The sequence below is a fragment of the Globicephala melas genome, chromosome 14 (genome assembly GCF_963455315.2).
Source record: "Globicephala melas chromosome 14, mGloMel1.2, whole genome shotgun sequence".
In the NCBI taxonomy this organism is placed as follows: Eukaryota; Metazoa; Chordata; class Mammalia; order Artiodactyla; family Delphinidae; genus Globicephala; species Globicephala melas.
In genome coordinates, this window is record NC_083327.1 from 35525782 (window position 1) to 35597870 (window position 72089).

General features: G+C 41.3%; 2 protein-coding genes across 3 annotated transcripts in view; both read right to left on the reverse strand.

Annotated features, from left to right (window-relative positions):
• Positions 1 to 3873: 3873 nt before the first annotated feature.
• POPDC1 (popeye domain cAMP effector 1) lies at positions 3874 to 55966 on the reverse strand. The gene is made up of 8 exons (XM_060283649.1): positions 55854 to 55966; positions 39436 to 39672; positions 37164 to 37288; positions 34331 to 34518; positions 33502 to 33610; positions 25377 to 25544; positions 24299 to 24440; positions 3874 to 5407 (listed from the first exon to the last, which is right to left on the reverse strand). The coding sequence occupies exons 1-8, from the start codon at positions 55960 to 55962 to the stop codon at positions 5283 to 5285; spliced, it is 1203 nt and encodes a 400-aa protein (XP_060139632.1). The 5' UTR covers positions 55963 to 55966; the 3' UTR covers positions 3874 to 5282.
• A 10496-nt stretch (positions 55967 to 66462) lies between these two features.
• Positions 66463 to 72089, reverse strand: part of POPDC3 (popeye domain cAMP effector 3) — a 20203-nt gene continuing 14576 nt past the window's right edge. The window contains exons 1-4 of one of the 2 annotated variants that reach the window (XM_060283624.1): positions 70508 to 70809; positions 69461 to 70197; positions 68427 to 68535; positions 66463 to 67426 (exon numbers count right to left, since the gene is read on the reverse strand). In XM_060283624.1, the coding sequence (XP_060139607.1) occupies positions 67145 to 67426; positions 68427 to 68535; positions 69461 to 69945 (876 nt within the window). In that variant the 5' untranslated portion in view covers positions 69946 to 70197; positions 70508 to 70809 and the 3' untranslated portion in view covers positions 66463 to 67144. Of the gene's footprint in view, positions 67427 to 68426; positions 68536 to 69460; positions 70198 to 70507; positions 70810 to 72089 lie in introns of those variants that run through there. The other variant, XM_030882945.3, reaches the window with a different exon arrangement.

Consider the following 72089-nt stretch of genomic DNA (forward strand, 5'->3'; position numbering starts at 1 on the left):
GTTGTGGGACCTCATTTACTCAGCTGTGAGGTAGTTTAGCTTCGTTCAAACCACGTTTGCTTCTGCTGGTCTGTCATGCAAGAAGTCAGAGGGTGAAATCCCCAGCCACAAGGCTTCGTCCCCAGGAGCGGGCCCGGGGCTGGTCCCGCGATGTGGAGTCCTGCCTGTACCGGGCAGCTGGGCCAGGCAAATGCCAGGAAGCCGTGAATTCTCTCAGGACAGGTAATGAAGGAGGCTGGGAGAGCTTGACGGTCAGTGGGGATATGTCTGCCCCTAGTATACAGCAAGGAATTTTTCTTTTTTAATGTAGGACCTTGTTGTTCATCTGTTTTATATATAGTAGTGTGTATCTGCTAATCCCAAACTCCTAATTTATCCCTCCCCCGTCCCCTTTCCCTTTTGCTAACCATAAGTGTGTTTTCTGTCTGTGAGTCTGTTTCTGTTTTGTAAGTAAGTTCATTTGTATCATATTTGAGACTCCACATACAAGGCATATCATACCTTTGTCTTTCTCTGTCTGACTCACTTCACTTAGTGTGATAATCTCTAGGTCCATCCGTGTTGCTGCGGGGAAATATTGATGTAGTGTGTTCATTCGTATTCATCACACGTACACCTTAGCAGAACATTTTTTACATATTGGTGACGTGGCTCATTGAGAAAGAATTAATTACTTTGCTCGTCATGTAAGATGCCTCTTCTAGTTGGTTCTAGTCTTGGGGCTGATCAGGGCAAGTTTATTAGGTGCCAAGGACCTACTATCAAGGGCCAAGAGATGGGCTGCCCAGTTCCCTTTCCAACACCGAGCACGGGTGATGGGAGGAGAGAAGCGTTTCTCCGTGAATAGAATAGATCCAGGGGAGGGGTTCTGGCTCCTCTATGTGACCCCTTGTGTTGTCGAATCTCATAAAACTAGAAGAGAATGTTCAGATGCAGTGTATTAAAAAGTTGAAATCTATCCTCACAGTGTAACTCTGGAGGCTTCTCAATCGCTCCATCCAGGCAACACTGCCCACTGCCTCGTGGGCCTTTCTTTTCATGGCCAAAGGCAGCAAGATGGCAGGCTTTTGAAACTAAGTGGAACTAACTCAAGAGCATGCCCTCTGCAGGTCTGCTCAGATTACCTAAACCAGAGAAATTCCCATAACCTCTGAAGGTTCTTGAACCTTTGGGCATGGCGTCAGGGCAAATCAGCTACATGTAAGAGACATGAAATTAAAAATACGCACATATTCCAAGTAAGAAATTTATTTGATCAAATGACAATATATGAAGATATTTTAAACTGTAAGGCTCCATTCAGTTGAAATGTAAATTTATTATAAAGTAAAATGGTATCAGTGTAAATGGCACCTAAAAGCAGAAAGAATGCGATCCCTATGAATAATGTGTCTGTAAAAACCATTCACAAAATCCTTGTGTACTTTAAAACTAGATTGCAAGAATATCGGTAAAATCTGTGAATAGTACTTTAAGTGGGTTTCTTAAATTTCCCTTACAATATGTTGTTACATGCAAGGTACTTGGGGTCCTGTGATGATCAGAGCATGGCTACCATGAGTGAGAAGATGTGTCCTGAGTGCATGGCAACCTCGAGTTCCCTGCACAGTGTCCTATCCCTTCACATCCTTGGGAATTTGAATTGAGTGGGTGGGAATTTCTAATCACTCTAGTTGGGGATAATTAGAAAAAGAGGTTGGAAAACCAGGGTTGGAAAGAGGGAAGGGAGGGGAAACGGCGTCAACGGTTTCTGCAGAGCAGCTTTAGAAATGACCAAGAAGGGCTTCCCTGGTGGCGCAGTGGTTGAGTCCGCCTGCTGATGCAGGGGACGCGGGTTCATGCCCCGGTCCGGGAAGATCCCACATGCCGCGGACCGGCTGGGCCCGTGTGCCATGGCCGCTGAGCCTGCGCGTCCGGAGCCTGTGCTCCGCAACGGGAGAGGCCACAGCAGTGAGAGGCCCGCGTACCGCAAAAAAAAAAAAAAAAAAAAAAAGAAATGACCAAGAAAATGGATTTTAAAAATAATAATAACAGTGAATCCTTGGAGCTGTACCTCAGGGTCTGCACCAAGCCCCAAGGGTTGGGACTGACCAGCCTTCCCAAGTGCTCGGCCAGGAGCCACCATGCACTAGCATGAAATCTTCACTGGCGGGCAAGGCCATCACCTGGGTACACTGGAGACAGGGCAGAGTATGTAGGTTACACAACTTTCCCTAAATATTTTCTCCAGCATCCAAGTGACTCTGCCTTTGGGGCCATGACAGGACCTGGGAGGCAGGAATCAGCAGCTCCAAGTTACAGAATCAGAAAAGCTTCAGGCATATGGAAGGAGAACCAGACACGAAGAAGGTGGCTTCTCCCAGTGGGCACAGCATTAAAGTTAAATGGACCATAGGGAGAAACGGAAAAGACCCCAGGAAGCTAAGGATGGTAAGTGAAAAATAATTATGTAGCACCCATTATTACTAATTTAAGATCTAGAAACATCATAGGGTTTGTGCTATTAATTTATAAATATAATATTTATGAGGGCTTGCAAAATATCATAACTGACATACATTCTGGTATAAACGTTACAGTCCAGCTTCATACAACGGACTTGATGTTACACTTAAACGTAGTAGATTTGGGGTAATATACAGAATAATTTTTGCAGACCATTTTCTGGACCTTGGTCACACAGCTAAGTGAAGGCCAAAGAACACAGGAAGCATCTCATTGGCAGCAAACATGTTTTTTATCTATGCGTTATACAAAGATACACTTGTTCATTTGTATACATAAATTTATAAAAATTATCCATAGGAGATCTTTTATGTTTTCTTATCTGCTTCTTTGCTGTCAAGTCTAGTGGGAAGACTACTCAATGTCTTCAGCTCCTTTTCTCTGAGACTAACTGTTGTCCTTAGAGGGATGTATTTAAAAATAGTTTCGTGTTTCCCATTCAAGCTAAATGGCTCTTTGAAGATTCCTAATCTTTTTTTTTTTTTTTTTTTGCGGTACACGGGCCTCTCACTGCTGTGGCCTCTCCCGTTGCAGAGCACAGGCTCCGGACGCGCAGGCTCAGCGGCCATGGCTCACGGGCCCAGCCGCTCCGCGGCATGTGGGATCTTCCCGGACCGGGGCACGAACCCATCTCCCCTGCTTCGGCAGGCGGACTCTCAACCACTGTGCCACCAGGTAAGCCCAAGATTCCTAATCTTGAAATTATAATCTTCCTTATCAATGGCACTGATGTGCACATGTTTTAATAAAACCAGTAAATGATTTCATATCACCTAATTTTAGCAGTGTGCTTTAAAACATGTTTGTTCCCAGCACTATAGAAAATAACCTCCAAACACATCCAGGCTGATCATTAGAGATAACACCCTCTGTTGTCTGTGGTTGACAAAGTGAGACAAACCTGAAGATGGGTCAGGGTAAGAAAATCTCAAGGTTCTGTGGATTCACATAACATTAAAAACATGGCTTTAGCAGCATCTAAAATTACTTTCTACTCAGAGAAGGATGTAATATCTAATTACTCTATAGAGTGATTTTGTAAATTAGGTCTTATGCATGTGTAAACTCAATGGCCTACATAGCTTCCCTCCAATAGTTAAAGGAAAGCAGTATTAACACCATCACCTTATATACTTGATTCGGGCATTGAAAGAAAGAGTTCAACCTATTATATCTTTATAGTCTTAAAGCCAAGGCAAAGTCATTCACCTTTGTTTCATTTCCCCAAATAAATTTCTAATTTAGCAAACAGAAGAGACCACTAGAGTGGGAAAGTGAAATCAGCCTTTCTACTGTGAGGCTAATAGGCCAGCATTTGATGACTATGTTAGGAGCTGGATACCCAGTCTGTGGAAGTTTTCTCAGTGAGTGACCAAGCATGTAAATTTGACTCAAGTGAAATTACTAAAATAACTGGCTTTCAAAAATGAGTTTAGGAAAATGAGGTGACCCTGGAGTAGCTTATTTTTATATCTCCTCTCACAGAAATCACCTCTTGGCAAAAGATGCTTTTGGCTCAGCTCACCTGAAACTAATTTCACTTGGAACTTTTCTTAGCTGTTTAACGTAATGGGACTGACTCAGAGTTGGTTCCAGTGGGTGACACAAAATAAAGGTAGTGGGGCATGATGGAGCACAGCCCATCAGGGGGCTTCCCCCAACTAGGTGGCCCGGTGGAGGGCCACAGTCACACTGACCCGCTGGATGATTTAAGCAGACTTCGAATTTCCCAAATACCACCATGTCTGGAATGCAGGCCCTCACAGCACTATCTAGGCCGGGCGATCATGGCAGAGCTTGTGGTGGACCGTCTGCCCGCACACAGCTGTGTCCTTGTTTGCATCTCTGGTACCTGGTCCCTGGCACACACAGTAAGGAGACATCTGTGGACCTGGAGGAACCATCTGCATGTCGGAATAGCAGATGAAGAGTGCAGCGGCTCCGTCAGCCTCGTCATTCTGCGACACTTGTTTGGCCACTTGACTCTCCGGTCCTCCCACCCCAAGGAAGTGCTTCCCACAGCAGAGTGTGGGGCAAGCTGGGCTGGTTTAGCCAAAGGCCGACCCCAGGCTCAGAACCTCTTCCACTGTTAACATTTCCAGCTTTAGGGCTCAGCCCAACTTCCAAACAGCATAATATAAGGGTAACGTGAGCAAAGTCTGACGAGCTTTGTTCATTATCAAGCTATCCACACAAGGCCCACAAAAGGAAGGCAGTCTAGTAGAATGACGTGTCTGGCCTGAGAGAAAAATATACGTGAATCGCATCACACCTTGCTTTAAAATTTTCCGGCCAAAAAATCAACTGAGCGAAGCCTGAGATTCCCTGCTTTTTAATGTTACCTCACCCTCAATTTCGAACTTACATTGTTTGTTACAACCATCAAACGGACAGCCCCATTGCCACGGCAGAGAAAAAACTGTCTCTGACGAAAAGGAACAGCTCGGAAAGATAAGTGAAGGCATTTGCAATGACAAAGCGCTAAGATTTTTTTAAGTTAAATGATAACATATCTAGAAAACACTGTGAAAATATATCTCTCAAAAATAGCACTCAGTTTAGTCAGAAGGCTCAGTGGAACAGAAAGCTGACCAGTAAAAAGAGAAGATAACCTTCCCATGTTTTGAATCTCCCTCCCTTTCCTGCCCTCAGACTCTCCCAGGCTGGGAGTATCAATATTAAAGCAGAACAATTGAAAAGCTGTGAAAAAGTGCTGGTATTTTTCAGGATCTCTTCCAGACAGTTTCCCTCTTGGTAACGTGAATCCTCTCTTGGGATCAAGGCCAGCGACGAACTTGAAGAGTATTCGAGGACACGGGTTCAAAGACCTCGTCATCGTTTTCCGCCCCTTCCTCTATTGGGTTCATCTTCGCAGAGGCTCGCTGGTGTAGGGGTGACACATCTGTCAGAGACACAGAAAGAAGAACCACTTAACGGACAGCCTTCCCTGATGCTGGCCTGATAGATCAATGGCAAACTCCAACTGGAAGATAAAACTCTCTGGGCACCTATAGCTGGCACCAGGAATGCAGTTTCCGTAAATACTGTATTTTTTTAACTTAATTTTTATTTTATATTGGAATACAGTTGATTTACAATGTTGTATTAGTTTCAGGTGTACAGCAAAGTGACTCAGTTATACATATATGTATATCCACTCTTTTTCAGATTCTTTTCCCAGAGAGGTTATTACAGAATATTGAGTAGCGTTCCCTGTGCTCTACAGGAGGACCTTGTTGATTATCTGTTTTATATATAGCAGTGTGTATGTTAATCCCAAACTCCTAATTTATCCCCCCCCACACACACCTTTCCCCTCTGGTAACCATAAGTTTGTTTTCAAAGTCTGTGAGTCTGTTTCTGTTTTGTAAATAAGTTCGTTTGTATTAGTTTTTTAGATTCCACATATGTGATATCACATGATATTTGTGCTTTTCTGGCTTACTTCACTTAGTATGATAATCTCTAGGTCCCTCCATGTTCCTGCAAATGGCGTTATTTCATTTTTGTGGCTAATATTCTATTGTATATATGTATCACATCTTCTTTATTCACTCCTCTGTTGATGGACATTTAGGTGGCTTCCATGTCTTGGCTACTGTAAATAGTGCTGCAGTGAACATTGGGGTGCATGTACATTTTTGAACTATGGTTTTCTCTGGATATACGCCTGGGAGTGGGATTGCAGAATCATACGGTAGCTCTATTTTTAGTTTAAGGAAACTCCATACTGTTTTCCATACTGGCTGCAACAATTTACATTCCCACCAACAGTGTAGGAGGGTTCCCTTTTCTCCACACCCTCTCCAGTATTTATTATTTGTAGGCTTTTTGATGATGGCCATTCTGACTGGTGTGAGATGATACCTCCTAGTTTTGATTTGCATTTCCGTAATAATTAGCAACATTGAGCATCTTGTCATATGGCTTTTGGCCATCTGTATATCTTCTTTGGAGAAGTGTCTATGTAAATCTTCTGCCCATTTTTTTTCTTTTTTTTTTTGCGGTACGTGGGCCTGTCACTGTTGTGGCCTCTCCCGTTGCGGAGCACAGGCTCCGGACGCTCACGGACCCAGCTGCTCCACGGCATGTGGGATCTTCCCAGACCGGGGTATGAACCCGTGTCCCCTGCATCGCCAGGTGGACTCTCAACCACTACGCCACCAGGGAAGCCCTGCCCATTTTTTGATTGGATTTTTTTTTTCTTTTTATTGAGCTGCATGAGCTGTTTGTATATTTTGGGGATTAATCCCTTGTTGGTTGTGCCATTTGCAAATATTTTCTTTCATTCTGTAGGTTGGCTTCTGGGTTTTTTTATGGTTTCATTTGCTGTGCAAAAGCTTTTAAATTTAATTAGGTCCCATTTGTTTATTTTTGTTATTATTTCTATTACTCTAGGTGACTGATCCAAAAATATATTGCTGTGATTTATGTCAAAGTGTGTCCAACCTGTGTTCTCCTCTAGGAGTTTTATAGTATCTGGTCTTACATTTAGGTCTTTAATCCATTTTGAGTTTATCTTTGTGCATGGTGTTAGAGAAGGTTCGAATTCCATTCTTTTACATGTAGCTGTCCAGTTTTCCCAGCACCAATTATTGAAGAGACTGTCTTTTCTCCATTGTATAGTCTTGCCTCCTTTGTCATAGGTTAATTGACCATAGGTGCATGGTTTATTGCTGGGATTTCTATCCTGTTCCATTGATCTATATTTCTGTTTTTGTGCCACTACCATACTGTTCTGTTTACCATAGCCTTGTAATAGTATAGCCTGAAGTCAGGGAGCCTGATTCCTCCAGCTCCGTTTTTCTTTCTCAAGATTACTTTGGCTATTTGAGGTCTTTTGTGTTTCCATACAAATTTTAAAATATTTTGTTCTAGTTCTGTGAAAAATGCCATTGGTACTTTGATAGAGATTGCATTGAATCTGTAGATTGCCTCGGGGAGAATAGTCATTTAACCATATTGATTCTTCCAGTCCAAGAACACGGTGTATCTTTCCATCTGTTTGTGTCATCTTTGATTTCTTTCATCAGTGTCTTATAGTTTTCAAAGTACAGGTCTTTTGCCTCCTTAGGTAAGTTTATTCCTAGGTATTTCATTCTTTTTGATGCAATGGTATATGGGAGTTTTCTTTCTTTTTTAAAAAAATAAATTTATTTATTTTATTTATTATTTTTGGCTGTGTTGGGTCTTCGTTTCTGCACACAGGATTTCTGTAGTTGCGGTGAGTGGGGGCTACTCTTCGTTGTAGTGTGCGGGCTTCTCATTGCAGTGGCTTCTCTTGTTGCAGAGCACGGGCTCTAGGTGCGTGGGCTTCAGTAGATGTGGCTCGTGGGCTTCAGTAGTTATGACTCACAGGCTATAGAGCACAGGCTCAGTAGTTGTGGCACACGGGCTTAGTTGCTCCGCGGCATGTGGGATCTTCCCGGACCAAGGCTCGAACCTGTGTCCCCTGCATTGGCAGGCAGATTCTTAACCACTGTGCCACCAGGGAAGCCCCATGGGAGTTTTCTTAATTTCTCTTTCTGATCTTTCTTTGTTAGTGTATAGACATGCAACAGATTTCTGTGTATTAATTTTGTTGTTTTTAAAACATTTTAAAAATATTTTATTATTGTTTTTTTGGCTGCATTGGGTCTTCATTGCTGCATGTGGGCTTTCTTTAGTTGCGGCGAGGAGGGGCTACTCTTCATTGTGGTGCATGGGCTTCTCATTGCGGTGGCTTCTCTTGTCGTGGAGCACGGGCTCTAGGTGCGTGGGCTTCAGTAGTTGCAGCACGCAGGCTCAGTAGTTGTGGCGCATGGGCTTAGTTGCTCCATGGCATGTGGGATCTTCCCGGATCAGGGATTGAACCTGAGTCCCCTGCATTGGCAGGTGGATTCTTAAGCACTGTGCCACCGGGGAAGTCCCTCTGTATATTCATTTTGTATCCTGCAACTTTACCGAATTCATTGATGAGCTCTAGTAGTTTTCTGGTAGCATCTTTAGGATTTTCTATGTATAGTATCATGTCATCTGCAAACAGTGACAGTTTTACTTCTTTTTTTCCAATTTGGATCCCTTTTATTTCTTTTTCTTCTCTGATTGCTGTGCATGCCAAATCATTTTGGATAAGACCAAATATCAAGGGCCTTTTGGCATGGACCAAATGTCTCCATGGACATTCTGGACAGGACCAAATACGACCAAATATCAAGGATCTTGGTGTGGACCAAATGTCTTATGGACCAAATGCAAGGCATGAAAGTCAAGAAGCCATTCTTGTGGAGGGGATGCCACTGCAGATGCCTGGATGGTATGAGCTTCTCAAACATATGAAGCTCCCAATGGGTTGCCCCAAGGTCTGCTTAGAACTCAGAATGCACACTCCTACAGTAACATCATACGTGGTGATTCGAGTCCCTTGAAGGCTGGTTTAAGTCCTAATTTCCCTGAAGAATGGTTCTACTCCAAAATCATAGAACCTAACACCATCCTGGAACACCACCTAAAAGAACATTCTTTTTTTTTTTTTTTTTTTACGGTACGCGGGCCTCTCACTGCTGTGGCCTCTCCCGTTGCAGGTGGCCATGGCTCATGGGCCCAGCCGCTCTGCGGCATGTGGGATCTTCCCAGACCGGGGCACGAACCCGTGTCCCCTGCATCGGCAGGCGGACTCTCAACCACTGCGCCATCAGAGAAGCCCTAAAAGAACATTTCTTGCCACCACCTGTCCAGTCACTCCCTGGACTGACAGGGGGAGAGGGAGAGAGAGAAGGTGGTGAGAAGGAGAATCCAGGCATGGGAGGGAAGAGCCGGGTGGATGAAATAAATCCCAAATTGCAGCGGATAAGAAACCAAACAATAACTCACACGTTCTGTCCATCCCTCATTCATTCATGCATTCACCAAATGCTAATTGAGCATCTACTGTAATGGACACCATGCTTGATGCAGAAAAAACCATTATCTAACAGTAAGAGTAAAAGATATTATAAACGGGTACATGGGCTTCTCAAGGTGCCTAATATTACAGCAAACTCTCTTCCATACTGTTCCCACGTTCCGTGTCAGGCTCCACTTTGTCAGGGTCTCCCTTGGCCCTACCCATGCCTGTGCCGGATTCTTGCTCTGCCCTCCAGCAGGGCGGGGTCAGTTAGCAATCAATCAACCAGCAAACGCTGAACTCAGGCTGGGGGTGAGGCTGATGATGGAGGAACAATGGGTGAAATCTGCCTCTTCAAATACTTGCTGTACAGCAAAGGACAGTAGCAGGATTCTATGAAGACACAAAGCAGAAAGGCTACAAGAAATTTATCAAGATCAGCTGTTAATCCCTGGCCAGAGTCAGCTGCAGACCAGAGGGTGCAGCAACCCTGAGAGCGTTCAGCGAGGAGGAGGGGTGGGGGCCGGCCGTGTGCTCCACGCACGGATTGGAGTGTGGGAGGCAGGGAACAGTGGTCAGGACCAGAGGCTCAAGGAAACACTTCCAGGGTTCAGATCCTTGCTGTGCCGCTTCCTGGCTGTGCGACCTGTCCTCCATTACTAAACCTCTCTAGGCCTGTTTCCCTGTCTGTGGAAAGGAGATGTTCACAGGACCTGCCGCATGGGGTTGTTGGGAGGATTAAACAAAATAATGGAATGTGCTTGGCACGGTGCTGGGCACGTAGGAAACGTCACTGTCATTTTTTTCAAGATATATATATTTTTCATTTCACCTTTATTCATTTGGATGAAAAGTATACTGCATTGCTTACTTTACTGATAGAATTTTGAGATCAGGATAAAGATACCTGGGAAATGGACTTTTGGGGGCCTGATATGTACACATCTTGGGGGGAGGCTCTGTGTGTTCCTTCCATGGACAGCTTCGGAATCAACGTGGCCATTGTTAGGAGAGGACATTAATATCGTATTTAGCAAGAAATGATTCGTTTACATATAACTTATTTTAACTTAAGAAGTCTCTTTGGCATATATGACATTTATCACTGTTTTCCAGTTAAAGATTCACATAACATCATTACATAAACATTAAAAAAACTTTTTGTTAATTTTATCGAAGTATAGTTGAGGTACAGTATTATGTAAGTTACAGGTGTACAATATAGTGATTCACAATGTTTAAAGGGTATATTCCACTTAGTTATTATAAAATATTAGCTATATTCCTGTGCTGTACAATATATACTTGTAGCTTATTTATACAGTTTGTGCCTCTTGCCCTGACCCCCATCCCTATCTTGTTCCTCTCCCTTCCCTCTCCCCATTGGTAACCACTAGTTCTCTATAAGTCTGTTTTTTTTTTTTTGTTATATTCACTAGTTTGTCGTATTTTTTAGATTCCACACATAAGTGATCTCACACAGTATTTGTCTTTATCTGACTTATTTCACACAGTATAATACCTTGCAAGTCCACCCATGTTGTTGCAAATGGCAACATTTCATTCTTTTTTATGGTTGAGGTTTTTTTGGGGGGTGGGAGGAAACAATAAGTTACGTACAATAACTGTCATTTAATTATTAACTCTACAGTCATTGCCACACATCTGGGGAGATGCCCTGATCCACGGCCACATCTTCCAACATGAAAAGATCATAATTACGCAGGGCTGGACTTCGGCAGAGCTAGTGTGTTTGTTGTATATACATGGAAATTGTTCACTTTCCAACATTTACAGTCAATTAAAATACTGAGTTTCCAGAGAGACACAACTACTGACGTAAACGGTAGAAAATCACCCTCGATTAAAATAGTCCAAGAACACAATTCTGCCTCTGAGCACAGCAAGGGAGAATCTCTCAGACACGTTCTTTTTATCCCTTTTTACACAGGTGACAGCAGACACACCAAACATAACCTCAGATTCGCACGTCTACTCAAATGGCAACGTGACCTATCTGTGAGACCTTGGGCAGGTTACTTCACCTCTCTGTGCCTCAATTTCTCTATCTGTAAAATAGAAATCATAATAATACCATCTACTTCACATGGTGGTTAAGAGGATTACATGACTCAACACTTGTTAAGTTCTTACATCTGTGCCTAGGATGTTATAATCCCTTTGTAAATGTAAGTCAGTAAAACGAGTTAATAATAAGGCCTTAGGAGAGCAATGGCCTAAATCATTAGGAAACTTGTTAAAATTCATCGTCACTCATAGGAACAGCACATAAAGGAAATGGGACTTGTGCTCAAATAGGGGTTTGTGTTTCTCAATCTAAGAGTGCAGCAAAATTGTTTTTTGTTTTTTTTTTAAGAAAAAACAATAGCCATGGCTTCCATCATATTTCTAGCCTCAAGTTATGATTGGGTGTCATGAAATATTAACTTAGGCTGAGTATTTGCAGACAGACAAAGCCCTCAGAACAAGCAAGATGGCATGTCTAAGAGCATTATGCCCAATCCGTTATGTAGAGCATTCAGACCTAAGTGTACGACACACATAACACAAACATGCCCAATGCATTTGGGCTGGGGAAGTGGGGGAAATTGGTTTGTAGTTTTTAAGCCCATCTATCAAACCAGGGGTGATGTTCTGTGGTAATGTGAGGGTGCTGTCTACATCGGGGCCAAAATGTTATCTGCCCCCTTAACTACTTCACCAATCACTGCCTTTTTCCATTGAGAGAGGACCCAATCCCACTGGAAATGACCTAGAGAAAGTTTGTGAGAACTTTCAGCTTCTCTGTTGTTGACTGAAAAAAAAATGCACACCCTTAACGTTGAGGATTATGTTTTATTTGGCGGACAAAACTGAGGACTTAAGGCCGGGACACAGCCTCTCAGATAGATCGCTCTGGGAGATGGCTCCAAAGAGGGAAGGGAGAAGCCAGGATATGTAGGAGTTTTGGCAACAAAGACCAGGGAGTCAGAGCATCAAAAGATTACTGTTAATTAAAGGAAACGAGACATCGCAAGTTAAGGAAGTTAGCGTTTTCCTGGGTATGGAAAGAGGCAGGAGTCTGGGCTCACTGAAATCATTCCTTTGCTATGTACCTCAGCTCTCTGGGGCCAGGATCCTGTGCTTTCGCATCCTGAGTCCCCTCAGGGTGCACGGTCAGGGGGTGGTGGCAGCGGCAGACTGCTAGATGGCGGGCATCCTGTTTCTCTCCTGAGCTCCAGGGCTCACCGTCAGGGTGGCTGTAACATCTTTTGTCTACTGATATAGCAGGCAACATTTTTTTTTCACTGATATTGTGAAAGAATTTATTCTGTCCCCACTCTATTTACCTGGGAAGGGAAGAGCTGTAGTGCTTATGATGTAACGGTAAAAGATAGTCAAGCAAGAGTCATCCACAGTCCTGGGGTGACATCCAGGGGCCTCCTTCCCTTCTGGTCCAAGCTCTAGCAAACTCACTGCTCCCCAAATCCAGCCCATCCTTTTCCTTTTCTCTCCTTGCTTTTCTCTCCCTCCGACTGGTTTCTCCATTCTCCCCTCTACCCACCAAATTCCTATCCACTCCTCAAAGTGCGGTTCAAGCCCCACCTCCTTCCTTTGTAATCTTCCCTAATTCCTTCTGTGGGGAGATTCTGTTCTCCACCGGACAACAAATACTTGCATCTCTCCCTTACTGGAGAACAAGCATTTTGAGGGCAGTCATCACTGCCTCTTCTCTCCTGCAGCCTCTCTGAAGCACCCACACGTAGCCAGGTCCTTGATAATTACTGAGTCCATGAGAAAAATCTCTCCTCCGAAACTCTGCACGGGGCCTTCAGAAGCCGATCCTGAGGACTTGGGAACATCACGTGGCCGTCAAACTGGATCTCTGATGGGTCAGGTCCCTGCCCTGGCAGTGGGGTGCCACCCGTGGCCCTCAAGCGCATGCAGGTCTCGGGTTACGGTGAAACCTCACTATGAAAGGTGACTGTTAGCGCTGTATTCTTTATCACGTCCCCTGAGGGACATCGCTTTCGTACCACTGATGATTCGACAGTGCTTATAGCACAGGCAGGAGGACCGTCCCCTCAAGTCAGCATCAGTGAAGTCTGTCAGTATCGTCACCTGCTACAAAGTTTCCATCCAATCAGCAAAGAGAATCCCCAAGTGACTACAAGGCTGAGAGGCTGGGTTAAATGTTGGGGAAATAAAAACGAATCAAACATAGTCTCTGCCCCTGTAGCATTTTACGTCTCAGGAACTACATTGTACTTTTGGGAGCAATTCATTCTCACCGTATCCATGTCATTATTTCTAATTTATACTCAGAGGCTAAATAAAGCAAGGACAACCAGGACACCTGTAAAGGAAATAGAGCTGGGGAGATGCTGTAGATGAACGCCTTTCCCACCAGGGCGGGACCCACTCGGAAACGTATTTGGCCAGGGTAAACCAGGAGGCCCCGATGGCCCGGCGAGACTCAGCCCTTGTGCTCTTTCCACACAGAGAAGAGAGATGCCCTTTCAGCCTTTGTGCCTGCGTTAGGGCCCACCAGCCCCCCAACACCCCAGTTCCCACCACAGTGCCTGTTGCTCTTTCTCCATCGGCAGATGTACTGGAAGGTGATGGGGACACTGTCTGACTTGTAGCCGCCGGAAGCCGCCAGAGCCAGCCAGCTGCCTGACCCCTCGACAGGAATCAGAGTCGCAGAGAGAGTCCACTCTCTGTCTCATCCTCAGGGAGCCTGGCTTCTGTACCACTAAGGGCCAAGTATGAGGTTCACCTGGCCCAACCCGGGAACTGGCCACCGTCACGGCCAGGAGAAAGGCAGACTTCCCAGATAAGGAGCTCACTCACCCTGGTGAACACCCGGTGTTCTCCGCCCTCCACAGGACACCTGCTGGTTCAAGTGGAAAGACTCAGAGGTCATCACTGTGCTGCCAGAAATCATTTCTTTGTCCGCTAATAAATCCAAACCCAATTTGGAGTATGAACAACAACGAAAAAAGAATTCTGCTTTAAGGGAACTGTCTTACATTTCACAAGTTGAACATTAGTAAATTCTTTCTACAAGTTTGCCCAGTTCTTCATTAATCTTAGGCATTGATGCATCCTCAGAACTTGGCCCAGAAGGCCCAATACCATCCCTAAGTAGGAGAACATGAGGAGAGAACAGAGGAAGAAACTGAGCTTATCTTTAGCCAAATGCTTTTTCAAGTCACTTTTGCCCCTCGAGGACGTTACTGTGAGGTTCATGACCTCTGTATAATGCTTTACTTTTCATTTATCCCAAATTCTAGAGGGACAAATCATTCCGTATCCACAAATTTTCCAGAAAACTGATTTTTATCCTTTTTCTATTAAAACCGCTTTCAGAGTTGGGAGACAGAAGTGGTTAACTATATCCTTTGGTGTTTATTATAATCAAGAAGAGATAATTAGCATTACTTGGGGCTGTCAGCTATCAACACCTTCCAATTGGCTCGGGCTGCCAATTAACACAGTTTATTCTAAAAGGATGTAAAACAAATGTCTTAGACTGAACTTCAGTCCAGACTTATCAGGTGTGAAATTGTTAAACGTTCCATCGAGTTACTTTTGCTTGGGGGATGTTTCATATTATACCATGTGACAAAAACAAAAAAAACCAAAAACCATCCTGCCAAGAAGACGTACACATCCCTTCCACAGATAGCAAGGCCTGGAAAAGGCACAGCCAGCGGAGCAGAATTTACTCTGAGCTGTGTACCACGTTCGGTGTGTTCAGGTGGGAAAGAGAACGGGAACACCAGGCAGCCCTCCTGAGGGTAAGAGGAAAACTCAAAACTCAGAAACACGGGCTCTGAGCAAATGCAGAAGACAGACTTAGAGGTAAGAGCCCTGAACCAAACAGTGGACACCTCCACACACGCCAGACCACAGGGGGTGACAACACTGGGGACACCCACGGGGGGCTTTGGATCTGGGAAAAGAGTCTCTTCTCAGCAGACCTGTTCAGGCAGTGGCTCGTGCTGGATCCTAGTTGAGAAGAAAAGGAGCTGGTGATTAAGACCCACTGTGCGTCCTTGAGGGTCATTGCCTGGAGGTGCAAACCAGCCAGGGGCCTCCACGGAGGATGGGCTCAGGCTGCCCTGCCAGGCCTTTTCCTGTCTTCCTAAAGTCCCGAGTTACAGAATCCCAGGAAGCCTTTTTCTACACAGACCATGGCAACCTTACATAAGAATCCATGGAAACTCTGCTATCCGAGTGGTAAAAAGTTAGGTAAGAGAAATTCCCTTTGATAGAGCCCTATCCTTATTAAGCTTATTTCTGTTTCAGGTGCTGATGATTGCATGAGGGCCTGAGGGCCTCTCCTCACAGGAAAAAGTAAACAGACGTATTGTTCTTAAATCCAGAGTGAAGGTCACATGTGTTCCAGAGAATGAATAAGCGACCTCAAGTTTGATCTTCAAGTAAGTACAGGACCATGATATGAAGTTTGTCGAATGACTTCTCGCTCTGCTTCAGAAATACACTTTTTAACAAGGAGTGACGCTTTTGTAAACTATCCGATATAATGTGGTAAGATTTTTCCCCCTTTTTTCTGTTAACTTTGATGACATTTACTTCATTCCTTTCAAAGTGTTCCTATTTTTATTATGTTGAACCATCTGGCCAACTGCTTTAGCAAGTAATTAAAAACCTTACAGGGGATTAGAATTTTAATTAGATTATACATTTTTTGATGAATGGGGATGGGGAAAAAATTTTTTTTTTTTTTAGGCTGGGAAATGTCATTTGTTTTTGTTTTTTTTAACATCTTTATTGGAGTATAATTGCTTTACAATGGTGTGTTAGTTTCTGCTTTATAACAAAGTGAATCAGGTATACATATACATATGTTCCCATATGTCTTCCCTCTTGTGTCTCCCTCCCTCCCAAGGGGAAAAATTTAATGGCTTCTTTGCTAGAAAGGATTATCATCCCCTTTCCTGCCTTTACCTACTTACATCATAAAACTTTTTTAAATTAAAAAGAGGTTCTTTTCATTGAGGTCATAAGATTGTTTTAAATTGTAGAAACTGAATTTGGACTGAAGCTTTCTGAAGAAGGGTAGGTTTGGCCTTTGTACCTAATTTCCCTTGGAGGGACCCAGCACCAGCATTGAGGGACTCAAGCAAGGAAGTATACAGATTATCGCAATTACGGGGAGGAAGAGGAGGTTAGTGGCTCCTATGGGAGGTTCTCAGATCAGTTCCCGACTCCTGAGATGGGCGGTCGGGGCCCTGAGCTGCATGGCAACAGGTGTGAGTAGCCACGGAACAGCGAGAGTCCTGCAGCCCTTTTCTGCCCCACAGAGAAAGCTTTAGGGCTGCAGAGCTGGTGGATAAACTCCGGGGAATAGGGAAGGCGGTTCCGGGATGGCAGCTGTGCAACAGACCCAGAGAATCACCAGTCCGGGGTGAGGTACGAGGGTGGGAAGCTCTGTGAGGAAGGTCTGAGAAAAAGGGGACACGGAATTGATGGCCTGAGAGAGCGGGGATGTGAGACCAAAAAGGCAAGGATAAGGAAAAAGAGAGGCCACTGGAGATGGCCGTAAAAACAGAAAGCATTATGAAAAGGCATGGCTCAAAGGTGAAATAACTAGTCAGAGTTTAAGGAGAAATGAAATGGATTCACCCGAAAGAAAAAGCAGCTTTAAGATACGGGGGATCTGGTGACTAAGACAGCCCTAAGAGCAAAGCGACAAAAAACTTCAGGGGAGAAAAAGGAGAGGCAAAGCATGAAGTAAACTGTAGTGTTATGTTTGTGTTTGACAAAAGGAGAATCCATTTGAACTTATTAGAAACGGTCTGCTTTGAAGAGATCAGGAATCATGACACTGGAACCTAAAGAAAGGGGTAGTCATAGCCCACTATTGGGTTCTGAATAAACCATAATGTCAACACTATTTACTTGTTTTAAACTTTACAAAACAACCCACAGACAAAGCAAGGAAGACCTAACTGCAAAGAGAACAGACGTATTTAATACCTCTGAACCATAATTTAAAAATGGATAAGAGGGTAATTTGCATAGTGTGTGTATTTTACCACATTAAAAACAATTTGAAAACAGAAGAGGGAACAGAAATGTATATGTTATCAACCTTGATTGTTTGAAAGTTAAAGAAGAGACAACAGTTTGAAGGTAGCAGGGGGAAAGAGTAAGTAAGGGTAGGGATGCTAAGGGTAGAGGTGCTAATGTCCTCACCTTTAAACAATGTTTCAAAGAGAAAAAAGAAATGGAGGTTTAAGTGTATGATTTAATGTTACAAAGGTAAACAATAAAGGAATAAAAACTAGTAATATCATACTGAGCAGAAGGGGGAAGGGAAGTTAAAAGCGAGCTAAGTTAGGTTAGAAGATAAAGGTTAAGAGGATAAATCAAATAACAGCACATTATTCATCATTTTGGACAAAAATTGTTCCAATGTGATTGCTCTTAGGGAGCAGTTAGGTTGGAGGGGGTCAGTTCTTTTCACTGAGATATTTTTTTTACTACTTGATATCTATGTGTGTATATTAACTTGATAATTAAGAAAAATTTTTGTTTAAAAGACTAAAAATAGATAACCAGTAAAATCCTTTTACAGTCATTTTACAGATGAGAAAATGCTGGATGAGGATAGAGGCCATTTAAAGGGTTGGTGAGAGTTTGGGCCTTGGAGACGGTCCCCCAGCCAGGAGGGGCTGTGCTCCAAGGACCCAGAGGAGATGAATGTCATACTCCTCAACCTGAAACGGGGGAAACGTAACACTTGCCTCACTGGGGGGTTGTGACAATTAAATGAGAACATGTATGACAGTGGTCAGCACGTGTCAGTGGCTGCAGTAGGGGTTGAATATCCCCAAACAAGTTTACACTCACGTATGGTTATTCGTAAGGGCCAAAGCAAGGCAAGACCTTGTAACCCAGGGGTCCGCAAACCCTGGGCCCCAGACCAATATCAGTTCGCAGCCTGTTAGGAACCGGGCCGCACATCGGGAGGTGAGTGGCAGGTGAGCGAGCAAAGCTTTATCTGCCGCTCCCCATCGCTCCCCATCATTCGCATTACCACCTGAATCATCCCCGCACCCCGCCTGCATGCCCACCCCCAGAAAAATTGTGTTCCAGGAAACCGGTCCCTGGTGCCAAAAAGGTTGGGGACCGCTTTTGTAACCAATTCACCACTTCTTTGTTTCAGGGTTGGCACAGTGGCCCTAACCAGGTTATTTAACCTCCCCAAGCTGCACTCTACTCAACTACACAGTAGGAGCACTGCTTTTCACTAGCCCTCTTGGTGGGTCTGAGAACGGTTCAGGGGCTCTTCCTCTGGGTACCTGCTGCCTAATCACATCCCTGTCTCTCTCTTTCCCTATAATTTTATGTAAAGCTTGTTGTTTATAAGCCTACAGTTGTTCACAGGGGGAACAAAATACAAATTGGGTTGAACAGACTATTTCATGAAACAAGAAGGTTGTATTGGCTTTTTGTATCTTTCCAGGTTAAAAAAAAAATAGATAAGAGAGGTGAGGGAACCCATTACGTCAGATATGCTGCCTAGTCTTTGCAGCCAAGAATACGAACCAGATGCAAACTCACTCAGCTTAGAGCAGACCTGTGCATCTAGGTCATATGAAATTAGTAGACTGTCCACAGCACCATCTTGACATTAATAACAAAAAATACTTGTAAAGGTTTTTTGTCGGTAATAAATATCTCTATTCCATAGTCTATTTAAGAAATCATAAATTTTAATTATAATTTCTGAAAAAATACACAGTTTAAACTAGCAAAATCTTTCAAAGATGAGTTCTGACAGGATCACCTACACTGACTCAGGATTTTCAAAAAACAAACAAACCAAACAATAGGTTCATTTAACCCCAATTAACTAAAATAAAGTTCTCAACTTTCAAGGAAACACAGTGTGTCCACCTGTTGCCATGACAATGCCTGTGCTCAGCACCACTTATCATGATGGAACTGCCAAGTACAGTCCATCTCTGTGTGTGTGTGTTTTATACATCACACGTAGGGAGCCAAACCTTGTAAGGAAGGAAAGACAAGGAGATGACAAGGCACCCTGATGAGCACGTTGGTCCAGGAGCAGAAAGAAGAAAGCTTATATCCATCTGAGGGCATTAAATCCTTCTCACACGTCCTGGACATCCTATCTCACAATCACACTTCTAAACATGGAACTCAAGTAAATGAAGCAATAGGAAAGCGAAAAAGAGTTCAATTAATTGGATTATGTGCTAGTGAATAAACAGGAAAGTTTTTCTCAGACTATTTCATTATTTTACTTTCTTGCCTTTAAATGATCGTTTGAAGTGGAATCCAGACCCTGGTAAAGAGTAGAGATCCTGGGGCTTCCCTGGTGGTGCAGTGGTTGAGAGTCCGCCTGCCGATGCAGGGGACGCGGGTTCGTGGCCCGGTCTGGGAGGATTCCACATGCCGCGGAGCGGCTGGGCCCGTGAGCCATGGCCGCTGAGCCTGCGCGTCCGGAGCCTGTGCTCCGCGGTGGGAGAGGCCACAACAGTGAGAGGCCCGCATATCGTTAAAAAAAAAAAAAAAAAAAAAGTAGAGTCTTCACCAGAATCTATGTGAGCCTCAAGAAATACAAGAAACATCTTAATCACAACCAGGGGAATGCAATCAGCCCAATTCCAGAAGGCAGGGAATTCTACAGCCTCACTACTCAAGGCATAGTTCAGGGACCAGCCACATCAGCATCACGTGGGCGCCTGTTAATAAGCACATGGACTTCCAGGCCCCACCCCCATCTGCTGCACCAAAGCCTTTCATGAGATCTCCAAGTTACGCATATGCATAGATATATTTAAGCATCTCTGCTCTATAGGACAAACAAAAGAAAACAAAAAGCTGAAACACAGACAGAAAGAGATGGAAAGGGGAGCCTAGAGATTCCGAGACTTTTCAGCCCACGGCTCTTAAAGCTCCTGTTTTGAGGTAGCACTTGCCACTTTCACTCATGTCCCCTGGACCAGAGAAGTCACTTGGCCGGAACCACCATGAATGGGTACATCCTGATATTGATTTAAAAAATAATTATGAGAAATATTGAAATGGATTTTAATATTTAAATCTACTTCTATGTTTGAGTTAATGACTAGAATGAATAATGTCAAAGTTTTTTGGTTAGGAAAATATATAAAATAAATTTAATTTTTACAGAGCAGCATTGCTCATCGTTCTGTAAGTATATATATGAGGCAATGTGAAAGCTAACCCAAAGCTAACTGACTGGAGAATATTATTGGATAATTTTAAATGTCCCTGCATAGAACCTCCATACAACGATTAAGGCCAAAATTTTCTTTGAAATGGAAATTAACTGGCCTAAGAAAACCTATCTGTTTCACTGCTTGGTCCTAATGAAGGATTCGGGGGATGGTAGGTTTCTTGAAGGAAGTGGGATGGAGGGGAAAGAAATGACCTTTTGCAAACACTACCTTCTCCCTAAGTGTAGTGGACTCGTCTGCAAAGAGGTGAGTAATAGCGGCCGCTGTGCCCAGCTGGCAGAGTCATCAGGTTCAAATGCAAGAATGGGTGTGAAAGTGACCTGTAAATTATAAAGCACCGGTCAAACATTTCATGCATTTTTTTTCCTTTTCTTTTTAAACCACAGAGGCGATATGGTCTAAAATCATGGACTGAGGAATCACACAGGATGTGTCTGTCTGCCAGCACTTCCCCCTGAGGATCTGGAACAGTGAGTACACATCTCATATTCCCAATTTCCTCTCGGTTAAGTGAAATGATACTCATCACGGTAGATTGTGTTATTGTCAACATGCCTGCTTTCCCTCCCTTCCTGTGTAGCCCCTGAAGGAGGATTAAAGAGCCACCCATTCATGGTGGTTCCGGCCAAGTGACTTCTCTGGTCCAGGGGACATGAGTGAAAGTGGCAAGTGCTACCTCAAAACGGGAGTTTTAAGAGCCGTGGGGTGATTCTGCCACCACTGTCCTCCCTAGGCCACGAGTGGCAGCTCACCCAAACAGCGGCTGCTCCTTTGGTGTTCCAGAGTGTGGAGGATACACGCTGGAGCAGCATCCAGTGTGCAGGTGAAGGAGGAAGAAAGCATTGCAGCCAGAGATGCGGGGAACCGTCTGTTGGCACTGCAGCATCTAGTGAAAGCTAAGATACCTCTCCTCTGTGTAGACTGCAGTGAAGATTAAATGTGATCATGTATAGAGAATACCCGAAAAAAATAACACCTGCTATTGTCAATAAATGTTTGTTCCTTCTCTCCACTAGCATTCATGAAGCTGATACTGTTGCTGAGAGCAGCTGCCCCAGCTGCCCCCATGTGCCCATCAAAATTCCAGACTAGTAAGAGCTTAGGCACTTGTTGTAGGGACCTAACACTGACTGAGGCCTACTGCATGCTCAAAGTGTGCTAAATTTCGTTATGTCAGCCTAACAGTCCTGAGAGATTGGTTTTGTATTCTCTGTTTTACAAGGAAGGTAATTTGTAATTTGGAAAAGTCGACGGCATATTGATGGATCTGGCAAGAGAAAAACGAAAACAGCCTTCAGTATTTCCAGGATAAAATCTAAGAGAAACAAGAACTAACCAGTTTTTAATGAGTCACGCGATAGGGTGAATTAGATAATTCATAATTAATATCAGTGCTGTGCTCAAATAATAATGTCTTTCATTAAACTGCAGGAGTGATGCCCAGAATGAAGACTGGTCAAAAGGAAGCACGTACGGGGCTTCCCTGGTGGCGCAGTGGTTGGGGGTCTGCCTGCCGATGCAGGGGACGCGGGTTCGTGCCCCGGTCCGGGAAGATCCCACATGCCGCGGAGCGGCTGGGCCCGTGAGCCATGGCCACTGAGCCTGCGCGTCCGGAGCCTGTGCTCCGCAACGGGAGAGGCCACAACAGTGAGAGGCCTGCGTACCGCAAAAAAAAAAAAAAAAAAAGGAAGCAGGTATGAACATGAATTTGCTGTGCGGTTCTCACACACACACACACACACTCAAAAGTATGCACACATATGTGGCTCTATGCATTTGCATCAATATGTAAGATCTTGTATAATAAACCTGAGGCTAAAATAATTAAATAAACAACATAAGCAAGTTGTACACATTTTCAGTACAGCAAAGTACAACTGGACAAGGGAACTGAGAAGTAAAGTTGCCCCCCCTGCCCCCAAGGGCTGCCCACTTCTTCACAGACACGGAAGCTTCAATTATCCATGTGGGGAATGGACTTTTGGATTAAACTCACGATTCACTATAGGGGAGAGGGAAGGAAACAGACCAGGAGTTGTGACCAGATCCAGGCCTGTGCTGAGATATGACAGCTCATGTCAGATTAGAAAGGTCATACGGCTTACTCCAAGGGACACAGCTAAGAATTATTAGAGCAAGAACCCAGGTCTGTATGTACGTGTGTGATCCATCCACAGAACACCTGGAAATAAAGGTTTCTGAAGGCAAGTACAGTGCAAACATTAATCTTGAAAACATGTTCCAATTCTGTTTAAACAACATACTCTAGAGAAGCTTTTTTTCTTTTTCTAAAATGTTAAAATGTCCAAAAGATTTAGATTATACAAGAAAATATTACAGAAAAACAAAACTGATTTTAAGAAAACGAATGGCCATAGTATAAACTGCCCATTCTCAGGGCTTCCTAAGCAAGACTGTGGGACTAAAAAAAAAAAAAAAAAACTACAAAAAAAGATATTCTACAGGAAAAATAATTCACATACAATATCTCACTGTAATTCCCTTTCTGCTGGCCTTTCTTAGAAATCACTGTACATGTAATTAGGATGGGTCCATTTGAAAATGCTTACCGACCATCAAACTGTTTCAACAAGGCAAATAACACATCTGACATGCTAGTAGATTCAGAGTTTGGTCAACCTCAGTTGTACTTTCTAAAAGCTACTTTGTAATAAAATATAGCCATTTCCACGTTCTCATTTGCGTTGTTCCTGAAATCTCTTTTAGGCCCACAATGCGTTTCTATGCCTAGACTTTGCTTGGAAGCTTACGTTGACATGGCCTTGTCGATTCCAGCCTCTCCTGACTATGCGATACTTAAAATCCTTAATCCGATTTAGCTAAAGCGTCCAAAGTTACGAGATCATTGACATAAACGCTTAGGGTTGTGGAATGCGTATCTGGAATTTCTTAAAAGTTACCTTGGATTAACATACAATTGTAAAGATGAATAATTTTTAGCTTATGCAGTGAGAGCATCTGTCTGCCTGTCTGCTCTTTCCCGTGAATTTGTTCCACAGTCTTAGACTACCTTTCTTGGAATAATTCTTAAAATAATTTTAAGCATTAATGTTAAGCATTGAATCTTCAACATCTGTGCCATTCGTATTATTTAAAATGTTTTAAAACGATCTAAACTATAGTGGAATCTTGGAAAACTTGCCTCTTGGTATGAATGAGGAGACTCACAGGGGTGTTGAGTGGCTTTCTTCATCTTCAGGAAAATTCCATTACCCACTCACCTGTTAACTTCTGGTGGTGACACTGAGATAACAGCTGGCAGTACAACCTCCAGCTGTTGCTTCCTACCATTTTAAACACGATGCTGGGCCCACGCTTCCACTAAAATCATGAAAACAACAAGGCTTGGATACCCAGCAAACCATATGGACTCGTTCATACTATTCTACTGAACCAGTGTTTGAGAAAAGCATATGGCAAAACAAGTGGACAGGTTCTGAAATGGAAATAAGCATTCTAGAGTTGGATTTTAACTGATGTGCAATCCAAAAAAAAAAAAGCTAGAAAAGTTTTGATTACTTTTATTGTTACCTATAGGTTGCCAAACACTTGCTACTTGAAAAGTTACTTTTCTGATCAAAGTTGCCATTTGTTCTTTTCTAGCAATATCCATCAGAATCCCAGTGTGGGGATAACTTACGAAGAGAGGAAACACTGGAGGTGCCCCGAAGAAACTGGTGTAAGCCGTCTTCATCTTCACTGGAGCTGACTATACTGTTCCTCATTTCCAGCATGGACAGCTGTGTGCAAAGGCTGAGCTGGTGGTCCAACTTCTGGACCGTCTATAAAGCAAAGTTGTAAGATTTCTGAGTGCCATGAGACTTAGATCATCTATTCCCTGTAAGTAACATTTACTTTTCCTTGAAATAGAAGACTATCTGGTACACAGTCAGTGCCCAATAAATGGTAGCTCTAATTTTTATTATAAGCTATTACTACAAATACATTAGGAAAAATGTAATATACTCAATAGCCTATTTATGAATCTGAAAAATAATAAGCACCAACCTAATTTGATAACCGCCTTCACCAAGATGACTCGAAGAGCGCACACACCCATACTCATAGTCCCTGGAGAACAGTACTTATCACGGAAACAAGGTTTGCAAGTTCTCTTCTGTAATCATTTTAATTTCCTTCTAAGCAAATGTGGGGAAGTGGAGATCAAACTGCAAATCGTTGGAGATCTAGACAGCTCTGAAATTCCTAACCGAATGGACGCAGGCTTCCATCCCATACCTCTCGTCACTTATGGGCGTTCTGGGAGGGTACCTGACCAGTAGAATGTGCAAGACTGGAAAACACAGGGTTAAAAAGCCAACCTCCTGCTTGCTGGGGCTGATCAGCATTTATCAGTCTGCAACTTCCCCCTGCCCCGCCTTCCATGGCCTATACCACTGCCTAGTTCTTCCATTCATTTATCATCTTCCTTAGATTGCTTGAAAGACTCTTTATGAAGAGGTTAGCACCTCATCACCACAAATGGAGGTCCCTGACATTCACAGACACCTCACCAGGTCATGGAAAATATAATAATTGCATAATATCTCCTCACGCTTGAGAAATGATTCCCTGAAGGGTCTCTAAATTACAAGCATCCCCACTTCACTTAACATATGACTAATTAATGAAGATTCAGGAAAATATATATTGCATAAAAGGAGACATACCTAACTATGCATATGTATTTAACAAAACAGACTCAGAAAAACACTTACTTTATCATTTAAGGTGGGATCATTCAATGAGTAGAGCTTATTTGTAATGTCTTTTCCTATAAGATACCTAAATATTTCATATAGGAAAGGCTCTGATTCCAGAAAGTAAGTTAATCTTTCTCTTGACCAGCATAAAAATCTACAGTTATCATCTGCAATAATGGTGACCTGCCAAAGAAACAGAGAGAAAAATGTGTATGAATTATGATGTTAGTAACCTGGGGGGAGGGAAGAGTAGAATAATTTAGTGGATATTATCATAGCAATGCTGTGTCATATTAGTTAAAATAAGATCCATACACACTCGCTTCTATAACTAAGTATAACATTACATTTAAAACCAAGCAATCTGTAGACTAAATGAAAGCAAAGTCTTCAAGTTTTGTTGTTCTGTTTTGTGAGGTCTGGTGATAGAAGAATGGCCACCGTGTCAATAGCACTGCTACGGAGTGTGCTAGACTGATGTCTCAGTTGGATGTACAATTTATGGCGAAATATTTCTTTATATCCAGATAATTATACTAGAGAATGAGAAAGCAGACTCACGTGAATTGGTTTTAGGGCCCAGATGGTTACTGATAAATATGGCTAGTAAGGGTCCTTCTCTGGGTCCTTCTGTCATAGGTATTTCTTGAGTGTGACCTACAAAGGGTAGCCCACTGGGGACACACACAGAGATCCCCCAGTTAGCTCAGAACTGGGAAACCATACCTTTTCCTTAAGTGTTATTATATAGGAAAATGGGAAAGCATTGTAATTGCACTACACAGAATTTAAGTATTCCTTAAATACATCCTCTCTCCAGAGCAAGGGGCCACGCCCTCACTCCAAGTTCAGGGTCAGGACACCCTTCCTCCCATGCAGGTCCTTCTGTCAGCTTCACGTGGCACTCCTATCACTGAACTCAAGCTCATCCGTGGTCCACTCTCTCTCCTGAGCACCCTGAGGGCAGGGACTGTGCATCTTCATACTGAATGCCTGGCTTCCAACACTGAGTGGTGCTCAGTGCAGGTTTACTGATGAAGAAATTAACATATGAACACAAATACTGTTGAAGGCAAAAACCATTTTTACATCTTCAACATTAAACCCAATGCTTGTCCAAGTGGGAGGTTAATAAAGGTTTCTAAATTGACATGAAGTCATATCTGGGCTCAGAGCAAAGATTTCCAGAGGAGCTCTTTACCCTTTGTTAGTAAAAAAATTAAACATATTTCAGATGACAAGGAGGTATTTATGTCTACTAGGAGAGAAAACAGAAAACCCAGCTTCTCTCCTTATGTCAGTGGTTGAAATCTGACCTTCAGTAAATGAGAGGGTTTGGCTACAAAACGTGGGTCAGTGTTCCTAGAAAAATAAAGCTGCACTTATTTATTCTATTAAATAATATTAAATACATTAAACAATAAATCCCCCAAACCAAACACATTGGGATTTAAGAAATGCATCAGCAGCTCTATGGCTCCGTAAAACACTAAATTTCATTTATTCTTTCAACGTACATTGTTAGGCTCGTACTTTATGCCAGACACGGTTCAAGGCACCGAGGTTACCATTGTGAACAAAAAAGCCAAGATCCTTGCCCTGTGATGCTTACATTCCAGTGGAGGAAGCCGATGATGAATAAAGAAATGTGACAATCTCAGGTGGCAGTAAGTGTTTTGACAAATACAAAACAGGGGAAAATGGTAGAGAATGAGTAGGAAATGACAGGTACACATAATGCCACTCACTTTAAGTATGTATTGTACTTTAACATTTAAAGTGCTTTTACATCTATCATGTAAGCAGGTCCTTAAAATTGCCTTTGAGGTAAGACGGATAAGATTCTTCCTCATTTTCCAGATGCCAAATGAGAAGCACCAGGGGGCTTCTTTGCTGGCGCAGAGGCTAAGGATCTGCCTGCTGATGCAGGGGACACGGGTTCGATCTCTGGTCCGGGAAGATCTCACATGCCGCGGAGCAGCTAAGCCCGTGCGCCACAACTACTGAGCCTGCGCTCTAGAGCCCACAAGCCGCAACTACCAAGCCTGCGGGCCACAACTACTGAAGTCCGGGCGCCTAGAGCCTGTGCTCCGCAACAAGAGAAAGAAGCCACCGCAATGAGAAGCCCGCGCACTGCAACAAAGAGTAGCCCATGCTCGCCGCAACCAGAGAAAGCCCGCGTGTAGCAACGAAGACCCAACGCGGCCATAAATAAGTAAATAAATAAATTTATAAAGTTATAAAAAAACAAATGAGAAGCACCACAAAACTTAGGCAGGTACACATGTTAATGAATGGTGGAGTGAGCACTGCTGACTTCCAGCCCAGGCATGTTTTTCCACCAGGCCAAACCCTACCCAACGTGTCCTAGATTCATCAAGACAGTCACAGAGAAAGGCATTTGGTGAAGTGACCACAAGGCTGACTCACCATCAAGAATCCTGCATACAAAGAACAGCTGAACACGATGTCCTGAAGCCTACATTCTAGTGGAGGAAGCTGATAATAAGTAAAGACATGTGACCAAGGGGAAAAAAAAGATTTAAAGAAGTATAAGGTCAAGTATAAGGTCGAGAGCCATATAACCAGTCCCGAGGAGTTCCCAGAGATAGTAGGAGATGGGCACGCAAACAGAAGGCAACCAAGTAACATTCTAGAGGAGTAATTAGAGAAAGTGAGCACCGGGCACACACAGTGGCCCAGTCCGGCACCCAAGCGTTGAAGAAAGGGTTAGGAATGTTGAGGTCCCTTCATTTTGCGCAGATGTCATCCATGCCTTTGGAAGATACAGTTCATGAACAGTGGGGGAAGAAGTTAAAAGAGGAGTTGGAAATCATCCAAGAAAAGAAGTCGTCGTTGCACTTAGGTGATGTATATGCATTTAACTTTTCTTCAACCATTTTAATAACCTCAAGTTGCCCTGAGGCAATAATACTTTCAAAATGATGCTATAATTTGCTTAGCCACCATTTCCTATATTTTTTAAAATGTCTTTTAAAAATTGAAGTATAGTAGGGCTTCCCTGGTGGCGCAGTGGTTGAGAGTCCGCCTGCCGATGCAGGGGACACGGGTTCGTGCCCCAGTCCGGGAAGATCCCACATGCCGCGGAGCGGCTGGGCGCGTGAGCCATGGCCACTGAGCCGCGTCCGGAGCCTGTGCTCCACAACGGGAGAGGCCACAACAGTGAGAGGCCCGCGTACCGCAAAAAAAGAAAAAAAAAAAATTGAAATATAGTTGATTTACAGTGTTTCAGGTATACAGCAAAGGGATTCATTTATACGTATATATATATCCTTTTTCAGATTCTTTTCCATAATGGGTTATTACAACATACTGAATACAGTTCCTTGTGCTATATAGTAGGTCCTTGTTGTTTATCTACTTTATATACAGTAGGAAGCCACTTATTTTATTGAAGTATAGTTGATTTACAATGTTAACTTCTGCTGTACAGCAAAGTGATTCAGTTATACATATATATTCTTTTTTAATATTCTTTTCCTTTATTGTTTATCATAGGATACTGAATATAGTTCTCTGTGCTCTACAGTAGAACCTTGCTGCTTATCCATTCTATATATAATAGCTTACATCTACTCACCCCAGCCTCCCACTCCATCCCTCCCCCAACCCCCTCCTGCTTGGCAACCACAAGTCTGTTCTCTATGTCTGTGAGTCTGTTTCTGTTTCATAGATAGGTTCATTTGTGTCATATTTTAGATTCTGCATATAAGTGATATGTGGTATTTGTCTTTCTCTTTCTGACTTCCTTCACTTAGTGTGATAATCTCTAGTTTCATTCATGTTGCTGGAAATGGCGTTATTTCATTATTTTTTACGACTGAGTAGTATTCCATTGTATATATGTACCACATCTTCTTTATCCATTCATCTGTTGATGGACATTTAGGTTGTTTCCATGTCTTGGCTATTGTGAATAGTGCTGCAATGAACATTGGGGTGCATGTATCTTTTTGAATTATAGTTTTGTCTGGATATATGCCCAGGAGTGGGACTGCTGGATCATATGGTAATTCTATTTTTAGTTTTCTAAGGAACCTCCATACTGTTTCCCACAGTGGCTGCACCAACTTACATTCCCACCAACAGTGTAGGAGGGTTCCCTTTTCTCCACACCCTCTCCAGCATTTGTTATTTATAGACTTTTTAATGGTGGCCATTCTGACTTGTGTAAGGTGGTACCTCATTATAGTTTTGATTTGCATTTCCCTAATAATTAACGATGTTGAACATCTTTTCATGTGCCTATTGGCCATCTGTATTTCTTCTTTGGAGAAATGTCTATTTAGGTCTTCTGCCCATTTTTCGATTGGGTTTTTTGTTGTTGTTGAGTTGTATGAGCTGTTTGTATGTTTGGGAAATTAAGCCCTTGTCGGTCGCATCGTTTGCAAATATTTTCTCCCATTCCGTAGGTTGTCTTTTCAGTCTGTTTATGGTTTCCTTTGCTGTGCCAAAGCTTGTAAGTTTGATTAGGTGCCATTTGTTGGTTTTTATTTTTATTTCTATTGCCTTGGGAGACTGACCTAAGAAAACATTGATACAATTTATGTCAGAGAATGTTTTGCCTATGATTTCTTCTAAGAGTCTTATGGTGGCATGTCTCATGTTTAAGTCTATAAGCCATTTTGAGTTTATTTTTGTGTATGGTCAGAGGGTGTGTTCTGACTTCATTGATTTACATGCGACTAGGCAACCATTTCTTATTGATGGTGGAAAACGATTTTAAACCTGTTAAAATTATTATTCAAATGTAGTAAATGTAGTAACAATATTCAAATAGTAAGCTATACCTACAGTATGTATGAGTCTTACAAGTCCCTAAGAGCAGGCATTTAGCTGGAAGCAGGTAGTTAGCATATCGACTGAGGTCATTTCAGTGGATAGCTAATGCTTCATTACTGTCAAATAGACTTACTTAATGATTTCCTGTTACAACAGTCAAGTGAAACATATCTTTAATGAAGAATTTTTATGATGCAATCTAGGAATTTTTAAAGCTTCCATGAAATACATTTGCTTCTTAGGTTATTAGGGTACCTCAGCAGTGCCATGCTTGAGTTCTTGTGAAGAATTTCACAGAAGAAATAAAAGCAAACACGGTAATGGAAGACACAAAAGAATTTCTCTCAGGTAGGGAATTAGACTAAGCGTTTGTAACCGGGTTTGCTGTGATTACCTCAAGGCGCTGGATTAGTCCCAAACCAATCCTACGCCCTTACATAATGAAAAGACCTTATCAAGAAAAAGAGCGTCGGAGGGAATTGCTGAATGTCCTGGAATGGGAATGGCAGTCTGACACTGTGACTGACTGACTGTCCTCAGGGGAGAATTTATTATTTTATTTGTGTACTGCACAAAGTTTCACACACCAGGAACATAAAAATGTCCTGGAGGTGGTCTATTCAGCTAATTCTTACTGAGTTTTCATCTGCACTAAAACACAGCAGAGTCAAGACTGGCAGATTAAATTGCTTTGCAACTTAACCCAAAGATTTACTTAACACTAAGATAAGGTTTTATTTAAAAGCCAGTTATAACTCAGTGTTCATTTATTTCACCAGAGCTTGGACATCTGCCTCCAAGACATTCTTCTTCCTTTAAAGTCAATAAAGGTTTGATTTTCAAGCTTCACAGCACAGGATGTGCTATTGACTATGGGAAGGCAACAGCGGGAGGTAAAATCCAAAAGAAAAATGGAAGTGGCAAAGCTCGCTGGATATGAAACTGTACAAAGAAGAAACCAAACACAAAAAACTACCTTTTGTGATAATGATACTCAAGATTCTCCAACAGTTCTAAGCAGCAGCTTGGGTCTGTAAGTACTAACACAGCACCTAGGGGGCAGCTGGAAGTTTAGAGTCGTCGTCTCAGCTCTGTCACTCTGCCGGTCATCATAATTACCGCACATTCCTGAACAACATTCACTGTGTAATCTCAAGGGACAGTCATCGAGTCCACTTGCTTCCTTTCCTCCTTTCACCCTACGGTAGAATTCAGTAGCACCCCTACCAAAGAATGAATTTAAAGAAAGAAAAATGCAAAGGAAGCAGCTCCTTGCCAGAACACTTGTAACTGTTCAGAGTTAGAGAAAAATGAGATTAGCAGGTAAAAAGGCATGTGGACGGAGACGTCTAGCCATTGACTCTCAGGTGTAAATGCCACTGGCACAGATAGCGAAAAGTTGGTCCTGGGAGCACCTGCCAGTTTTCACTGCGAACTCGCTTCAGGAAGAGGCAATATACTCCTACACAGATGTGCAACAGCTATTTTTACTGTTGAGTATCTGCCAGTAGGAACATTTGGTAAATAATCAAAACAGAATCTTTCCCGAGGGCTTACTCTGATGGGAATCTGCTCCAGCTGTACAGGAGACAGTCTCGATGATGCCAGGGTAGGTTTTACCCATTGACCCATCAGGAAATGCCACACCAGACTCTATGCCGAGAAAAGCTGACTAGTCTTCGGAAAGACTGAATAAATAGCCTTCACTCAGCTAAGGTACCTCGAGTTTGGTCATGTTTTTAGAAACATGAGGAACATTTCTCAACTACCGAATCCCAATCCCTAGTCCCCAAGAAGAAAAAGAACTGTGACCAGTGGCAGAAATGCCTTTCTTGTTGTTAATTTAATTATAACTATAACATAATTTGAAGTCCGGTGGAAAAGACAGTACATGTTATATCCCAGGGGCTATGTGCTTCTGGAAACAGAGGAGGTTCAGTTCCCACCTTTTCCCCAAATGCCAGTCTCTTCAGGATTATATGAAACTGAGCTATTGTGTAAAACCACTTGCTACTATAAAGAGAGAAATGGGTGCAGCAGATAAATGTTGGGCTTTGGAAGAAGAAATTGTAAGGTGGTCAGAGGAAAGAGGGAGAGAGAAAAGAAGTGGCCCTGTGCCAGTCTGTAGATGGTGGTGATTAAAGATACTATAAGAATAAACCTCAGTGCAGAGCTGACCCTTGAAAACGCAAGGGAAAGTGTAAATGAGGGGAGACAGGGCACAGCAGCTGCTTACTCCTCTGTCTTAAGCTCAGTGAGCTTGCAGCCAGCACCGCAGCCAGGTGGCAAATTTATATGAGACCTTCTAGTAAATGCACATAACTTTAACCAGGTATGTGGTTACTCAGGCCAGTTACTCAGGCAGGGTAGGAGCAGGGCAGGCCTGACACCATTGTAAATAAACTTAAGTAGTGTCTGTGAATGTGCCCTTTTATCTCCATGTGGCATCCCAAATTGTGTGGCATTTCAGAATAAGACTCAAAGATAAGATTCTGTCATCAAGAAACACTGATTTTCTCCTCCCTCAGGTGATAGCATCCCCTTCTATTCCATTTCCTACCTAAATACATTTACCCTCCGGCTCATAAGAAAACCTGTTCTCAGGATATTTCCTTACTTCTGTTTATCTAGAGACTGAGACTAAAGGAAACTCTCACCCATTTTCTTGGTTACTCTCCTAACAATAATGAGGGGAATAAAAAAGGAGAGCTGGACACTCGCAGAAAGAATCAGAACGAAGTGTCACATAATGGAGCACTTTTTTTAAGATACAAAAAAGAATCAGGCTAAGTAGTCATGTTCAAATTATTGTAATTGTGAAGAACTTCATTCTTTGCCCTTAAACATATTCATTAAATTTAAAAGAGTAAAGTGGTTACAGTTTTTTTTCATAAGGATTAACAAAGTAGGTTCTCTAGGGCAAAGTCAGTTTTCTGTTTTTCCCCAATAAAAGTAACCAATTACATGTTTTAAGAACACTGATTATCTATAATTGACATTTTCCTTTTTTCTCATAACAAGAGCATTAGATGTTCTCTATGGAGAAATCATAAAAATTCAAATAAGCAAAAAGGAAGAACACAAAAAAGCAATCAAACTCACAACCCAGAAATAACAGTGTTAACACAATGGCTAAATCAGGATAGATCTTTCTAGACCTCTTCCTGTGTACACATACACACTACTTTAAGGTTTACAGAAATGGGGTCACACTGTATGTTCCGTATGGTAATCTCTTCTTTCAGTAAATCACGGCCACTTTCCCATCCATATCCTTTGGATTTTGAATGAGACATGAACTAGTTTCAATCTTCTTAAAAATCATGCCAAAACATACCTGGAATTTTTCACCTTTGTGCATCTGGGTTGATCTAAATTCAGGAGAATCTATAAAGGCACAGGGGTAAATATTATGCAGAAAGTGTCCTCGATAGGAGACCTTCATTCTGATAACAGAAATTAGTGTTAATAAATGCATAATAATCCACACATAATGTGACAAGCCTTAAAATCTCCATAATCTTATGGGTTTGTATTTTGTAAAATTTTAAAGACTCCCCCCCAGGTGACTGACATAATTAAAAAGCCCTTCCTGAGGCATTAATTTCAAAGTAAATTTCACCAACAACAAGGGGAAAAAAGTGTCCGTATTGAAGAAGACATGTGCCTTCCAATGGTTATCATTGCTGTTATAGCTGGAGTGACCATATAATTAATTACTCAAACTGGGACACTTTTGAGAGGGAACAGACACTGGCTGTCTCCCAAGGAGACTGATATTCCTAGAAGTTGTATTTCTGTGATGTTCAAAAAATTAAGCAAGTCACCTCTGAGACACGCATAAGCTCCTTAAATTTTAACGCCCAATTTAAACCTATTACAATTCTGCCTCATTAAATTTAAATAAAACTTCCAAAAAAGTTGAAAACTTCACAAATGAAAACGCTGACATCAACAAGATTCACAGCAATAAATTCTACATAATTTTACCATGTTGCTCTGTAATATTCTAAAATGCAGTTGTCTGATGAAAATTCACCACCAACCAGCTCTGTGATCACTTCCTTCATTGGTCAGCAACATTTCCTTTCATTCATTTTTCCTACCCAGAAGCCAGAAGAGGATTCCAGGCAAACGAAGCATTTCGATTTCCACAGAGCACTTACCTTCCCTTCAGGAGAATACTCAGACGGTCGTCAACTGAGGTTATATCCTCTGCAGCATAGGTCTCGCCCTTTTTCAATGTTTGGATCATGCAAAACTGTCCAGTTAATCTTTTGAACAAATCTGGAGACACACGGAGTGGTTCAAACAATCGATGGTAGATGCTTTTGAGTTCCTTTTCGATTTTTACCTGAAAGGCAGCAGTGAGCAGATGCCACACTAACACAGCAACACCAAAACATTGGCTTCTGTGGTCTAAATAGGGATTTTGAGAATAAACAAATCTGCAATGGATGCCATCACCCTTCTGAGTGTTGGTCAATGGAATCTGACACAGAAGAGTAAGTGGTGATGTAAATTTAGACGCCGAAAGGGCACTTTTGCAGTTAAACGGAACCCTGTGAGCATATGGTGAAGATCTGCACCATTGAGTACATCTCTTTCTATGCGCTACCAAGCAACCGTGGAGGTTTCGAATGCTGTCACAACATTCACCTTGCCAATCTTAGCATTTCCTATAAACAACATAAAACCTTTTCATTTTTAGAATACTTTTGTTTCACAGAAGGAAATTACACTAACTTTGAAATATTACAGCAAGAAAATAAGTACGTAAATTAGGAATCAACTTGGAAACAAATTTATGAGGATACATACATTAAACACTTTTTCTATATATAATTATTATCTAATGAGTTAATATAGGAAAGCAAACATCCACAGCTGCAACTGCTGCTTCTCATTTATTCTGTAGCAAAGTGAAGAGTAAAAAAGTTTCCAGGTAGTAGTCTCATCCTGAGCTACCATAATCTCGGTAGAATAGAGAACCCACTGGCCAGTAAGGCTGGGTGCTAGAGGGAGGGAAAGCAAAATGGCTCAATCACTTCTGCTGTCAGACTATTCAAGCCCCGGGTCAAGCCCCATCTTTGCACCCAGCATTAGTCTGGGAAATCTGTACAGCATGTGAATGAACTCTGGGGTTCAAATGATCGTCCGTCTCAATGAAATCTACGGTGGCCACACCATGAAGCTTACAGACGCAAATGACCAGGGCTGCTCAGATGTCACTGCAGCCTTTGCAGTGCTCTCACTTGTCCTGCTGTTTCATTTGAACGAAGTACTAGCATTTATATTTTTCAAAAAGGTGGGCTTATTGTCAGAGAAGAAACAAAAGCACAGATGCTAAGTGATTTACTTACCTGGTGCTACCATCACATCAGCAACTTCTGAATCTTATGCTCAGAACTTGGGGTTCTAGTAAGTTCTGATATTCAGAAGCTGAAATCCTTATCATTATTATCATCTACCTTCTCCACTCCACAGCTCTCATAATGAGTGTTTAAAATAATTCACAAATCTGTCTCACTTCTGGCATGCACACTAGCCAATGTGGCACAGCAATGAACATGCGAACTGAAAAACTGACTCATATTCATAATCTGCTCATCCTGCAAGTCTTAGCTCAAGTCCCAATTCCTTCATGAAGCCCTCTTAATTCTTCTCTTTGAAAGCATCCACTTATCAAGTGTTTTCTTGAGCATCAATTAAGTGCTAACCATGCTTGGCAGGAACCGGGAATACAACAGTAATTGTGGTAGATGATATTATTGTTTCCAACTATTTGCTGCTTCCACCCCCGTCAGAGGATCATATATCCTCTTATCCTATCCTACCCCCACATCATCAGGCTTGGTCATGTCATTTGCTTTGGCCAGTGAAATGGGAGCAGAAGTTTAAAGAAACATTGGGTGTTTCTTTTGTTCCCTTATATTTTTCTCTCTGCCATGAGAATGCATGTCCAAATAGAACCTGCTGCTTCAGCAGAGACCCTGAAATGAAGAAGACACATGGAATAGAATCACAGCTGCCAAAGTCCATATATTAGGTTGGTAAGGAAAAAAACCTGTTGCTGTTATAAGGCACTGAGACTATCAGATTGTTTGTTACACAGCATAATGTAGTGAAAACTGACTAATACAGTACGCAAAACAGACTGGGTTACAATGTTTGAGGAGATGACAGTCTAGTGGAATGCCTATTACATATATCACCTGTATCATCAAAATTATAATTTCCTATGAATTATCTTGTTTTCTAATAGTTTTCTATGTGCATGTCTGGCCTTGAACATAAGACTAGAGCAAGCATGTTATCTTCTACTTTACTGAATATATGTATGTGCTTTGGACAGTCAACAAACAGCTGTGGAGTGATTTCTAGGAGCCATGCTATTTTCCTATTCTGTTTACATCTGTTTTTTCTTGGTATGACCAAGGAAATACAACAAGGAGTGGAAAAGAAAAAGTTGAAGACTAGTGTTTTCATAACAACTCACCAAAAATGGTGATTTCCTTAAATGAGTATTTTGGACATAAGAAAAAAAACAGCTATTACATTTTAAAAAATAGCATGAAAAAATAGCATAAGCTATTTGTAAATCATTAGCAAGTTCATGGAAGTTGTCTCTGAGCACTTAATTTTATAACAAGGCAAAGATTTTCCAGAGTGACATTTGAATATCAATAGGCAAAATAAATAATGAAGTTAGATGACTAAAAAGAGAGAATACTGTCATGTTCTCTCATGTCTAAATTGCCCTAATGATTAAAGACGTTTTAAAAACTCGTTGGTAGAACAAATTTCGTGGTGCTCAAATATTTCACTTTCAGAAAGAAAGTGAAAGTCTTAGAAAGACTTTCATAGAAAGTCTCATCTTCAGAAAAATGATATTAAAGGGCCTAAAGATGTTAGATGCTCATTCTAAGGTCTGAACAAAGTACTTGAAAAGCAACAGCTTTAAAGTCTCTTCTTTATTAATTAATTGTTAGTAATTACCGGTCTTTTCTTGTACAAAAGATATGAAAGATGCAAAATGTTGATCCCCAGGAACACCGAGTTCCAGATCATGATATCCAAGGCACATCGGTAGAGAGTGGCCCAGACGACGTAAAGGGTACATCCTGTTGAATAATGAAGTGGGCATGTTAGGTGTCTAGAGTAGCTTCAGCATGTAGCTTAATACATTTGTCATCCTCCATGTATAAAATAAACCAAACACATCTTAGAAATACCTAAGACAAATATCACATTAAGTTACATTTTGGTTTTTGTTTGATTACCAAAACAAACAAAACCAAAACACACTTTGTTGCAGAGAACTTGTAAAGTATAAAAACCATTTTTTAAAGGAGGAAAAACAACTTCATAATTCTGCTACTTAAAGACAACCACTATTGCTATTTAATACTTCCTCACAGTCTTTTTGTATTTTTACCTGATGGCAAACCTAAGGAATTCACAATTTAAAACCTATTCTTTTACTTATTGCAGTGATTTTCCCATTTCATTAAAACTCTTCGTATACATAGTTTTTAATGACTGTAATTAATTAAACCATAATTTATTTAACTATCTCCCTCCTGGTAGACAGGTGAGATGTTTTGGCTGTAATTTTTGACAAGTAGCAAAAACAGCTTTATACATAAAAATGTATCTGTTCTTGTGACTGCTTGCTTAGTTACGGTGGATCACCTGACAGTGAGCCAAGGGAATAAATTTATTGGTTTTGACGACACTAAAGAACTGTTTTCTAAGAGGTTTGTGCAAATTTGTAGTTTCTTTTGATCAGTTTTATGATGGGAAAATCAATATATATTTTAAATTTAAAATAAAATTATCAATATCAATTATCAACACAAATATATCAACAGCACATATGCACATAAAAACTAAATCTCCCATTTAAAAAAGTTATTCTTTTGCAATTTTAAAATTTCATCAGAATGATTTGGGGCACCTGAATAATAGCCCAAAATATAAAAATTTTAAGGTTCTTTAGGTAATATTGCGTAGCAAGTATTGAAGACATGTAAAATCTTATTACTTAAAGGAGACAGGGTAACATAATGGAAGGACTGACTGGGAAGCTGGAGGACCTGAATTATAGTCCTGGTTTGACCACTTTTTCCTAGTCTTAATTTTGGATGAGTCGTTTAACTTCTCCAAGGCCTCAGTTTCTTTGTTTATCAAGTGTTGGACTAGGTGATCGCCCTTGGTCTGTTCCACCTCCAAAACTCTGTCTTAAAAGTCATAATTAGCTTTTGCTTTTTACAGGGTGTGGTTTTATTTTTTCACTCAGTACTCTGCTCCTCCTGCTGTAATCCCTACCTGACTCAGAGGTAACAGCCACAGAAGTCCTACAAGCTACCTTCTAGCTACCCTTCTACCACCTTCTTTGACCCTTCCTTGTCATTTGTCATATATTTCAGGCACAATGAGCTACTCTTCATTCTCCCTCAACATGCTGAATCTCCCTCTCCTCTGTGCCTTTTCCCTGGATACCATACACACTCACACTCAGAGAAATCCTTCTCATCCTGCCAAAACCAGCTCCAAAGTTGTCTCTTCAGTGGACCCTGGTCTGCCTTTCTGCTGAGCCCATCATGCTGTCCATTTCTCCCTGGCACTGGGTGCACACCTGCATCACAGCATCTGATCTGTCCTATGTGACCGCCCATCTGTTTCTCCCCAGCCCCCAAAAGAGTGTCTTTCTCAAGGATGGGGACTGCATTTGTCAATTTCTGTCTGACATATTACAGGTGCTCAAAAATGCACCTGAATAAATGAATCACCAGGGACATAATCACACAGAGAGTAATCTGTCAAGGATCACTGGCTAAAATAGTAAATTCGATTGTTTTAGTATTTTGATGTGGATTAATTTAACGTGCTTCATCAGGGTTAACAGAGCACACCACCCCCCAAATTTTACTTGAACTATTTTGTCTGGGTAACTGTTTTTGTTCCCTGTGTTGCTTTACTTGCTGCAGCAAGTAAATGCCTATTCAAATAATGAGAGTTAAAACTATAGAGTACTTACGATGTGCCAGGCACTACTGTAAGTCAGATATCACACTCACCGAATTCTTACAACCCCAGGAGGTGGTATTTTTACCCTTATTTGACACGTGGGGAAACTGAGGTATAGAAAGTTTATTGACCCAGTTACGTAGTTAACAAGTATGTAAATCCTCTGAAACCCCCAATACAAAGTCCATCTGCTGCAAGTTATAGAAAAGTTACATAAAATCTCAGTTAGGTTTCTTACCTATAGTTAACATCCCCCTAAGAAGTATCATATGAAGGTGAAGAGTAGTTGGAATAACCAACCCAATTGCAAAAAAAATATTTGCTACATGAAAAACTAGATGATGTATCTCTTTCCAGTTTTCACAAGTGGTCTCATTGGAAGGCACAGGTAGGATAGTTTCTAACTCAGGTGTAAAACCTATTGCAGTTGATTCTGCCAATGGGCTGGACTTGGTATAATTCATCTTGAAAATTCCTATAAAAACAAATAAACAAAAGGACAATCAAAAAATGACAGCTGTATCTTATCACCCCTATGGGTGTTATACTAAAATTATTTCTGAGAACTAAATGTTGGTAAATAGACTTCTCTGGTGGTTATGAATTAGACAGACCTAGGTTCAAATCCCAGCTCTGTCACATATTAAATGTATCTATTTCCTTATCTGTTAAATGATGATAATACTTCATTGACTTTATGAGGAAATGAAATATATAAAATACTTAGCATAGTGCACAACTATTCTCTTATATATACATATATATATATATCACTCCATATATCTATATGTTTTTATCTAAACATACTTGGAGGGGGAGAGAGAAATGAGGGAATTAACTAGTCTAAAAGACAATCACCAATGTTCATAAACCATAGCTATTACAGTTATTTAGTATAGCTTTCTATCATACTCGCACTAGTGACACTGAATCCAAACACAGGAAAAATAACGAGAAAAAACGATTTTTTTAATACCTTCAAAAAATTAACACCTTACTATTCACTATTTGAAGGCTTAGGATATTTGGAAGGCTTTAATTTCATACTCTTGTTAAATCACTAGAGCATACATATATACATTCTAAAGTATCATATATGACATAATAAATATATTACTATAATCATTTATATGTACAGAGAGAGTGTTAACATTTACTCCTTTAACTGTCTAAAGATTTACTTTCCCATAAAAATTCTAGTTGGTTGCATCTCACAAGTTGAAAAATAGTAAACTTCCAGGTTCCTTATATGGAAGATGGGTCATGAGTATACATTTGACTATTTAATATTAGAATCTGTAGCAAATACATTTCAAAGAATATACATTTTACACATGCTTACATAAACCTTAACACAAAAGGGCACTATTTCCTTACTATATGACCTGTCCTCTCTGGTACTTAAAAAACTCTTTCTATTGTTAATTATACAAATTGGTCCCTGGCAAAAACTATGTAGATTTACAGAATATGTGAATTGTTCTGTTTCGGGCAAAGAATTCCCAATGGGGACCCAAAATATGTTTAAATTTAATTTAGAAATATGATTTTCTTTCCAAATAAGGTCACACAATAAGCCATATTTTTCCATTTTTTTTCTTTTCATCCATCACACTAAAATGAAGGTTTTAGGTGGTAGAATCAATTGCTATCAGGTTGGGCATTTTGAAAGGATGTTAATAAATAAATGTGAAAGAATTCCACATCTCTTAAGATGATAGAAACCTAAACATGCCTAAATTTACAAACTGTGAATGAAATGATCAAGTCAATTAAAGATCCCTTCCCATAATTCTAGAACAGTTCATACATATGAGAAATAGTTGACTTAGATATTGATTTGCTGCAAAAAGGAAAGAAATCATGGAACTTCAGCTACTTTCCAAATTTTATTTTATTGAAGTACAGGTGATGTACAATATTATACAAGTTACAGGTGTATGATATGGTGATTCACAATTTTTAAAGGTTACACTCCATTTATAGTTATTATAAAATATTGGCTGTATTCCCTGTGTTGTACAATATATACTTGTAGCTTATTTCATACATAATAGGTTGTACCTCTTAGTCCTCTACCTTCCAAATGTTTGGCTCAATAAAAATACAAACCTATTAGGATGGGGGGAGGAATCATTATTTTAATAACTCAATTTATACAAAGTTTGCTTTCAAGAACCAAATCAGAATTAATCTCGTAAGTTTTTCAGAGGGAAAATGATATTAAATGTCCTCTATCACTCATGATGTCAGTATCAGCTTATGCATTAGTATTACATAAGCTAAAAATAACTGCCATTTCTACTGCACTTCAGAATGTGTTTTCATTCCCATTGTCCCATTTGCTCCCCTAACTAACCTGTGTTCTCTACGAGACAGGGACAAAGTCATATTCACCTAAGTATATCCAAGGCCTTTTCTCTGTAGAGAATGCCAGAGGTGAAAGCCATATGGAAGGTACACAAAAATGACAGACATTTTTAGAAATTACTTTTCTGTCTCCCCAAACCTCAGTAGGAAAGATAGGGGAGTGCCAAGCCTGCCTGAGGCTGGGAGAGTCATGTTCTATACTACAAGCCCCAGGGAGCCACATAAGCCAGGGAAAGTCACTTCTGCTCCTTGGGTTGGCTTCTTCCTGGGAATTGAGACAACTGGACTAGATGGTCTTTGAAACCCCTTCAAGTTTTAATAGTCTGTGGCTCTAATAGATATTTATATAGTCAGTTAAGTAATACATATTCCCCCTCACATCCACCTGATGACACCTGTACTGCCAACTAATTCACTGTAATTCAATTTCAGGCTTTTAAAATTTCTCCAACTGGCACTAAAAGTACCAATTTCTGGTCAAGAGAAATGATAGGAAAACTATGATCTACTAACCCAAGAACCAAGGACACGGTGAAAAGAATTTTTAAAAGGTGAGATAATCCTACAACATATTTTGATGCACCACACCTTGTTAAAAATATATGTATAGTCCATATATTTATTTAATTTTCTATATTCAATATATATTGTAGAGTAATTAACATTATATATTATACATAATTTATTTTATTTGTATGTTTATATGTCTATTATTTATCTAGGTATACTTATTTATATGTCTATTTTGAAATGCCAGTAACCTACTGTCAATAAATATGGATCGGATCTTGCCAATAAATACGGAAACCTCTTGCTTGCCAAAGGTTTCAGCTTCCTTTGACCACTACTTAATAGATTTATGTGGCTTGCACTGAACTATCCTTATACAGAGAATGAATGAGTCTAACGAGGAAGGTTAGACTGGTAAATTGGTAAACGTTCAGGTTAATTTTGACTAAATCAAGAGAAATTTTCTTTTTCCTCGGAGTCTGATTTCTTAAATTACCTGTTCTAGTTAAGGCCTGTTTATCTATTGCTTTTCAGGTAGGTGTGTGCAGGGCTAAATAGCTAAATGGTGAAACTAACATTAATCCTTCACCAAACTACGCAAACGAAGAAGATAACAGCAGTGAGCAAAAGTCGTGCTCATAGACTAGCTTAATTCATTCCGTGATTCTAACTGAACCTTCGTTTATCTTCGGAATGACAAGGGCACTATGTTGCTAAGAGTCTTTTCGTACTTATTCTTGCTCCAAAGCCAGCAGTTTCTGAGACTTATCTGGCCAACAACACGTTTCCCAAAGCCTCGGAAACGAGGACGCGGGTAGATCTCGGTTTCCCCAGCCATCTGCTCTCCCCAGGCGCCCAGCTCACCTCGCTCCTTAAAGAGGGAAGGTCTGTGTCAACTGGTCTTGATCCGAGGCTCTCGGGCCACGACGGGTGTGCAGTGAGCGCCCTGACCCACCTCGCATTCGCAGCGCCAGGCCAGAGCGCGCGACCCGGTGAGCCCGGCTGCGCGTTGCCTCCGCGTGGGACCCGGAGGCCCTACAGGGGGCGAGGAGGAGCCGTAGTGGGTTCGCGGGCCCGGAGCCCTGTGAGCCTCTCGGGGAGGGGAGAAGCCGAGCTCACCTAGAGCTTGCGGGCAGCAGAGCGCGGGAACCGGCACCCGATGGGGCCCAAGCGCCCGAGGACACTGGCGCTGCCAGACCCGAGTGGCGGCAGTTGACATCCGAGGGTCTGTGTGACCGCGACGCCCAGACCCAGGGTGAAGGGCGGCTTCCAAGGACAGGGAACCCCGCGAGGGCGCGGCCAGCGAGGAGAGGGCGGGGTTCCCGGCGGCCGGGGAACCGAGAACAGGCAGCCGCCGCCCGGGAGGGCAAAGTTGCTCCCAGTTGAGAAGGGATCTAACTTTCGCTTCCCGATTTAGCCGCGGGAGCTCGAGGCTGCAAATAGCCGGGCGCGTTGTGGGAGCCCGCGGCCGCTGCGCCTCCCGCTCCTTACCTGGCTCGTCCCTGGCGCGGAGCCCGGGCGGTGCTGGCCAAAGTTTGGGGTGGCAGCGGCGGGGCGCAGGGGACACGGACGCGAAGGCTCGACGGGAGCCCGACGCGAAAGCCTCGGCCGATCGGCGAGTCGGGAGGCTGCTCGGCCGGTGCCGGGTCCCCGCGTCCGCAGCGGCTTTGACTAAAATAGGCATCACGGCAGCTGCGGCCGGGGCTGGGGCCGCACAGCGCACGCGCCCAGCGTCCCGGCGCCCCCCGGCGGGCGGAGTCCCGGGCCTCGGCCAGGACTCCCCGCCCTGCTGCTCCAAGTCCGCCGCCGCGTCTGCACAAGCGTGGTCCCGTTTGAAGCACCCGCTTCTTTCTTTCCTGGTTTCCTCTCTACTTCTCGGTTCTGTCCTAGTTTGGGCACGAGTGGGAGACGGGCAACAACTTGGGGCCAGCGGCGTTGGCTGCTCAGCCTCATGGGGATAACTCGAGCAGTCGGGTCCCAGGAGGGAGAGAAATCAGAAGGAGAAATGAAAACTAGAATCATTTCCCCACAAAGTCGAACGACCCACTCGCATAACTCCTTTCTGGGACAGTCGCCCGCATCTCAGCACAAGCCGGAAGGACCGGGAGAGAGCGCAACTCGGCGTCTGAGCCTGGCGGCGGAGGCTGGCGGTTTGGTCCACACCGACGCGAGACTGCGCCCTCGGGGACCCGGCGAGGGGCCAGAGCAAGCCCGCCCTGCTGCTGCGGGGGCCATGCGGGAGAGACCTTCGACACGAGCCGCGGTTTTGTTTCCATGGAAGAAGGTACTTATCCGAAATTTGCATTCCCGTGGCCGTCCCTGGCCCTCCACTCTAGGCGAAGCCCCACCCGGAGGTTGCCACGTGAATTTGGCAGATTTGGGACCCTGACTTGAAAAACGAGATATGAAAGTACGCCCCAGTCAGTCTTTACTGTTTATAGAGCACAACTCTTTTGGGTGAGAAATGTAGGGCAATTTAATGAAGAGTTGGTATGGGGAAGGAGTTGGAGGACAAAAGAGGAAGGTTAGGTGGGCATTCACCGTTTCCACCGAAGTGTCCCATTGACGGATAAAATTTGTGCCAGTTATTAGAGTGTGAGGTCGTTCATGCGTGTCAAACATGAGCCAAAGACCACAGGTACTTTATAAAGTGAGGACTTTATAAAGTGTGCACACTCGCCAGGCCTCTCCTGTTGCAGAAGCAGTGCAGCATCTTCTTCAGGAATATGGGCCATAGTGCTGCACAGACCAGGTTTGAATCCTGCCTCTGCCACCAGCCAGCTGTGTGACCTTGGGGAAGTTACTTAGCTTTTCTGTGCCTCAGTTTCCTCTTTTGTACCTTGGGGGTGATGATGGTGATGATGATTGCACCTGTTTCTCATAGGATTGTTTTGCGGACTAAATGGTTTAATATACCTAGAAGGCTTAGAGTGGTACCAAGTAAGTTCTATGTGTGTATGAATATATATTCTACTTGTAGAGCTCCTTCTCTAACATGTTTGAAATTTGCTATATCTATCCAAGATTTATTTTCAAGGCCACTTCTTCAGAGTCTGTTTCTTTTTAGATGCTCTGCCAGCCATTTTGGTAGCTGCCACTACATACATTTTAAGGCGTAGGTTTAATAGCAAATGTGTACAAAGACTTTGCAGGACCTTTATCGGAGAGCGGCTTGTAGTAATGAACACTGGAAATAACTTGTAATCATAGGGGACTAAGTAAATTATAGGACATCCAAATAATCTTGTTCTAAGCAGCCATTAAAAATAATTTATGGAAAGATATTAGAGACATAATAATGTCTGCTAATTATACAGAACAGAGGTCAGCAAACTCTGGCCCAGAGGCCCAGCCTACTACTGATTTTTGCACCGCTCATGAGCTAAAGCGGTTTTTACATTTTTTAAATGGTTGAAATCATCAAAAGAAGATTATGTTTCATGACGTGAAAATTATGTGAAATGCAAATTCAGTCTCCATGAAGGCAGCATTGCGGAGTTGTGATAGAAACTATATGACCCTGCAGGGCCTAAAATATTTACTATCTGGTTCTTTACTGAAAAAATTTACTGCCCTTTGATATAGAGTGTACTTTGTGCCAGGCACTGCTATAAGTGGTTAAATATATTAAGCCATTGAATCCTCATGATAGAAGTAGTTACTATTATTATCTCCATTTTGTAGATGGGAAACTGAGGTAACAGCGAGGTCAAGTAGCCTGCTCAGGGTCACACAGCTAGCGAGAATCTGAGCCAGGATGTGAACCAGACAGTCTAGCTCTACAGCTTACGCTCCCGTCCACTACCTGTACAGTTTCTGCCACCTTCTGTCACTGCCTACACTGCCTCCCGTTAAAAGATGTTAAGTAGAAAAAGGCAGCTTACAAGAATGTGGAGAACATTACAAACCATCAGTGATGTTAAGCAGTATAATGCTTACATTCCTTACTTCAGAGTGCTGAAGTTGTTAAGTGATTTTTCTTTCTTTTTTTTTTTTGCGCGGTATGCGGGCCTCTCACTGTTGTGGCCTCTTCCCGCCGGGGAGCACAGGCTCCGGACACGCAGGCTCAGTGGCCATGGCTCACGGGCCCAGCCGCTCCACGGCATGTGGGATCTTCCCGGACCGGGGCTTGAACCCGTGTCCCCTGCATCGGCAGGCGGACTCTCAACCACGGCGCCACCAGGGAAGCCCGATTTTTCTTTTTTTCCTCCTTCTTCCCCTCCCTCTCTCTCTCCCTCCTTTCTTCTCTCCCATTTCTCCTCTCTCCCTCTTCATCTTCCAACTTCTACGCCTCCTCCTGCATCTTTTTCTGTGAAATTTTCTATGATGATTATACGTTACTTTTATAAAAATTTAAACACATGTTTACTAAAATAATAGAGCCCAGGTTCTGGCTTTTGCAGACTGGGATACCAGACTCCAGTTACGGAATCAGCTGTTACTGGACATACTCCTTACCTAATAGGATCAGATATGCCTGTAAGGCGTTTAGATCATATCAAGATTGCATACTTTTATGAAAAGAACACTAGATTCGATATCATAAGACTTGAGTGCTGGCCTTGGATAGTCTGTTTGCTCGGAGTTTGTGTTCCACAGAAAGAGGAGACTGAACTGAATCCGTGCCCCCTCACTATAACCCGTCTAAGGATTAAAAGCATAATTTTATGTTTGAATTTCTTATCATTGATATATGAATATCAGCTCTATAAAATTCAAAATAAGAATTCTAGACACAGAAACTTGGATTTGGGAGTGGCCTAGGCTCCCTGGTCTCCTCCTGCTGGGCATGGAAAGATCAGATTGAAAGACTCAGCGCTATTTGAAAATGAATATGATGCAAGGAGGTAACTTGCATAGAAGTGTAGAATGAAAAGGGTACGAGGCATAAATAACAGAACACAGGGCAGCCTGTCTCCTCTGCAGAAACTCTAGCTAGTACAGCTTAGATTGACATAAACAATTATTTCTACCTTTATTTCGCTATGGGCGTTGTAGTCTGCTTTTATCATTTGGACAAAACCTTGATAAGATTTCAAAGTTCATATAGAACAAGTTTGTGAAAATAAAACATGACCTGAGGGAGTCACTGTTTTTAAAAGTATGTCGCATTACTGGGGCTTCCCTGGTGGCACAGTAGTTGAGAGTCTGCCTGCCAATGCAGGGGACACGGGTTTGTGCCCTGGTCCGGGAAGATCCCACATGCCACAGAGCGGCTGGGCACGTGAGCCATGGCCGCTGAGCCGTGTCCGGAGCCTGTGCTCCGCAACGGGAGAGGCCACAACAGTGAGAGGCCTGCGTACCGCCAAAAAAAAAAAAAAAAGTATGTCGCATTACCTTCCTTATCTCTGTCTGCCCATGGTTTACTTCAGTGTAGACTTTCTTTCAAATGTTACTCCGAACTGCACAGAGGCCATAGCTGCTTCTGGTATGGTCTCACGGCAGGCAGTTGTGATCAACTCTTATACAATGATTTGATTAGATTCTTTCTGTACCTAAGCTTATCTCGTTAAATGTTACATTAACTTTTTCATTGACCAGTTTGACAACGAGCCTCATTGACTGTTTTTAAATTTCTTTTCCTTTTTTAAAAGAATTAATAGGCTTGGTTTTGGTTTTGTTAGAGCAGTTTTACGTTCACAGATGACTGAGCAGATAGTAGAGAAAGCTCCTATAGAGCCTCTTTCTCCCCTGCTTACAGTTTCCCCAATTATCAACGTCTTGCATTAGTGTGATACAATTGAAGAACCCATATTGTTACGTTATTATTAACAAGGGTCTACATTAGGGTTCATCTTTGTGTTGTACAGTCCTATGGGTTTTGCCAAATATATTTGTCATGTGTCCACCTGTGACATAATAAATATAATTCTTGGTCTCTTCTTCCGTTCCTGACCCAGAGTTCCTAAAACGCTTGTAGCAATTTCTTGAGTGACTGGGGTACGAGGAGCATCTTTTGTTCTAATATTTAGTCTTTGATCCCCAATTCCTGACACAGGGCTCTTAAAATCTTCATAATTTCCTGAGTGATGGGGGCGATAACGGAGTCTTACACCGAGCTTCCTAAATCCCTTAGAAATTCCTGGGTGATAGGAGTGTGTTTTGTTCTAAGAAGATAACCCTGTGTGGGCTCCTGGATAGCTTCAGGATGGGGTCTGGTCACCAGAAAGACCAAGCCACGACTAGAAGCTTGGAGCTTTCATCCCCAACCCTCCATTCTCTGGGGAGGGGAAAGAGGCTGGAGATTGAGTTAATAATCAACCATGCCGATGAGATGAGGCCTCTCAAAAAATCCGTAAGCTAAGGGGTTTGGAAAGCCTCCAGGTTGGCGAATATATCCACGTGCTCGGAGGGTGGCACATCCCAACTCCACAGGGACGGAAGCTTCTGCACCTAGGAAGCTTCTGGACCTTGCCCTAGGTACCTCTTCATCTGGCTGTTCATATGTATCCTTTATTATAACCTTTATAATACACTGGTAAACGTGTTTCCCTGAGTTCTGTGAGTTGTTATAGCAGGTTATCAAAGCGGAGGACAGAGTTGTGGGAACCCTGATTTATAGGCAAGGTGGACTGAAGGGTGAACTTGGGAGCCCATTACTTATGATTGGCATTAGAAGTGGGGGGGGCGGTCTTCTGTCACTGAGACCTTAACCTGCGAGGTCTACACTAACTCTGGGTAGTTAGTATCAGAATTGAGTTGTGGGACACCCATTTGGTGTCTGGGGAGTTGGAGAATTGGTTGGTGTGGGAAAACCCCACACACATTTGGTGTATGAAGAGTAGAGGAAACAGTTTTGTTTTTGTTTTAAGTAATGGCATGTACCCACCATTACAGTATCATAGCTAATAGTTTCACTGCCCCCAAATCCCCTGTGCTCTGATTCATCCCTCTCCTCCCTCACTTCCCTAACCTCTGGTAACCACTGAATTTTTTTTCTTACTGTCTCCATAGTTTTGCCTTTTCCAGAATGTCATATAGTTAGCATCATATAGAATACTGACCTTTCAGACTGGCTTCTTTCACTAAGCGATTTGCATTTAAGGTTTCTCTGTGTCTTTTTGTGTCTTGATAGCTCATTTTTTAATCACTGAATAGTGTTCCATAGTATGAATGTATTGTACCACAGTGTGTTTATCCATTCACCATTTCCCGAACATCTTGGTTTCTTCTAGTTTTGACAATTATTAATAAAGCTGCTATAAACCTTTGTGGGCAGGTTTTTGTGTGGACATGTTTTCAACTCATTTGGGTAAATAAATACCCGGGAGTGCAATTGCTAGATTGTATGGTAAAGCTGTGTTATCTTTGTAAGAGACTGCCGAACTGTCTTCCGAAGTGGCTGGACCATTTTCCGTTCCCACCAGCAATGAGTGAGAATCCCTGCTCCTCTGCATTCTTGCTAGCATTTGGTATAATCAGGTTTTTTTTTTTTTTATCTTAGCCTTTCTAATAGCTGTATTATTTGTTTTTTAGACTGACTTGGTTAATTTGTTCAAAAGAACGGGTTATGCATTGAACAGGTGTTTTATATCTTGGCTAAATTAAAAACAGGAAATAAAGCAAAGGGGTATAATCTTTCATATTATTGTTGTTGCATCCCAAAGGCCCACAGTCTAAAAAATGGTTAAAACAATGTCTAAATATTTCTAATACTAAATTCAGGGAGGAGCTCCCTAAAAAGTTGGATTATATTTGATTCACTGAACAATGAGCTTTTACCCAAAAGGTTCATCCCTTAAAAGAAACAAAACCTAACTAACAAAACCTAACAAAAAAAGTGACCCAGTACTTTAAGAAGACAGTGAATTATAAAGGTAGTCGAAAGAGTCGGGGATTTGGAATCATCAGCTGGATTTGAACCGTGGTTTTACCTTTAATAAACTGGGTGAATTCAAATCATTGATTAAACTTTTCAGAGCCTCGAGTGCTTGTCTGTAAAACTGTGAAAATAATTCTTAGTTGAACGGATTATTTTGACCTTTACAAACTATGTTTTAAAAAATGTCTGGCATCGGGCTTCCCTGGTGACGCAGTAGTTGAGAGTCCGCCTGCCGATGCAGGGGACACGGGTTCGTGCCCCAGTCCGGGAAGATCCCACATGCCGCGGAGCGGCTGGGCCCGTGAGCCATGGCCGCTGAGCCTGCGCGTCCGGAGCCTATGCTCCACAACGGGAAAGGCCACAACAGTGAGAGGCCCGTGTACTGCAAAAAAAAAAAAAAAAATATCTGGCATCCGGCTTTCGGTAGCTTAATTGTACATCTTTTTACCCTCCTTATAGTGCTCTGCACATGGTACACAATCAGTAAAAATTATTAGAATTCCCATCATCAAAATTCCCTAATCTGATGAAATAGTTGAAGTATTCTATGAACACATGAAGTAAAGATGTAGTTTCATCTTCTATGTATCTGCCTGTTTTAAATAGCTAGAACATAGCATACATAAGACAGAGATTTCAAACAAAATTTGTAGATTGCAAGACTTTGGCTCATGCTAAAGTATCCAGTGGTTTGGGATTTCCCTGGAGTAGCCAGAAATGAGATATTGGCTTCAAAAACAAATTCATAAAATATGCAATAGTATAGATTCTAGAAACTGGGCACTTGACAGAACTAAGTTACAGTAATTCACTGTCTGGGAATTGACAGAAATGTGCACACAGTGACTATAGTCAGAAACTAGAACCCTGATACTCCCTCTGTTTATTCTTCCTTACGTAACTTTGCTTCTAAAACAGAAGAGTTGCATTTGTGAATTATTTGTTTTAAATATTAAAGTAACAAAGGCCATATATGAAGCATTTAATAGGATTTCCTAATCTTTCAGAAAGTAATTTCCAAAAGAAGGAATTTATTATAAGTAACTAAGTATAACAGAATCATGATTTTTTTAAAAAAGTGTGAAAAGAGGATCAGAGAAGTAGCTCCAATTCACAATCATTTCCCAAAGAAGCGTCAAGGCTGGGCCCCGGTTGGATTCTTAAAACAAAAATGGATCCCAGGCCCAGGCAGATCCCCCAGGAAGAGCAGGTTCAAAAGTTTGGCACCAACCACTGTAAAGACTTCTCTTGTGTTTTGTTCTTTCCCTTTTGGGAATTTCTAGAAATTCACAGACCCTTGAAGCCTGTCTTATGAATCCCACGTTAAGCACCTCTACTTCTAGAGAAGAGAAATGCTACAAGCCTGAGGATGACGCTTTTAAAGGTACTGGGTTTTTTTAGTGTATAAGTAACTCCTTTATATGAATAATTAATTTAGTGATTAGAAAGGAGAAGTTGTTAATGATAGAAAAATAACTTTTGGCAATTCTTACTAACATGTGGTCTGAATGTATAGACAAGATTTTTATTGAAAGTGAAGCCAGGGGAATGACTTTTAATCTGTATCTGATGAAAGCAAAACTTTCCATCATAGAGTTTCTACTGGGAAGTATCATTCTGTTATGTAATTAATCCTCAAAAAAGGCTGGTTTTGGAGGCCAACAATAGCCAGCCCAGTAATTGACATTAGCTAGAAACAAAAACCCGAAGCAATGCATTATAAAGATGGAAAAATAAAATAAAGTTGGGAATAATGGTGCTGCCATCTGGCATTAATTGATGTGCAAAAGCACTCAGAGTTCCCAGGAGAAAAGAATTATTTACATGCAAATTTTCATTATTACGACTACTTAAATTATTGTAATAAATTCATGAAAATAAGACACCTTGCTAGCTTAATGCATATATAAAACCTAATAAAATATTTATGGGCTCCATACCAGCAGCTTTATCATTTGGCATAAAAAGTGATAAACAAGATGACATATTTCTTTAGTCCAAGATCAAACATATTTGGTAAAATTTAGGACCACATAAAATGATGACAATGATGTTTGGTTTGGAAACTGCAGAGACCCTCACACACTTTCATAGGAGAAAAAAAGGTCATGATTTGAAAAGATATAGATTTTACAGTCATTGAGTCGCTTTAGCATTTGGGAGGAATAGAACTACCTTGGTTAGCGCATTTTCCCACAGAACACCATTTTGGTTTATATGCCATATACAAAACTATTCGTATGCAGTTTTACTGTGTACTACAACTTAGGGATTTCTTAATATTTTTTACATCAACTACACCACGTTAAATTATCCAAAGAAAAGTGTAATGAATATAAACTCAGAAAATGGCATCTAAAAGCAACAGAGCATTCCAGCGTGAGTCAGGAAATCTTGCAGATGATGTCATATGACTATTTAATGAATAAATAAAATTTCTAATACCTAGAAAATTGATGTTGAGTAGGAAAAAATCTAGTAGAAAATATTACTATTAATAGCCATTATAAGATGCCATATGATGAAATCATTAAAATGCCTTGGCATTTATTACTTACATAATTAATGGGTTAACATGTTGGCATGTGATTCCCACGTGTTTTAAAGGGATATTACAGAAGTGGATTCCCCAAAGCAGTTTGTCTCTATCTCTATTACAGCTTTATTACTTGCTACCTTTCAAATAGTTATGTAAAAGCCTTACTTCTCCTTCTAGGTTGTAAGTTTATGGTGGGTAGGAAGTGTGTCTGATTTAACTTTCGTGTCTCCATGGTACCTAACACGTGATGCACATATATTTGGGACTCAGTAAATATTAGTTGATGGAATACTTGCATTTGCTTTTAAGTATTGTCCTCTGATAGAAGAAATATTAAATATTTTAAAAATGGTGTTTTACAACTTAAATTATTATGAATGGTGGATATAAAAGAAGAAATATATACCACCAACATATTAATAGAAATTGGGTTAGCATAGTGAAATTACTGTCTTCTTTTTTCTGTTCCAACTTGTTTATGATATGGTCATATTATCTTTCTAATAGAAGGAATAAATAATAACAAAATGATAATATTCTACTAGACTAAAAGTCACTTTATTAGAATTATGGTGACCTCTCCACTATAATAGTGACCTTCCTCTCCCCTCCCCACCCTCATACTCCCCACCACCACCTTCCTCTCCCCCCACTTACCATCTAGGTGATTTATGATGGAACAGGAACAAGGTGGAAAAGATAGGTTTGGAAGGAGAGAGAAGAGGTGATGTTAACCCTGAGATGCTCATTCATTCATTTAGAAATACTGAGTGGTCTGAATGGTGGCAAATGCCTGGGGTCAGGAAGCAGCAGTGGGGGAGGAGTGCAGAGACCTCAATGCCACAGGCAACTGCAGGACACGGGGGGCCACCATCCCAGATGCCCAGAGACCAAGTGGCCAAACAACATTCAGTCACTCCAAGGAGGACTCACAGGACAGAGAGAGGCTGAAACACCTCTCCTGCTCTGCCGTGAGGCCTTGTAAATTTGTCCTGCACCTCCCAGAGCAAGGAGAGAAACACAGAAAGACTAATGGGTTCATTTTACATGACTGTTTAAAACGGGAAGAAATTACTTTTAAGTGGTAGGATCAAGTGTATTATTCTGCCATCCCTGGGAAGAGGGGGTGAGAGCAACTGACAGGTTAAAGGAAAGGTGTGTTTCGCATGTGTCTGATCAGTGTCTCCTCAATTTGCACCTGCTATACATTTTATTCATTTCTTTTTCAAAAAAAATAACGAGCACTAGCTATATACAAATCACTAGACCAGGAGTGATTTTTTCACAGAAAAATATAATTATAATAAAAGTATGGAGACTGGCATTAGGTGAGGTCACTGGAGCTCCCAAACTATAAAGTTTTGAGAAAGGTGAAATACAAGGACCAGTTATATTGGTTAATTTATCACTTTATTTTATTTTTTAAGGGTTTTTGTTTGTTTGTTTTAATTTAGTTTGGCTGCGCCGGGTCTTAGTTGCGGCATGCGGGACCTCGTATTTTGTGGGATCTTTTTAGTTGCGGCATGCAGATTTCTTAGGTGTGGCGTGCGAGCATGTGAACTCTTAGTTGTGACATGCATGCGGGATCCAGTTCCCCAACGAGGGATCTAACCCGGGCCCCCTGCGTTGGGAATGCGGAGTCCTACCCACTGGACCACCAGGGAAGTCCCTAATTTATCATTTTAAATGGAATTACTTAGAGGGAACACAGTAATCTGTTGCATGTTACCAGCACAAAATTCTCTAAGCTAAGTCAGCTTGCAGGTTTTCAACCCAAAGAATGATCTTGGAACCTGAAAACTAATCACTGTGCATTCTGAACAAGTGCTGTTTAACTCGCTTCAACAATATCGGGAAGAAAAACGGCTTTGAAAGTCATTTAAAATAATAACAGCTCTGTATCATGCAGAAAAAAAAATGACGTAAAGAAAAAATGACATTATTACATGTCTTACATTTTATTTCATGATAAAACTGCCGATGGCATTGCATCACTGAAGTCAAATTGGGAGGGGGATTCAGTGTTGAAACTCAGATATGGATTCAAGAACAGGTGCAATTACTTTCCTTCTACTCAACAAATATTTACAAAGCAGCTGTCATATGCCAGGCACTGGTTCCCAAATGGTAAGCAAGATGTAGACTAGTAGGGGAGTTTAAAAACAGAATTCTTTTTCTCAGAAAAATAGACATTGTGCTTGTGCATTGGCTAAACTTTTATCTCAGATGAACCAAGTTATATCCCACTTCAGATATATTCCCTGTTCTTCAGAAACCGCCAGTTACCTCACATCAAAAAATACCTTCTCTATCTTGGAAACCTTACCAGTTACTATGTGAAAAAGCTTCAGTTTACAAAGTTTCATTGTACATAACATTTTATCCCATCTTAGAAAAGAGAGAGGGAGAGACCTTCAAGATGGCGGAGGAGTAAGACATGGAGATCACCTTCCTCCCCACAAATACACCAGAAATACATCTACACGTGGAACAGCTCCTACAGAACACCTACTGAATGCTGGCAGAGGACCTCAGACCTCCCAAAAGACAAGAAACTCCCCACGTACCTGGGTAGGGCAAAAGAGAAATGAAAAAACAGAGACAAAAGAATAGGGATGGGACCTGTACCAGTAGGAGGGAGATGTGAAGGAGGAAAAGTTTCCACACACTAGGAAGCCCCTTCACTAGCGGAGATGGGGGGGAGGCAGGGGGGAAGCTTCAGAGCCACTGAGAATAGCGCAGCAACAGCAGTGTAGAGGGCAAAGCGGAGAGATTCCTCCACAGAGGATCAGTGCCGACCAGCACTCACCAGGCCAAGAGGCTTGTCTGCTCACCCGCCAGGACAGGTGGGGGCTGGGAGCTGAGGCTCAGGCTTCGGAGGGCGGATCCCAGGGAGAGGACTGGGGGTGACTGCGTGAACACAGCCTGAAGGGGGCTAGTGCGCCACAGCTAGCCAGAGGGAGCCCAGAAAAAGTCTGGACCTGCCTAAGAGTCAAGAGACCATTGTTTCGGGGTGCGCGAGGAGAGGGGATTCAGAGCACCGCCTTAATGAGCTCCAGAGATGCGTGCGAGCCGCGGCTATCAGCGCGGAGCCCAGAGACGGGCATGAGACGCTAAAGCTGCTGCTGCAGCCAGCAAGAAACCTGTGTGCAAGCACAGGTCACTATCCACACCTGCCCTCCCGGGAGCCTGTGCAGCCCGCCACTGCCAGGGTCCTGTGATCCAGGGACAACTTACCCGGGAGAAAACACGCCTTAGGCTGTTGCAATCTCACACTGGTCTCTGCTGCCGCAGGCTTGCCCTGCATTCCGTACCCTTCCCTCCCCCCAGCCTGAGTGAGCCAGAGCCCTCTAATCAACTGCTCCTTTAACCCCGTCCTGTCTGAGCGAAGAACAGACGCCCTCAGGTGACCTACCCGCAGAGGTGGGGCCAAGTCCAAAGCCGAACCCCAGGAGCTGTGCGAACAAAGAGGAGAAAGGAAAATCTCTCCCAGCAGCCTCAGGAGCAGCGGAGTAAATCTCCATAATCAACCTGATGTACTCTGCATCTGTGGAATACATGAATAGACAATGAATCATCCCAAAATCAAGGCAGTGGACTTTGGGAGCAACTGTAGACTTGGGGTCTGCTTTCTGCATCTAATTTGTTTCTGGTTTTATGTTTATCTTAGCTTACTATTTAGAGTTTATTATCATTGGTAGATTTATTTACTGATTTGGTTGCTCTCTTCCTTTTTTTTTTGTATACAGATATATATATATTTCCTTTTTCTCTTTTTGTGAGTGTGTATGTGTATGATTCTTTATGTGATTTAGTCTGTATAGCTTTGCTTTTACCATTTGTCCTAGGGTTCTGTCTCTCCTTTATTTGTTTGTTTGTTTTTTGTATAGTTTTTAGTGCTTGCTATCATTGGTGGATTTGTTTCTTGGTTTGGTTGCTCTCTTCTTTCTTTCTTTTTTACTTTTTTATTTTTAATAATTTTTTTATTTTAATAACTTTCCTTCCTTCCTTCCTTCCTCTGTTCCTTCCTCCCTTTTCTTCTGAGGCATGTGGCTGACAGGGTCTTGGTGTTCTCGCCGGGTGTCAGGCCTGTGCCTCTGAGGTGGGAGAGCCGAGTTCAAGACATTCGTCCACCAGAGACCTCCTGGCTCCACGTAATATCAAAAGGCGAAAGCTCTCCCAGAGATCTCCATCTCAACGCTAAGACCCAGCTCCACTTAACAACCAGCAAGCTACAGTGCTGGACACACTATGCCAAACAACTAGCAAGACAGGAACAAAACCCCACTCATTAGCGGAGAGACTGCCTAAAATCATAATAAGGTCACAGACACCCCAAAACACACCATCGGATGCTGTCCCACCCACCAGAAAGACAAATCGTACCAAGTATCTTTTTCAGCCACAACACTATGAGACTAGATATCAATTACAGGAAAAAAACTGTAAAAAATACAAACACATGGAGGCTAAACAATACACTACTAAATAACCAAGAGATCACTGAAGAAATCAAAGAGGAAATCAAAAAATACCTAGAAACAAATGACAATGAAAATACGACGACCCAAAACCTATGGGAGGCAGCAAAAGCAGTTCTAAGAGGGAAGTTTATAGCAATACAATCCTACCTCAAGAAACAAGAAGAATCTCAAATAAACAACCTAAACTTACAGCTAAAGCAATTAGAGAAAAAGAACAAAAAACTCCCAAAGTTAGCAGAAGGAAAGAAATCATAAAGACCAGATCAGAAATAAATGAAAAAGAAATGAAGGAAACAACAGCAAAGATCAATAAAACTAAAAGCTGGTTCTTTGAGAAGATAAACAAAATTGATAAATCATTAGCCAGACTCATCAAGAAAAAAAGGGAGAAGACTCAAATCAATAGAATTAGAAATGAAAGAGAAGTAACAACTGACACTGGAGAAATACAAGGGATCATGAGAGATTACTACAAGCAACTCTATGCCAATAAAATGGACAACCTAGAAGAAATGGCCAAATTCTTAGAAAAGCACAACCTTCCAAAACTGAACCAGGAATAAATAGAAAATATAAACAGACCAATCACAAGCACTGAAATTGAGACTGTGATTAAAAATCTTTCAACAAACAGAAGCCCAGGACCAGATGGCTTCACAGGCAAATTCTGTCAAACATTTAGAGAAGAGATAACACCTATCCTTCTCAAACTCTTCCAAAATATAGCAGAGGGAGGAACACTCCCAAACTCATTCTGCAAGGCCACCATCACCCTGATACCAAAACCAGACAAAGATGTCACAAAGAAAAAAAACTGCAGGCCAATATCTCTGATGAACATAGATGCAAAAATCCTTAAGAAAATACTAGCAAACAGAATCCAACAGCACATTAAAAGGATCATACACCATGATCAAGTGGGGTTTATCCCAGCAATGTAAGGATTTTTCAATATATGCAAATCAATCAATGTGATACACCATATAAACAAATTGAAGGAGAAACCATATGATCATCTCAATAGATGCAGAAAAAGCTTTTGACAAAATTCAACACCAATTTATGATAAAAACCCTCCAGAAAGTAGGCACAGAGGGAACTTACCTCAACATAATAAAGGCCATATATGACAAACCCACAGCCAACATCATTCTCCATGGTGAAAAACTGAAACCATTTTCTCTAAGATCAGGAGCAACACAAGGTTGTCCAGTCTCACCACTATTATTCAACATAGTTTAGGAAGTTTTAGCCACAGCAGTCAGAGAAGAAAAAGAAATAAAAGGAATCCAAATCAGAAAAGAAGAAGTAAAGCTGTCACTTTTTGCAGATGACATGATACTATACATAGAGAATCCTAAAGATGCTAGCAGAAACGAATTTGGTAAAGTAGCAGGATACAAAATTAATGCACAGAAATCTCTTGCACTCCTATACACTAATGATGAAAAATCTGAAAGTGAAATTAAGGAAACACTCCCATTTACCACTGCAACAAAAAGAATAAAATACCTAGGAATAAACCTACCTAAGGAGACAAAAGACCTGTATGCAGAAAACTATAAGACACTGATGAAAGAAATTAAAGATGATACAAATAGATGGAGAGATATACCATGTTCTTGGATTGGAAGAATCAACATTTTGAAAATGACTATACTACCCAAAGCAATCTATAGATTCAATGCCATCCCTATCAAACCACCAATGGCATTTTTCACAGAACTAGAAGAAAAAATTTCACAATTTGTATGGAAACACAAAAGACCCCGAATAGCCAAAGCAATTTTGAGAAAGAAAAATGGAGCTAGAGGAATCAGGCTCCTGGACTTCAGACTATACTACAAAGCTACAGTAATCAAGACAGTATGGTACTGGCACAAACACAGAAAGATAGATCAATGGAACAGGATAGAAAGCCCAGAGATAAACCCACGCACATATGGTCACCTTATTTTTGATAAAGGAGGCAAGAATATACAATGGAGAAAAGACAGTCTCTTCAATAGTTGGTGCTGGGAAAACTGAACAGCTACATGTAAAAGAATGAAATTAGAACACTCCCTAACAACATACACAAAAATAAACTCAAAATGGTTTAAAGACCTAAATGTAAGGCCAGACACTATAAAACTCTTATAAGAAAACATAGACAGAACACTCTATGACATAAATCACAGCATGATCCTTTTTGACCCACCTCCTAGAGAAATGGAAATAACAACAAAAATAAACAAATGGGACCTAATGAAACTTAAAACTTTTGCACAGCAAAGGAAAACATAAACAAAATGAAATGACAACCCTCAGAATGGGAGAAAATATTTGCAAATGAAGCAACTGACAAAGGATTAATCTCCAAAACTTACAAGCAGCTCATGCAGTTCAATATCAAAAAAACAACCCAATCCAAAATGGGCAGAAAAGCTAAATAGATATTTCTCCAAAGAAGATATACAGATTGCCAACAAACACATGAAAGGATGCTCAACATCACTTATCATTAGAGAAATGCAAATCAAAACTACAATGATGTATCACTTCACACCAGTCAGAATGGCCATCATCAAAAAATCTACAAACAATAAATGCTGGAGAGGGTGTGGAGAAAAGGGAACCCTCTTGCACTGTTGGTGGGAATGTAAATTGATACACTGTGTTCTCCATAGTGTTCTCCACTATGGAGAACAGTATGGAGGTTCCTTAAAAAACTAAAAATGGGACTACCATATGACCCAGCAATCCCACTACTGGATATATACCCTGAGAAAACCATAATTCAAAAAGAGTCTTGTACCACAATGTTCACTGCAGCTCTATTTACAATAGCCAGGACATGGAAGCAACCTAAGTGTCCATCGACAGATGAATGGATAAAGAAGATGTGGTACCTATATACAATGGAATATTACTCAGCCATAAAAAGAAATGAAATTGAGTTATTTGTAGTGAGGTTGATGGACCTAGAGTCTGTCATACAGAGTGAAGTAAGTTAGGAAGAGAAAAACAAATACCGTATGCTAACACATATATATGGAGTCTAAAATAAAAAAAAAAAATGTTCTGAAGAACCTCAGGCCAGGACAGGAATAAAGACACAGACGTATAGAATGGACTTGAAGATATGGGGAGGGGTAAGGGTAAGCTGGGACAAAGTGAGAGAGTGGCATGGACATATATATGCTACAAAACGTAAAATAGATAGCTAGTGGGAAGCAGCTGCATAGCACAGGGAGATCAGCTCAGTGCTTTGTGACCACCTAGAGGGGTGGGATAGGGAGGGTGGGAGGGAGACGTAAGATGGAGGCGATATGGGGATATATGTATACATATAGCTGATTCACTTTGTTGTAAAGCAATTATACTCCAATAAAGACGTTAAAAAAAAAAAGAAAAGAGAGAAATAGCACTACAAGGAGCACTGAATTAGTTCACCTAGAATGTAAGTGGGGGAGGTGGCCTGAGATAAGATTTCTGGAGATATGGAAATATCTCAAATGAAACTGGACAGATCCAGAATTTAAAGAATTTATTTAAACTGCATCAAAGAAGCTTGGCCATGCTTTCTTATTATATAAACTTATAGCCATTTTAATAGACTTACATTTAATTGCTCATTTCACTTGTAAAGCACATTTGAGCTCAAGGTAGTTGCTGATGATTTGGAAGAAGAAATGTTCGTGTTTGGAAGATGTTCCCCCACTGACAAACCCAGCAAATGTACAACTAGCATTTTGACTTTGAGTTTTCTTTCAGTTCAGACTGGGGGCATTTTACTTCTCTTAGAGTCACTTGGTAGCACCATGGTCAATATAGCATGAAAAACACAAGGACACTGATTTGGAGGAACTGGCTTGAGTTGAGTGTCACCATTCACTGTGATTCAACCTCTCTAATCTTTTTGAGCCTACTTTTAAAATTCTTTTCCATTATGGTTTATTACAGGATATTGAATATAGCTACCTGTGCTATACAGTAGGATCTTGTTGTTTATTTATTTATATATAATAGTTTGTATCTGCTAATCTCAAACTCCTAATTTATCTCTCCCTTACCCCCCTTCCCCTCTGGTAACCATAAGTTGTTTTCTATGTCTGTGAGTCTGTTTCTGTTTCATAAATAAGTTCATTGGTATCATATTTTAGATTACACATATAAGTGATACCAATGTGGTATTTTTCTTTCTGACTTACTTCACTTAGTATGATAATCTCTAGGTCCGTCTATGTTGCTGCAAATGGCATTATGTCATTCCTTATATGGCTGAGTAATATTCCATTGTATAAATGTATATACCACATTTTCTTTATCCATTCTTCTGTTGATGGACATTTAGGTTGCTTCCATGTCTTGACTATTGTGAATAGTGCTCTGCTATGAACATTGGGATGCATGTATCTTTTCAAATTAGTTTTCTCCAGATATATACCCAGGAGTGGGATTACTGGATCATATGGCAACTCTTTAGTTTTTTAAGGAACCTCCCTACTGTTCTTAGTAGTGGCTGTACCAATTTACATTCCCACCAACAGTGTAGGAGGGTTCCCTTCTCTCCACACCCTCTCCAGCATTTATTATTTGTAGACTTTTTGATGATGGCCATTCTGATCAGTGTGAGGTGATACCTCATTGTGGTTTTGATTTGCATTTATCTAATAATTAGCAATGTTGAGTATCTTTTCATGTATCTTTTATTGGCCATCTGTATATCTTCTTCAGAGAAATGTCTGTTTTTTTGATTGTGTTGTTTGTTTTTTTGTTACTGAGTTGTATGAGCTGTTTGTATATTTTGGAAATTCCGCCCTTGTCGGTCACATCATTTGAAAATACTTTTCCCCATTCTGTAGGTTGTCTTTTTGTTTTGTTTATGATTTCCTTTGCTCTGCAAAAGCTTATAAGTTTGATTACAACCTCTCTAATCTTTATCCATAAAATGAAATTCTTCCAAGGAACAAAAAGATGAAATCACGTGTAGACACATGCTTTGTAAACTATAAAGTATTAAATATACGTAAGATATTGTTTTGTAATTATATAACTTGGGAGATAAGTTTAGATTGAGTAAGAGTGGTAATCTCAAGTTAGATGACTCATAAAACATCTGGTGTTAAATCAAGTGAAGCTAAAAATCCTACTGTAAAATTACATAGAAACAAATATTTTTGGAATCCTATAAATAAAATTTAATTACATTTATTGAGATCAGCAAAGCTTGAATTGAAAGGGAGTAAAGGGAAGAATTATAGTTCAAGACACAAATGATCTGTTCTAAGGGGGAAAAAATGTTCCCTGTCAATCTTGAATAGCTAGCAGGTTTTAAAACTAGTCAAATTTAGCATAATAATAAAACTTCATTATGTTGAAACCGTGCTAATATTGTATGCAAATGTACAATCCAGCATGAAAATGACGGAAATACTCATAGTGAGATGACTAAGAGCTAAAGGAACTAATTTTCATTCTTGCCAAATCTTTTCATTACTGTAAGATTTTTGATCTTGAAATAATACATAGTTTTATCAAATTAAACCTGTATTATAATAGATGCATATGATACTGATACTCGTTATTGATCATGTATGTGTGAACTTTTAGTAGAATGAAGAAAAATAATGGAATTTGGCCCATTGATTTCTCAAATTTGTATAAAAACTTTTAGTCTTTTACTAAAAAATAATATTAATTTGGGAATACCATTTCTGAAGATTAATTTCTTCTATAACCGTATGCAACATAATGGAACGTGGAACCTAGTTTGAAAGTGCAGTCCAATGCCACATATATATTTACGCCCTTGGTCAAACCAGGGGACTCAAGTACATAATGTTGTATAATATATTGCTCTTATAGTAGTACATACTCTCTGCCTAGTACTGTCTGTTTTTCTTATGGCTCTTGCCAGCTTAGTTGAGGGATTTCGCTTTGTAACTGCTCTGTCAAATCAATTGTGTCCTGGTTCTGTGCAGTGTAACAGTATGACATCCAGAGTTTATTCAGATGAGCAGAGAGCAAATGAACTTGCTTCTGCTCCTCTGTTGAAGGGAAGAGAAATTTCTTCGACCTGTAAATGCTGAGAGCGTCGTACTATCCTTTACAGTAGATGAATCTCAGCACCGTGAGTTCCTAAGGGTGCAGAGTCCAGGGCGAATCACACTGGTCCCTTTTTATATTTGCACAAAGGTCAGATCAGGTTCAAAGGACTATCTCCCCTCCACGTCCTGCCCCGAGGGGATAGGAAGCTTCCAAACATCCAGGTGAAATAAAGGTGTGTAAGAGGAGCCTGCAGCTTCTGGGAACTGGCCTTGGTGACTGGGGTGGGAGTGTTTATGGGTTCATTTTAAGACAAAGCCCCTCCCTTTCCTCCTCAGGCTACTTCTCAGCTCTTCACAAAGCAATCACCCCAATTCCTTCAAGTCATAGGGATCATTCTTGGCCAGCACCAGCTGCGTGGGCCTGCGACTTATACAGTCACAGAGAGCCCCAGGCTTACAAGAGCCCCACGCTTGGCATAAATGCTCTACTGTCTCGGTCTTGAAATTCTTCATACTCTGTGGACAAGGCGCTCCATTTATTTTTGCATATACAGATTTTGTATATGAAGCCGCAAAGCATTTTTAACACAAGGAAACAACTGGTTCCTCATCTTATTGCTGTCTTACCAGCGATAGATGAATCAAAGGAATTTAGGGCTGGAAACAATTAGGGTAAGATTAAATTGAGCCCAATTTTTAATAGAGATTAAATTTAAATGCACTGTGATATTGCACTTCGGGGGTACTCTTTCAGGATTATCAGTGCTTTCTTCTTTCCATCTGGGTTGATTAGAGTATTTTGAGATAGTAAAATGTGGTTTGGTAGACATTTCAAAGCAAACATACAGAGTAGAGACATAGAGGTCACTATAGGGTTTTTTATTTTTATTTTGCTAAGTGAGAAAAGCTGGGTGCAGCCAAGGTGTTGGATAGTAACCGAGCTGTTAATACCGAGGGACGGTGCCAGGCCTACACGAAAGTGCGAAGATGGAGAGGTTTCACAGCATCTCTTAGCTTCTCTTTATTCTGTTACGTTTGTACTCCTTCCTCCTCATCCTAAAAATGGTTCGATTTCTGGAAAACTTGTATTTATATTCTTCTCCTCCCTCTGCCACATGATTTGAGCCGAAAGTCTATATCCCATTTCTCTCTGGCTTTGTTCTCAGTTGACTTTCCTGGTTAGAAAGCTATCTGATAATTAAACTCTGTTGTGTTGTTAGCCGGTAGTAACTTAAGGTATGACTGCTACTTGGGGTACTCTGTGTTCTGATATCTCATACCACACAAAGTCTTACAGATGCAAAGAAATGAATTTCTCCCAGAGTCACTGTGAAGCCACTGAAGCCATTAGGCCCCCATATTACCTCTTTGCCCTCTCTCCCGTGTGCTCATTCGGCTCTAATCCTGCCAGCCTCCCAGCCGCTCCTGCTTTTGCCTGAAGCCCGTGGGTGCTTTCTGAAGGCCTCCAGTGGCACCAGGCAGACAGCCGCCATGGTGTCTGCTCGTAAGTGCTGCCCATGAGGGCCATGTGTGGCTGCGAGACAGAAGAACCTCCTGACTATTCGTTTAGTTCATGCTGAGTTTGAATAGCTCAGTAGCTCATCCAGACTAATGATTCAGACCTTGTCACACTGTCCCTCTTACGGCAGATGCTAACATACAAAGTAATGGACTTTACATAACCCCACCCCTTCTTCCCCATCCTCCTTGCTGACTCTGCTTCCTAGGCCACTGAGAAAATAGAAGTAATTATGAGAGAACTTTCACAAGCTCCCGTCACATCTCTCATTTGCCAGCAACTACACTCCCATATACTCTGCCTTCTCTCCTTAACTAATGATTGTCTATTGACCTTGACTCATCTGCTCAAGGTCATCACTCCAGCAATTCACTCTTCCCTTCTGGATCATTCCCATCAGTATACAAATATGCTGGTATTTCTCTTATCTTAAAAAAAACAACCAGCAAAAACATCCTCTCTCTTGATCCCACTTCCTGCTCAGGCTACCAACCAAGATATGGATCTGTTTCCCTTCACATCAAAACTTGATAAACACACTTACACTTGCTCTTCCAGCATCTTGCCTCACATTTCCCCTCAACCTCCTTCAGTCGAGTTTTTGTCCCCAGTCACTCCACTAAAACCTCTCCTGTCAAGTTCACCAGTGACCTCCATGCTGCTCAACCCAATGGTTTATTCTCAGACTTCCCATCACCTGACTGTCGGCTACCTTTGAAGCAGCTCATCACTCGCTTCTTGAAACGCTTTCTTCCCTTGGCTTCCAGGACTGCACACTCGTGGTTTTTTTCCTACCTCACTAGCTGCTCTTTCTTGCACCCTCTGCTGACTCTTTCCCACCTCCCTGTCCTCTTAACAAGGGACTGTCCCAAGGAAAGGTCCTCGGGCCATTTTTTCTTTTGAATCTACATTCACTCCCTTGGCCATTTCAACTAGTCTCATCGCCTTAAATATCACCTATAGGTGAAATACCCCCAAATCTTTATCTCCAGCCCAGACCTTTCTCTTGAACTCTAGACTCCTCCAACTATTTCCTCTACTTCAGAGTTGAATAAGCATCTCACACTGAACCCTGATCTCCCCTTCCAGGTCCACGCCTGTCCCCATCTCCCCCAGTCTATTCTCAGCAGACTAGCCAACGTGATTCTATTAAAACGTAGGGCAGATCACATCACTCTTCTATTTAAAACTCTCCAATGGCTTCTGGTCATTCTCAGAATAAAAGTCAAAGTTCTTGTCATGCTTACTAGGCCCCCATATTACCTCTTTGCCCTCTCTCCCGTGTGCTCATTCGGCTCTAATCATGCCAGCCTCCCAGCCGCCCCTGCTTTTGCCTAAAGACCTCATTTGCTCTCCTTTGGCCCAGATGGCTCTTTCCCCAAATAGCTGCATGGATCGTTCCTTTGCTTCTTTCAGGCCTTTGCTCAAACATTACCTTTCTCTCTCGGGCCTTCCTTGACCACTATTAAAATTGCAATGCCCTTTCCTAGCCACCTTCCCTGATTTAGTTTTCGCCATGGTACTCTCTCTTTCTACCTCTAGGTGTTTCTGATTTATTTTATTATCTGTCTCCCTCACCTCCAGAATGTGAGCTCTATGAGGGATAGGATTTCTGTTACCTGAAATATTCCCAGTGCCCAGGTCAGCACCTGGAGCCACAGTAGGTGCTCAGTATACACTTGTTAAATGTAGGATACTATTATCTTTCTACTAAAGAACATGGCCTGCACGTGAGCTTCAGAAAACCAGTGTTTTCCAGATAGGGATCAGATCTGTCTCTTTACAAAGCTGAAGGAATGGCTGGAAGGCAGACACCCATGCTTGCGGCGGCGTGCTTGCGGTGGGTGGAGCTTTCAGTAGGAGTCCCTCACTGTCTAGCCAAACCACCCCCTCTCGCCCTTTCAGCCGAACATGGAAAATTGAGATGCTGTGCTACATTTTTACTATTTATTCACAAGTATTCTTTTTACTCAGTAATTAGTATGCAGCTTTATTTTTCATGAAATGCCTCTTTTAAAATATGTTATTGTAATGATTAGGACTATTACTGTAAGGTACTGTAATCATTACTGTAATGATTAAGCGGATGAATTATTTGTAGCAATAAAATAGTCTTCAAGATTGGCATACTGTTACCTCTTGCATTTATTCTGCTTTCTAGTCATATTAAATAACTTCACATTTAAAATAAGTAATTGCTGCTCACCACAATAACACATGTTGCTTTCATCAGAGGTTGTAGCAAAAAGTGAATTCTGGAAACACTCGTGTGGACAGTAGCTACCCACTCTCCTGCTGAGAGTACTTACTGGCTGCTTCTTGAGAAGCAACACCTAACTAACTCAGTAGGGCAAGGCAGCAGATTTGAATAAGTCTGAGGACATGTTTGAGAACGCAAAATTTCATTCTCCCAGTGCTGATGCAGAAAAGGACAAACTGCCCACAGTTACTCACCGCCCCCCCATATATTCCAATGAGAAATACAGAAAAAAAACTTGTAAAATTTCTTCACAATGCACACATTGAGATGAATGAAACAGCTGGCAGTGGCATCTCGCCTCTGAGTTGGATTTATAAAAATATTAGTGAGCTCAATTTTCTGTATTTTGCTATTTCATTCGGGGAGTGATGAAGAGAGTCTTTTATCATTATTAAACTGCAGACTTCGGTGTCATTTATCACAATGTCGTCTGGAATTCTGAAAATGTTCTGTCAGGGTTGATCTGGACATTTCAGGACTTGACATTTGATAGAAGTTGGGTAACCGGATATCGTAATGGTATCTTTTTCCTATGTATACCCTGTCATTCAAGGCATAGAGTTTATCTGCAATGTCACTGCCAATTAAAACTGAAAACAGGCGGGAGATGTAACGATGCTGAGCCAAGAGCAAGTACAATTTCTTTCTCCTCCAGGACACATATCGACAGTCAGTTTCTGCTGTGAGCGTTACCTAAACGAACATAAGACCACACATAATCAGAGATGAGGAAGCAAGAAACATCCTGCCATGTGGTTTGTTTTTGGCCCCAAATTTTAAATGAATTTCTTGTGCTGATTTTAACTTTAAAAAAGCCTACCAACCCACAATATATTGTTAAAATAGAAAATACAAAACGTATTACTATCTATGTAATTTATAACATGAATAATCGCAATGTTTTGCCCATCTCCAGTTTATCTGTTTTCTAAGTGTGGGTATCTAGATTTTGCATTTCAGTGAAGTGAGAGTTACTTGATATTAAAACATAATAAAGTTGGCTAGTGTTAGAGAAATATTTCCAAGTCAATCCTGAAGACTGTAAACATTTAACCCTAATGCAGTTTCTGCAGTACCGAATAGAATTAACCTATTCTGCATATGTATATGAATTTGTATTACAAAGACACACACATGGATACACACACATGTATGTTACCTGTATTAACCAGAGGAAGTATACCATAATAGACAGAACCTACTGAAAGGATTATCTTTCAAAACTACCAGATATGGCAGCAGAGTAGTGACAGTAAGTTTAGCATTTTGTTGCTAGAAAACAACTGAAATTCATCAGTATTTTGAATTTTAAAAGTCACTTATTTTGTAATAAGGGCAGATTTTTTGTTCTTGGTGTTTTTCTAAACTGTGACAGGTGGCAGTGTTTAGAGTCAAATATCAATTAATTATATTTGAATTCCCATATACTCAGTTAAGCAAAGAAAAATTTAAGAATATTTATCACAGACTCCTTTCTGTCATATGTAATACCCAATCTTCTCCTTGTTGCCGGACCTATAAAGTGACATTAATCAGCAAGACTCAAGCGGAACTGGGAAGACATGCGTGATACTAAGTACATTCCAAAGCTAAATATAAATCATTCCTATGTCATCTGCTGCTCTGTTTCCTTGTTTGCCTGTTTTTAAACAGGAAGAGGCAGTGTTCACAGCGTGGCCTAGTTATTCTTTACCTGAAAAATGCCTTCCTCTGTGGGTTTCAGTGAGTCCCATTCAGGAGAATCCAGGAACTGGAAGGGGAAGATGTAATGCAGAAATTCGCCATCAACTGTCACTCTGATCCTACAAAGGACATCAGTTATGAGGGAAGGAGAAAGAGAGCACTAAGTTGGGGACGAGGATACGGAACAGTATTTCCGATCTCTGATGTTTTTTATGACTTTTAAAATCTTTAAGGGCAAAATATTAAATTCATACATTACAATAAGTGACAAAAATCCCCTTTAAGATTTATGTACCGCTGTTCCTCCCATGGTTAGGATTCCGGAACAGTGGGTAAGATTCATCAGAAAATTCATCAAACTGTACATTGATGATATGTGCCCATTTCTGTGTATATAATATCTTTCAATTAAAAGTTTCAATGCACTCAGTCAGATTTTAAATTAAGCAGGAGAACACTGAAGAACATAAAGAAGTACCACTGGAAATACCTCTGTAAACTAAATATTTAACCTTTTAAAAAACATGAATAATCACATTAGTATTTCTTCCTCCCAACTTTCTGTTTTCAAATTTTATATATAGTGCACGTCCCCTTCTAGCAAGTGGGCAATTGCTAGAATTTACTGAAAAAAATGATCATTATAAAATTTAAGTGTTCTTTATTATTTAGAAGAATGCCCTAGCAGAATCTGTTCAAAATACTTTGCGTGCTAACATAAGTATTCTATGAATTTAAGCTGGCATCATCCTCTTGACTCTCATGATTAGCTTGGAAACAAGTAGCATATCCAGACAAACCGATTCATACATTTGATTTCTGTGAAGAAATATTAAGACTCTAAATTATAACCTGCTTCAAGTAAATAATACCCTGTACTCTAAATGCCTCTGTCCATGACTTATGTGTCAAGGGCTTTCTCATGCCTCAGCATGCTAAATGCTGCCCAGGACTAGGCTGTGTTGAGATGGAAAATGCAGCAGAAAGAAACACAAGCTAGTAAGGAATAAAGAGGAAAGACATGCAAGCGTCAAGAGTACAAACCTTCCTGAAACAAGCAGGGAGAGTTTGTCAATGGAGGTTTTCCCCTGCATGGCATAACAGTGCTCCTTTTCCAAAGTAACCACTTCTGAGCTCATAGCAATAGTTCTGAAGTCAGGCAAAGAGGTCCCCAGAGGCTGGAAGAGGGAGCTGTACAACAGCTGAAATTCTCGCGCAAAGGTTATGCTGTGAACTTGATAGGCGATGTGAACGAACCGCATGAAGCAGATGACAAACAATATAAAATTCCAGGAAAATATGTCAGCTGCACAGACATCTACCCAAGCCCAGATAGCAGAACAGAGGAAACCCAACCCCAGCAAACTGAAGACGTAAAGGAGCCCGAAGAATCCACTGCCACCCATGAAACCTACTACAAATAAGATACTGGCAAGATGATAGATGGCTCCTTCGGCCTCTTGCTTCCAGATGGTGCAGACGGGGTGTTCATCTATTAGGTTCTTCCATAAACTTGAATTTCTTTCCATGGCTGTACTACCGTCTGGTTCACTTCTCAGTTGATGTTGAATGATATCGAAGCAAGTAATTAAGTCCTTTGCTTTTCCATCATCAGAGTTTTGCTCAGTCTTCACAAAACCAGAGAAAGCCCGGACACTGGAGTTGGGGTGATTAAGGGTTTGGTGTGTACGGATCTTGAAAAACTAAGAATCCCATGCTAGCATCCTTAAGTTCATCTGGGCTCCTGATTTAGAACTAGCCCAGAAATATTTTGTGGTTTCCTGTGTGAGAAGAAAACAGAAAGGATTCTAATTAAACAAGGAGAATTGAGAAGTGTATTCAGTGAGTCATCAGCATTCCTTATTCAAGTTGACATCCTATTTTCTATGAAGTTAAAATGTTTTCAGCACAAATACTGAAAGTGTTAAATTTCTAGGATATAAAAATGCATATTTCAGAGTTAGGCTTATTAATAATAATAAATTATTTACAGAAATTTTAGTATTTGTTACAATTAACTAACTACCTATTTTTCAAGAAAGCTAATAAGCGCTATAATCAGCTGCTCCCTGGAAGAGTAATTCGGTATACCTCAGAATCTCTTGGGACAGTGACTAAATAAGCAGATTCATAGACTGTTTCTGGATATACTGAGTCAGAATCTCTGACGGTGGAGCCTAAGTGTTGGTATTTTGAACAAGCTCCCCACATGATTTTGATGCATCGATCCATGGTCTTCCATGGCCCACCCTTTTAGAGATACTGTTTGACAATACGTTATTCACTCTTTATAGGTGAAGAATTCGAAGCTCAGAGAGGCCAAGTAATTTATCCAAGGCCACACAGTGGTGGGTGGCAGAGCAGAACTTCAGGACTTGAGCCTGTATGCTAAATCCAATCGTGTGGTCTCCCATGAGAGATATTTTAAATCAGGCACTGGAAGGAGCCCTAATAAATCAATAAACATAAGAAACACACAATTAGGAGTCAGATTTTAAGGGCACATAGTAGACTGTGAAAATGTTTAATTAATTAGATCTAAATTATTCGAGAAGTAAAAATTCAGTTCTCCTTCACTGTATTAGAGGCTATTTCAGGTTAAAGGTTGCATCCATATAACTAAATAAATAATAGTAAAATTCTTGCTACTTACACATTTATTTACCAGATGGTCAAAAATGTTAGCGACTTGTTCCTCTGCACATATATTCTCTACCCTTTCAGCCATATGGTATAAATGCTAATATGTGATCTGACTCAGGAGAGATTTAACCATGATGACAGAGCTGTATCATTTATCACCAGGTTTCTTAACAATAAATGGTTTCAGTGTGAGGCATTCGTTAGATTGACTTTTTTGAAACCAAAATAACATTCAAGAACCTTGAACTTGTGTGCTATATTTAGTGTTTTTATCTTGAGATGGATTTTTCCAGAACACCTGTTAATAAAATATCAGATATCATAGATCTTGTCTCATAGGAAAAAAGTACACAAACAGAGGTGAAAATGACTTAGCTGAAGTGAAAAAAGGAATAGTGTTGCTACCAACAGAACTAGAAATGAAAAGAAAGAAGCTGCTGCTGCTGAAGTTCCTGGTTTTTCATCTTGGACAGTGATTCTCTTCTCAGCAAGTAATGACATTAAGAACATCACCAGGGCTTCCCTGGTGGCGCAGTGGTTGAGAGTCCGCCTGCCGATGCAGGGGACACGGGTTCGTGCCCCAGTCCAGGAAGATCCCACAGGCCGCGGAGTGGCTGGGCCCGTGAGCCATGGCCACTGAGCCTGTGCGTCCGGAGCCTGTGCTCCGCAACGGGAGAAGCCACAAGTGTGAGAGGCCCGCGTACCGCAAAAAAAAAAAAAAAAAAAAAAAAAAAGAACATCACCAGGTGAATCATGAAAAAAAGAAACACCAACACAGACCTATAACTTACAACCATATTGTTATTTCTACTCATGCTGCTTTCAAATACATTTTACACAGTCTGCATCCCTCTAATTATCACTCCACACATCTCTCTGTGAGAGATGAGATTCAAGGCAGACTGGCATGCTGAATATGTTTCATTTCTCCTCTTTAAACAAAACACAAAATTATATATTACTGCACATTCAAAACAAAGAAACGTTTTTAAAAAATACAATGAGTAGTGACAACTGTGAAATGCAGACT

Coding starts and splice junctions, on each gene's coding strand:
- POPDC1 (XM_060283649.1), bottom strand. CDS start 55,962: ATGGAGATTTACTCCGCTGCTCCTGAGGCTGCTGGGAGAGATTTTCCT. Junction 34,519..37,163: donor TTTTGTACAAGAAAAGACCG/GTAATTACTAAC, acceptor GCTGCCTTTCAG/GTAAAAATCGAAAAGGAACT. Junction 33,611..34,330: donor AGTATTCTCCTGAAGGGAAG/GTAAGTGCTCTG, acceptor TTCTGTTATCAG/AATGAAGGTCTCCTATCGAG.